Source organism: Myotis daubentonii, chromosome 9 (genome assembly GCF_963259705.1).
Source record: "Myotis daubentonii chromosome 9, mMyoDau2.1, whole genome shotgun sequence".
In the NCBI taxonomy this organism is placed as follows: Eukaryota; Metazoa; Chordata; class Mammalia; order Chiroptera; family Vespertilionidae; genus Myotis; species Myotis daubentonii.
Genome location: NC_081848.1, coordinates 16998036 through 17070124, shown reverse-complemented (window position 1 = coordinate 17070124; position 72089 = coordinate 16998036). Strand labels below are relative to the sequence as shown.

At 44.4% G+C, this 72089-nt stretch overlaps 1 protein-coding gene across 1 annotated transcript; it reads left to right on the top strand.

The window, feature by feature from the left end:
• Nucleotides 1–15405: 15405 nt before the first annotated feature.
• On the top strand, nucleotides 15406–39657 carry POU2AF1 (POU class 2 homeobox associating factor 1). The gene is made up of 5 exons (XM_059708026.1): nucleotides 15406–15588; nucleotides 34915–35045; nucleotides 35543–35585; nucleotides 35668–35933; nucleotides 38566–39657. The coding sequence occupies exons 1-5, from the start codon at nucleotides 15573–15575 to the stop codon at nucleotides 38878–38880; spliced, it is 771 nt and encodes a 256-aa protein (XP_059564009.1). The 5' UTR covers nucleotides 15406–15572; the 3' UTR covers nucleotides 38881–39657.
• The last annotated feature ends 32432 nt before the right edge of the window (nucleotides 39658–72089 follow it).

Below are 72089 nucleotides of genomic sequence, written 5' to 3'. Positions count from 1 at the left end.
CTGCCTCCTGACAGTGAAGGCTAGGTGTGGTAGGAGAACTGGAAAAGGCAGGGGTTCGCAAATGTGATCCGCAGACCAGCGGTATCTGCATCACCTCAGAATTTGTTAGACATGCAAAATCTCCAGTCCTATGCCTGATGTATCAAGTCAGAAACTCTGGTAGTCCTGATTCTGATGCATTGGAAAGCTTGCAGATCGCTGGAACAGGGAGTCAGGAAGCTAGGTTCTAGGCCCATCTCTGCTCTTGTCTAGCTAGATGACTATGCAGATAATTTCATCTCTCTGATCCTGGTTTCCTATCTCAAAAATGAAGGGCTCACTCCAGGTTCATTAAATTTCCTTAATCCAACAAGCATTTCTTGAGTGCCTATCATATGGCAGATTCTGAGAAGAAGAAGACACTCTACCTCCTGATTGGAACACAATGACAGCCAGGTGGCTTGGGAGCATCTATGGTCATCACTCGAAGTTCAACCCTAGTTAATTCTTGCTGGGGCAATTGTTAGAAAGACTCTCTCTCTCTCTACCTCCCATTTCTACTGTCTCCAATATAGCTCCACCCCATTGCCAAAGCCACATTTAAAGGGAGCATGATTCTGACCTTGTTACTCCTCAGTTAAAAACTTCCAATGACTCCTTACTCTCTATATTTTCCAAAGGAAGCACAATGAGGGCCCAGCCTGCCTCTGATCCTTGGAAATTGCAGAGGCCTCAGACACTACTCTGCGTACAGGCCTGTAGGATGTTTAGAAGGATGGACTCTGGGCCTGCAGAGGTCCTGGGTTCTACAGAACAAGTGGCTGAAAGATGAAAAGAGAGATTCTGGTGCAAAAGTTGGCAAGGCTCTGCTCTTCTTTGGGGCTCACGTGATATTTCCCTGGAAAAACCTGGTTAAATTTCCTGCCTGTATTTCAAAACCTACAAAAAGTTTGGACCAACAGAAAATGGACGTGTTAGTAACAGTATGAGGTTTTTTTTTTTTTTGTGTGTGTGTGTGTGTGTGTGTGTGTGTGTGTGTGTGTGTAGGTGTTTTAAGTATATTTTATTGATTTTCACAGAGAGGAAGGGAGAGGGATAGAAAGTTAGAAACATCAATGAAAGGGAAATATCAATCAGCTGCCTCCTGCACAACTCCCACTGGGGATCAAGCCCACAACCAAGGCACATGCCCTTGACCTCAGTCCGCAGGCCGACGCTCTATCCACTGAGCAAAACTGGCCAGGGCAATAAGAGTACGAGTTTGTCTATTGTGGTAACTGGAGCCATTATAGTCATCAATCAGCATCCTGACTAAAGTCTTGGGACTTAGTGCCTGCAGTTCACTGGGATCATCTGGGGAACTTGCACCTGACTTCAGGTGCAGTCACTGGTGTCTAACATGGTTGTCTCATTCTGAAATAAAAAGGGGCCAATGATTAATTGATCCATGAGACTTTATGGAACACATGCATTGCAATTGGCATTATATATAATTTTCTGGACATAAGAGAAACCCGAGGTGCTTCCCTAAGGAACTCATACTTCCTGCACCAGAATAGGCCATCTGCCAAGGTTTCTGCATTCCATGGCTTGGCATCATCTGTACATTGGACATTTCATACTCAAGCTGAGATGGGTCTGGGACTGCTTAGCCATTATCTGGCCCTTTGCTCTAGAGTCTGTGTATCTGACTGTGAAAGCCACCTCACTGGTGCAAAATAGTTTCCTCATTTCAGAAAGATAGGTGGTCTGAGTTGAATCCTAGGCTGTGTATATGGGACTGAAATCCCTTGGAAAAAAGAGGGAAGGTGAGGATGTTCAGGGTCCCATTCAGACTCTTAGCTTCTGGGCTCAGCATCCCCTGGTAAAAAATGTCTTAAGCATCTGTGGCAGAGCCATGGTCCCCATTTCCCACTATCTGAGTGAGCCTGGGCCTTCCTGTGCTCAGTTTTCACTTTGTCATTATGAGGACAGTGGCTGGTGCCCAGCTGATGTTTGTTGAATTTGCTAAATGTAGACTATCTAGCTGTAATGCCATTAATGATTTTTGTGTCCCTTAGCTGAGATTTTAGAGCTTTCTTTCTTTCTTTCTTTCTTTCTTTCTTTCTTTCTTTCTTTCTTTCTTTCTTTCTTTCTTTCTTTCTTCTCCTTCCTCTCTACCTCTCTTCCTTAGTATTTGAGGAATACTTTATTGAGATATAATGAACAGATAACATCATATAAGTCTAAGGTGTACAAAGTGTTGACTTGACATTTATATATTGCAAAATGATTACCATCATAGCCTTAGCTATTATCTCCATCACATCACATAATTCCCATTTCTTAATTGCTATTTCTTTTTGGTAGTGAAACGTTTAAGATCTACTCTCTTCACAACTTCCCAAGTATGTAATATAGTATTAATAACCATAATCACCATAGAAATGATTTTCTAAATGTGCTCTGTGGAAATATAAGGCTTGAGGACTCAAGAGGTTGATTTGGAGAGATATTTTTTGATCCACTGCTTTCCTTCTTCTGGTGGGATGGTATTTGTGATATCTCTCCTCCATTCCCCCTGACCCCACTCCAACCAAAATGTGAGCTCTTTGAAGTCAGGGACCTTACTTTCCTTTTTCACTGCTGTATCAGTGCCAGGTACAGATAGTAGAATAATAGTCAACAAATATTTGCTGAATGAGTGGATAGATGAATGAATTAATTAATGAGCAAATGGATGGATGGATGGATGGATGAATGGGTGGATGGATGGATGGATGGATGGTGGATGGATGGAGAGATTAATGCAGGGATGGATGGATGGATGATTGGTTGTGTGGATCTTAACTCTTTTGTGGGGGAGATAGTGTCATGTAGTGGTAAGAGCTGTTCTTATCACAAGAAAACATGTAACTATTTGTGATGATGGATGTTAACTATACTTATTGTAGTGATCATTTCAATATATATATGAAATCCTTGTGTTGCCCACATGGAAATAATGTCAATTATATCTCAATTAAAAGAAAAAAAAGAAAGAAAAGAGCTGTGCAATCAGATTGCCCAGGTTGGATCTCAGGCTCTTTGTATGGCCTGTGTGTTTGAGACAAGTTTCTTAACCTCATTCTGTCTGTTTCCTCATCTGTGAAATGAGACTACTACTTCAAAGCATTGTTATGAGGATACAATGAAATAATATGTACAAAGTATTTAGAAGAGTTCTTGGCATATAGTCATTGGCCAGAAATCTTGGCTATCACTGGCTTTTCAAACTGTACATGTGAAGCTCCTGAAGTTGTTTGATCTCCATTCCCCCACCCCACCCCCATTTTTTTTAAATAGTTTGACTGTGTCTATTTGTAGACTATGCTAACTAATGGAGATTTGTTTTGTTGTTTAGAAACAAGTACTCATGTCAATCAATTTATACTTATTGTATGCCTGTTATATCTCTGATCCTGTCTTTGGTTTGTATTTTTCTCCTGGAGAGAACAGTGGTGACACTGGGCCCAGGTCAAAAGCTTTCATATTCATTATTAATAACAGTGATGGTAACAGCAATAATGGCTGCCACTTTCAGAGTCTTTGCTATGTGCGGGGCATTGTATACTTTGGTGGCTAAGTCACTGCCTGGACCAGAAGATCATGGATACTCAGGTACTGATTGACTGTCAGTATCTGACTTTGTCCCTGGACTCCCTGAGGCCAGGCTTGGCTCACTGGTCTCTCTCTGTTGTTACCATGGTCACACATACCTCACGTAGAGTTACTGCTTGATTGAACTAACTGTTTTGTGGAGGCAGATCTTTGTTTTTCCTTTGAACCTTCAAAATGTCTAAAATTCTGAATTGCCTTCCTCCATTTCTTTCCCTTTTCTTCTTTTTCCACTTACATTTCTATCTCCTTTTCATCGTCCACCTCTCTTCACTCATTCATTCAAGTTGCTCCCCCTTCAAATTAGAGAAGTGGCAGTTCAAAAAAAGCAGCCCAGCTGCCCGCCCAACAGCTCCACCCGTGACTGAAAGTAGCCCAGGACCATGGCACGCATGCAAATAGACTTGTCTTGACATGCTGGAGCCTTCTCCTTTTTGCAGTACACTAATCTTTTGATTCACCAGGAAATGGACTTGGACTTTAATGAACTTCTTATTTCCATAGTGTTTGGAAAATTGTGACCTACACTGGTGAAAACCCTGTCACCAGAGGGCTAGGTGTTTCGGGAAGAGGAAAAGGAGGGGGTTCTTTGTTGCATTTTCAGGACAGATGATTGACATGCATCACCTCAATCACCAGACAAACTCCCTTCACTTTACTCCTTTGAGCCTGTAGCCCAAGTGGAATAGGGGCCAACTGCCTCCCTGATGTCTACTGTTTTGGTGTCTCTCATCACTTGGGGGTCTTTGAATGCTATACAGAGAAGCAGTGCAGCTCAGTGTTTTCAGTCATGGGCGTGCAGATTGGGTGCCAGGTCACAGAGTCACCTGATCACTAGTCCTTGGCTGGGTGCTTGGCTGGGGGGGTGGGGGGGGAGGGGAGACTATAGGGAAGGGATTGTATCTGGGTGTAGAGCATTCATGGTGCCAAGCTCCCTCCTGTGTGTGGGAAATAATGGTTATGTGCTTAGTTAGACAAAGGATCTACCATGCTACACTTAAACTGGAGATTATTTTACTTCTTAACCAGGGCTTTCTAGGGGCATTCCAATGAATAAGAGTTGAAAGAAGATAGATGGGAAAAGAGACATTGAGAAAAAAGGGATGACTAGTTCTTGATTGCCTAGGTTAGTGCTTCCTAAATCTCAAAGTTATGCCACCTGGATCTTTTTAAAAAAAATCCTCATCCAAGATCTTTATTGATTTTTAAAGAAAGGAATGGGGGGAGAGAGAGAGAGAGAGAGAGAGAGAGAGAGAGAGAGAGAGAAAGATATCAGTTGCCTTTCATACGTGCCACAACCAGAGATTAAATCCACAACCTAGGTATGTGCCCTGACTTGGGATCAAACCTGTAACTTTGGTGTACAGGTTCCAACCAACAGAACCACCCAGCCAAGCCTTTTATTTTTTTAAACATTTTTTACTATAATAACCGACCAAGTCATGGGTTACTCCAGATCTACTGAGTCAGTTTAAAAACAACAACAACAACAAAAAAAACCCACAGAAATTTATTTACACACTTTAAGAAAACTCAGAGCTGACTATAGCCTTGAGAAAATGCAGAATATACAAACGTTATCACTTAAATGAAATGTTAAATTGTGGTTACAACTATTCACATAACTGTTCCATGTAGGACCCAGTAGTCAACACTAAGTACAACTTTATTTTCATATGCACCTTTAAATCAGAGCATTCATGGCACATTGCCTCTTAATCCCTAAATATGCAGTTAAAGATGTTTTCAGAAATTATTACAAAACTGAGAAGAAAGCTAAAATAATTTCTGAAGGCAAATTAGCTATGAAACCTGGACAGAATTCTATAAAGAGACTCACAAATCATTTGGAAAATCAGCCTAGATGTAAACATAATAAAGCACACTTCCTGCCCATTCTTGAAGTTGATCGTTCTCCAGCACCTGTCTTTGAAGATGGCAGTAAGGCCTGACCCTCATACTCAAGCTCTGGTTCTGGGTCAGTTTCCTGGTTTGGATTGGTCAGGAGCCACTTCCTTCTGCATCTTCATCAGTGAACCCAAGTGAGTGCGCCTTAGTCGTATCTTCTCTTTCCGTTCTGCAACCTTTTCCGCAAGAGGCATGATGTGAATATCCATCTCAGATGCATTCACAGTGGATGTTGTTTTTAAGAGCCATCACACCGTTTTGTTGCTGGAAAGGCAGAAGTGACCTCTCCAGGCAGGCAGGGCAGCCTGGGTAGAATACAGATGGAAACCAATGGGAATCCCACAGGAACTACAGAATAAAAGGTCGTAAGTGCTGCCTTTGAGTAAACCTTCAGTGCCAACCAGGAAGGGAGCTTCCGAAACCACGTCATTTGTAACCTCCAGGAGATCACCAGGCGCCCTGAGTCAGGGAGCCAGGCATGGCACTGCGCGCGGTGGCACAAGGCGCACCTTGGGCGGCGAGGACCCCTTCACACTGCGTGCCCCACTCCGTGGAAGTTTTGAAAGAAGGTTCGTCAGTGCCATCACAGAAGTCACCCTCCCGCCACTTTGCATACCGAGCGATGGTGCCCCGGGCCCTAAAGTTGCGTGTTTTGAGGATAGGGCTCAGGAATATCCCTTTATAATCATTATCCTGTGTAATTTGGCTGGGAACTACTCTAGGAATTCTTGTGGGACTTTCCATTATCTTTTTAAAATTAGATTTTCCACACCAGTGATAATTCCTGGAGCACAGGGATTGTGGCTTCCTCACCTTGGTACCCTCAACATCTAAATTAATTCCCAGCACAGAGCAAAAGCATTTGTAGAAGCATCATGGAGTATTTCTCCCAAAGGTGGCCATCAACTGTGCAGGCTGCGGGGGAAGGTATTATTGGCAGCACGAAGGTGAAACTGTCAAGTTAAAACTATTATTCAGGGTGTGGTGTCAAATAATAGTAAAACAAAACAAACAAACAAATAAAAACATCTCCCTACCTCCTCCCCCCGCCCCCCCCCACACAAACACAAAAAATAACCCCCTTTGCCTTCGAAGGACCACAGGGTGGGTAAAATAGCCTAGAGATATTTTCTTTGGCAAAGGCTGTTTTCCAAAGCTCCAAAGCTCCAAGGGCATCAAAGTAGTAACCACTAAGTTATTTTCTAAAAACTATCTTCCAGGATTTTTATGGCTGTCTTAGGCTATCGATAATGATTAAAGACACCTGGCCCTTGGCTTTCTCGTTGGCACAATGGGGACATGGACACTTTCCAGCTGCCTGTGTTAAAGAGAGTTGTCAGTATGCCTAGACTTCACCTGTCTAGCATTAGCCGGCATTCAAAGACAGCCATGCAGAGAGCGGGCCCCCTCCCGCCTGCGCAGAGCTGTCACATACAATAAAGCTTCTGAGCACTGGCGCCCGTCCAGGCCACTCCGGCTTCGGCCTGTGCAATCTCTCTCTCATCAGAATAAATATGACTTCCTTTTTAATTGCTCCTAGTCATAACCTCTATTTGAGGCACAATAAAACTGGAAATCCCAACCATTATGTCTGCTCCTAAATTAGGACCAGCTGTCAGTCATGTTTGCAGATGGTGGGTGGGAGCTGGCATTGATGAGTTGTGCTCAGGATCCTACGATTTCTTTGACGGGGGCAGGGGCACCTGCTTTTCTTTTGGAAAAGTACAAATTGGCAAAACTTGAAGGGATAGGGACCTTTGTGCATGAATTTTGAGAACAAAAACAAGAAAGGGAATTGAGTTATGTAGTCTCTTGATTGGAACAAAACAATGAAAATTAGTGTGTGTCGAGGACTCTACACTAGGCTATTACACTGCAGCATTGCAACAATAACAACTATTATGATTGTTGTTATTACTATTATTTGGAAAAGAAGGAAACTAAAACTGGGAGAGTTTCAATAATTTGCCCAAGACCACAGTACTAGCAGTGCAGCCAGGTTCCAAACCAGGTTCCTGACTCTAAATTAAGTAACGTCATCACTATGTCCTGCTGCCTTGTCCGGAGGCAAATTCTGTGGAAGAATGAAGTGATAGTCATTGGCAGGAGAGGTGACAAATGGACTTACCCGACTTAGTAGTGACTATCATACTTAGTGTGTGAAGGAAACATGGGAGATTGCAGGCAGCCATGGAATTTGATAGTCTACCCACATCACTGGGGCCCATTGCTGTTCTAACTGTAAATTTTTACATCAATTTGATATCATAGTATTTCTCTAAAATAAACAGTGGTTCTTAACCTTGCAATTCTCATGAACTCTGTGGACTGTCTGCCAAGAAAAATGTATATGTGCACACAGGATCCATTTGCCTCCCCACCCCCACCCCTTTTAAAATTACCCAGGTTCTCCCCTCTCTCCTACCCCATCTCTATGATCAAGAAATCTTTCTCCAGATACTTGACTTTATAAATTGTTCTGAATTTCTGATCCAGAGACAATCTTTATAGTCTAGGAGTTGTTCAACCTGTAGGCCATCAATTTTTCTATGCTCTAGTCTGTCCATATCTGCATTTATGATAAATCATTTATGGAAAAGTCATATGGATTTTTTGTCTACCTAACACCAAATATTTGGCTATATGATGCTAACAACTTTCTGTTTAGTTTGTTGCTGTATCCCTAAAGCCTAGAATGGAACTTTGCACAATTACATGATATAATCTATATGCTTTATTTTTTTGTGTTTAATGCATGTTTCAGAAAATTGTTGTGTGAAAAATATTTAGAAATTAATCATTTAAATGTAAAAGATCAACTTGTTCTCAAAGGGATTTTATCTATAATTTCTTCATTATATGCATCACTATAGCTTGTTGGTATATAAACTTTACCAAGCTAAGAAGTTTCCTTCTAGTCCTAATTTTCTAAGAGGAATTTTTGTTTTTAATTACAAATAAATGTTTGGCTTTATCAAGCGTTTAGACATTGATTGAGGTAAATTCATAATTTTTATCCTACAGTTTAGTGTGGTGAATTGATAAAATTTCTAATAAATCATCCTTTTATTCTTAGGACAAATTCTACTTTATTTTAATGTATTATTATTATTATTTATTATTGTATCATCAGACATTATTTCTTAATATAACATTGAACTCAGCAAACTAATTCTTTTCTTTAGGATTTTTGATAAATTAAATTTTTCATAAATTAAATGGGCCTATAATTTTCTTCTCTTGTATTGACCTTATTTAGTTTTGAAATCAAGAAATAAATCAGCCTTTTATTTGAAAACTACCTGAGATTTGGTTTTTGTTTTAACTATAGCTAAGAGTCAACATATTGTTGGATCTTTTTAAAAATTTAAATTCAATCCAGGAATCTGTATGTTTTAATTGGTGAGCTTAATTTTTTTATATTCATTATAGTTGCTGTACTATGCAGACTTATCCTGTTATCTTATTTCTATTTTCCAATCACTATATAATTTTTAATACCCCTTTCCTGTTTTTATAGAAAGACCCAGTTTTTTTTTTTTCAGCTGGCTCAAAAAGTAAACATTCTATTTCTGTTCTGGTAGTAAGAACAAAAGTGGCAGTTGCCCTTTACCTCAAACTTACATTTATTTTTCCCTATTAATATCTTAAATTTATTAATAGCCATTTTCCCCTTTATAAAACAAAAATGTTGCTACATTTAAATTTCCCTTTGATCTCCTTTAGGCCCACACATTTCACTCCTGCACAAATAAAATAAAAAAATGGTGTTCCCTGAACTTGTGCAATCAATGTGGATATTTTCTATACATTTTGTTCTGGGTTCTTGTGGATGTATATTTTTCTTTTTTCAGCTTTAAGAGAATTCCTATAATAAACTTTATTCAGATATTTGCCCACCTTTTGCTCCCACGTTTTTTGTAACATTCTCCTGGATTGCCTTTTTTATTTCCCCTGAAAGCAATTGTAATGTGAGACCTTGTATGCTTGAGAATATTTTTGTTATGTTACAATATTTAAATCACAGTTTGTCTATATTAAATTTATAGGTTCAATATTCTTTTCAATACTTAAAAATATTTCTTAATTGTCAGTTTGCATTCTGGTTTTTTTTTCTGTTGAGAAGTATACCATCAATACAGTTCTTTTCCTCAGCTATTAATATACTTTTTGCCCCCAGTAAGCTTCTAGAATTTCCTCTTTGTATTAGTTGTTTTTGAATTGCATTATAACGTGTACAGGTGTTAGTTTTTCTTTATCTCTACAGTTTGACTGTTCATGAGCAGTTTTAATTTTACATATTTCATATTTTTTAAAAATGTTAGGTATTTATCTTCATTGTAACTTCAAGACAAGGATAAGACAAAAATCCCCACTATCACCATTTATCATAGGACTGGATAAAACTGTAAGGAAATGAAAGAATTAGAGATGTAGGATTGGAAGGGAAAAGATAAAACTGGCGTGGTTTTCAGAAGAGATGATCATCTACATAGAAAGATCATCATAACCAATGGACAAACTATTAAAACTAATAAGAGAGGTCAACAAATTTGCCAAAAATAAGATAAACTCACAAATATTAGAATTTCAGAATTTTTTTTACACCAACAATAACCAACTTGAAAATATAATAAAAAGTGAGGGACTATTCACAATGTCAAAAGTAAGTAATTAAGTAAGAAAGTAAGAATTAACTTACTAACACTACACTTCCATGGAGAAAATTTTAAAACTCTACTAGTAAAGAACATAGAATATGATCTCAGGAGATGGAGAGCTAGCCCATGCTTAGAGGGGCCAAATTACTCTTATAACGATACCAACCCTCCTAAAAGAAATCAGTAAATTAAATAAAAACCAATCAAAATTCCAGTTGGATTTTTTTAGGAACTTGATAAATTTATTCTAAAATTTTAAGATTCACTGTAATAAGTAATAATTAAACCTGTAAAGTATTGGTACAAGAACAGACAATGAAGTCAATGAAATGAAATATAATTCAAAGGCAGGCCCATATACATAATGTAAGTATATCTATTTTTAAAAAGGACACCATGAGTGAAGTTTACAGATTACAGATTAGGAAAAGAAATTTGCATTGATTAAAATTGATGATATCTAGAATTTCACTTGTAGAATATACAAAAAGCTGCTCATCAATAAGAAAAATACAGCAAACTCAGCAGAGAAATTGGCAAAGGAGTGAACAGAAATTTTAGAAAAGAGGAAATCCAGAAGGTTAGCAAACATATGAAGAAATGCTCAAATTTATTGCTGTTAGTAACGTAAAGTGAAACAACAGTGAACTATCACATGCCTATGAGGCTGGCAATAATTAGAAAGCTGCTGATGCCAAGTCTGGTGGTGACACGGGAAGCTCCATGAGCTGCTGCAGGGAGCCTGGAGAGCAATGTGGCTGCATTCAGTCAGCCCACATTTATGCATATTCTTTGACCTAGGAGATCTACCTCTGTGCATGTAACCCCAAGGAAGTTTTCACATGCCTCTGTACAAGGGTACATAGCAGCATGTTTATTGATGCTTTGCTTTGTGGAAGGAGAGTTGGAAGGAATCTGGTTATGTAAAAGGCAGTGCTTGCATTCCATGAAAAACTTTCAAGTGTTTAGAAATGACGGAAAGAATGCATAGCAATGTGGATGGATCTTACAACACAGTGATGGGATAAGAAGCAGTATGAGCTAACACTATAGCACCTACATCAATTAAAAATCCAGGAGTGCAAAACCATACAGATTTTACAAGAACAGGTTACGAATATATTTTATTTACAAATAAAAGATTTAACATCATCCAGATGAAAATCGTTGCTTTGATTGAAATGACAGGTGATTATTAGAGGTGAATGGAAACAGGAAAAAGAATATGCATGGCCGTAGCCGGTTTGGCTCAGTAGATAGAGCATTGGCCTGTGGACTGAAGGGTCCCAGGTTTGATTTCAGTCAAGGGCACATGCCCGGGTTGCAGGCTCAATCCCCAGTAGGGGGTGTGCAGGAAGCAGCCGATCAATGATTCTCTCTCATCATTGTTGTTTCTACCTCTCTCTCCCTCTCCCTTCCTCTCTGAAATCAATAAAAATGTAAATAAATAAAACAAACAACCCTCTTCTCCCATAAATTAGTGGGGGGGAAAAAGAATATGCATGGAAGGTACACAGAAAAGTGAATGAATGAATGAATGAATGAACGATGAATAAACAAAAGAATGAATGAATAAATAAGAGAGGGGCCTTTTATGGACCAATGGTGATAAAGTGCTATGGACAAAGAGGACAATAAAAATCCAAATGAAAAGAGAAAAATAAGGCCTGATATAGATGATAGCACATAATGAGCACTTAGTAAATATTTGTTGAATGAAGGAAGAAATGAAATCTGTGGTGAATCCTTTTTGCAAGGTAAGAGTTCTTTTTGCAATATGGATTAGTGCTCTTTACTGAATTATTTTAGGAGTTTTAATTTTGGTATATCAATTTTTTGAAAATGTGAGCACATCTGGATGGCATGATCAGATTTTCTTTTATTTCTCTGCTTCTTGAGATATTGCATAAACATGGACAGTTTGTCCTTTTTTTGAACTATGCCATGTAGTTTGACTTCTTTAAAAAATTATATGTTTATATTGATTTTAGAGCAGCTGTCACAACCCCTTTGGCAGTTGAACGACCCTTTCACAGGGGTCGCCTAAGACTGTCCTGCATATCAGATATTTACATTACGATTCATAACAGTAGCAACATTACGGTTAGGAAATAGCAATGAAAATAATTTTATGGTTGGGTCACAACATGAGGAACTGTATTTAAAGGGCCAGATGGTTGAGAACCACTGTTTTAGAGACAGAGAAAAGGAGGGGGAGGGAGAGAAACATCAATTGGTTGCCTCCAGCATGTATCCCTGCCCAACCTGAGCTTGTGCCCTGACCGGGAATTGAACTGGCGACCTTTTGGTGCATGGGACCATGCTCCACTAACTGAGCCACACCGGCCAGGGCTGTAGTTTGACCTTTGATCTGAGTCACAGGAAATGTCTTTTCAGCAAATATTTGCCATTTTGATCAAGTCTTGGTTCCCAAGTATCTGCCCATGTGTGGTCATTGATGTCTACGGTCTTTGTTGGGAGCATTGAGCTGGAATGTGCTTCCTGAGCTCCGTGGTTGTCTCAGTGGCAGGGTTTCTTGCTGGCCATGATGGTGGACTTGCCAATTGAGATTTTTTTCCCTGACACTGTACAAGATTTGACTTGTCAGAGCACTTCTGGGTTTGTCTTCTTCCTCCCCTCTTTCCAGAGGACAACGATTTATCCCAGGGGATATAAACATCTGTTGATCTGCTCCAGGCTTTAAGAGCAGTGATCCTATGTTACTACTAATAAACATGGCTGACATTTGGCTTTCACTGATCTCAATTTAATGAATATCTATTAGTATTTAAAGCTCTGTCTCTAGTTATATGAGCTGGGTTCTGACACCCAGCCTGCACCTAACAGCCCTGCTGCACTGAATAAATCAAATTTCCTAAAACTTTGCTTGTTTCTCTGAATAATATGGATAGAAGTTTCCTCAGAGCTGTGGTGACTAGATAATGCAGTTAAGGCTTAACATGGAGTTTGGGGCATAATAAATAGTTATTATTATGACTTCATGGAAATCATTATGCTAGCTAGGCTTGTGAAGAGAAGCAAAGATGAATTTTGAAAAGTTCTTAATGTTGTGAATTTGGAGAGAATAAGACAAATGCCCAAAATACAGATCAATGTGAGGGAACCCGTGAGGTCACATTCCCCCTAAGAACCGAATGAAACATCCTGAGAGCAGCTTCTTCAGTTCATAAGCAAGGAGACTGAAGCTTGGAAGAGTTACCTGACATGGTCAAGGGGGCACAGCCAGTGAGTGGCAGAGCCTCGATGGGAACCAGCATCTCCTATGACTGAGCCAGGCCTGACGGATGTGTGTTTCCAGTGGACACTTCTCAGTGTGGCTCATGGCCTTGTGACACTGCTCCCTGCCAGGCCACTGACCGCATGGGGCCGTCCTTGTCCTGAAGTCCAGAGGCTTTGGGGTGAGGGCTCAAAACCCAGCCAAGAGGTAGACTTCTCAGTTTTCAGTGAGTCCTTCATGTGGACAACATTTCTCAAGACCTGGCCTCAAACCAACCCATTAGCAGACAGTAATTTATTAAATCTGTTACTTCCTCAACTGAGCTTTTATTGAGGGACAGGTATGCTCCAGGTCGAATGTGAGGTACCAGGAGACAGGGAACCCTCCTTGAGGAACCTACAGTCATGTAACAATTTGCTGTCATACAATGAACAAAGTACTCCAAGAGCTGAGAAAAGGGAGCCTGCTATTTTCTCGGCTAGGAGGTTTGGTGGGTCAGAACATTTTTCATCAAAAAAGGTACTACTTGAGCTACATATTGAAAAAGAAGGAACTGGGGAAGAGGAACCGGGCCAGAGAGGATTGCAAGATCGAACGCAGGAAATTGCATGAATGTGCAGAGTGGAGCTTAGAAGTCACTGGGGACCAGTGGAGGGGGTGGTGGTGGGAGGGGTGGTGGTGAGTGATGGGGCTGGAAAGACAGAAAGGGCTAGATTGTGAAAGGCCTTCTGTGCCTCCAGCTCTGGACTGGAGAGAGTAGGGGAAAGCTTTTTTTTAATATATATATTTCTTTATTGATTTCAGAGAGGAAGGGAGGTGAGAGAGATAGAAACATCAATGATGAGAGAGAATCATTGATCAGCTGCCTCCTGCACGCCCCCCACTGGGGATCGAGCCCGAAACCCAGGCATGTGCCTTTGGCCAGAATCGAACCTGGGACCCTTCAGACTGCAGGCTGACGCTCTATCCACTGAGCCAAGCTGGCTAGGGCTAGGGGAAAGCTTTTAAAATTGGGGAATGGCACGATCCAATCTAGGTTGTGTAAGATGGCGCTGAGGCAGCCGTGGGACACAGCAGCAAGGTCTGCCCTAGGTGGTCTTGATCCCAAGCTGTGGGTCACTGGGGCCCAAGCATGTGGACTTCACATACACATGGCTGAAGGCTTCCAAACTGGGAAGGAGCCCATAGCCTAACACCCTAAACACTCCCTGATGATGGATCCCATTGCCTTCCTCCGAGGGCTTCATGCTGACAGATGGGTGGGCCCTGGGAGAGAGGCCTGTTCACACTGCACCTGCAGATTCCCTCTGTGGAGCCAGCCCAGCTGGAGGCAGAGCGTCCTCTCCTCTCTCCCCTGAGTGAGGTGCCTCCTCCGTGGGCCTGTGGACCATTAGAACAGTATCCTCCCACTTAACCATGAGTAAAACTTGCCATTTGGTGGTGGCTGGGGGGCAAGGAGAGGGGCTGCTGTGTTTCAAAATGGAATCAACAGAAAAGCAATATTAAAAGAATGAGGAGGTTGTTTAGTGAGGCTTGAAGAGGCTACAGGTGTTTCCTCCAGCAAGTGAGAATCAGTGACCCCGTGGGGATAGCATTTCCCGTGAGCAGGGCCCATGGCAGACTGAGTCCCGCTCACATTCTGGTGGTATAGAAGCCTGGAAGGGGGACCACAGCAAACCCAGAGTTTTCCATGGGGACCTTTGGGGCTCCTCGTTTGTGTGGGGACATAGAGGACTGGACACACATCGCACACAGGTCGCCCTCATTCACCCTTTCCCACTCACCACACGTCACAGCACACTCTGGCCACGTCGCAAGGGCCATGGCCTAGTGCGCCCGCGGGTTGTTCAGGTCCAGCTGGCGGGCTCCGGCCAGCGGTCTGCAGCTGGCGGGCTCCGAGGGTGCGGGTGGGTGACAGGTGGGTGACAGGCAGCCTCCTGAGGACGTGGCGGGGCCTGGGGGGGGGGGGGGTGGAGGATGTGATGACGCTGTGCCTGTGCCTCTGCGCAGCGGGAACCCGGCCTTTAAAAAGCTGAGGAAGCGGCCCTGAGCAGGCAGTGGCTACACTGGAGGAAAGCACACCCAGGTCTCACATTAAAGAAGCCAAACTGTCTGCTTCAAAGAAAAAAGGCAACATCCTGTCACAGGCCATGCTCTGGCAAAAATGTAAGTGCTTTGCCTGTGGCTGTCAGAGCCCCATCAGCGTGGGTAGGGGCGGGGGGCTCACCAGTTAGCCTGAAACTGGGAGGTGGTGGTAGTGGAATGGGGGGGAGGGGAGCAGGGTCTGGGGTCCCAGCCAGGAGCGCAGGGAGGAAGGTGGGTGAGACAGAGCCCATGGAGAAAGCACCCTGTCAGGGTGATCAGGGTGATGCTGATTTTCCAGGTTGGAGGGGAACGAACTACTGTTCCCAGGTGGGAAGGCTGTGGTCCCTCGGCTGCTGGGCATGAATCACTGCGGGGAAGAAAGGGCGGTTTATGATTCACAAAACAAAAGTCAAATGTGCTATTGGTTTGGGGCAGGGAGGGGAAAGCCAGGGAGGTCTTTACGTGACTTTATTTTACAAACAGCGGCTCTGCAGCCCACGGTTCAGTTCCGTGGGCCCGCTGCTCTCCGAGTCGCTTAGCCTCTGCCAGGCAGGTGTGTTTGTGTCTGTGGACACCGGGGGAGGGGGGTGGGGGGTGGGGGAGGACAGGGGAGGTGGGCTTTGTCACGCGTGGCTTCATCACTGCACTGTCCTGCCTCTTGTCATTCTTCCCATTCTCTGGCAAGGCGGGTGCAAAAGGACAGCAGGTTTATCTGTTACTTTATGTTTATCCCTGGAGTCGGATGGAACAATTGTGAACTTTATTTTCCATTATGTGGGACTGAACGGAGACTCGTGTTATTAATAATTGAAATCATACAGAGATTATCTACAACATTTCTTTCTTGAAATAACAAAGTCAACTCAGTGGCCACATGCGAGTTGAACCTTATTGGGGCTCGGATCTGGACTTCCTCAAGAAAGAAGTATTACTAAAAAATGGCTCTATCGATCATTTTAAAATGCCTTTTCATGAATTCAGGTATGCCCTACCTCAAGCAAACTTAATATAAGAAAATCTAGATTTACAGAAAAAGATAAATTAGGGAGTGTGTTTATTTTACAAAAGATATTCTATTGGAGCCCTTAAAGGTCTGAAAATATACCTTCATTGATTAAAACATAAGTTACAATCCCTTTATCACCAATTCATTGTTCCTGTATTTCTTGTGTAAACTCCCTGGAATTGAGCTGGTTAATGCGTAATATGGAGGAGTGACTTCATGATCTGAGAGATTTTGTTTGATATTGTTTGATATTGGAAAAATGCAATTTTTTAAAATAAAAAGAAATGAATTCTAATTTGGGTTTGAGAGTCATGGAATCCTTCCAAGAGAGTTGGGGATATTCTAGTATGGGTGGTGTGTAACTGCTACTAGAGGAGGATACAGCAAGACCCTGGCCTTCAGGGACAATGGGAGCCAGCCCCCTGGGCATGCCTATGGCCAAGGGTGGGTGGGCATCACTGCCTCTACTGGGAGCTGCTGTGGGTCCCTACACCCTGACACTCAGAGCTGAGTCAGTGGGTTCTATGTGAGGCCCCTGGAGGGACTTCTGCTTTGACTCCTATCTACTCAGAGCAAGGCACTCTCCTTTTATTTGTAATTGTTAGGGTTACCCATGTAAAATGGGGTACAGGTAATAGCCATTCTGCAGAGTCCCCCTGAGTAAGCTGAGATGCTGTGGAAATGATGTTGATTGCCCTGGTTTTGCTTCAGTGTCTGAGACAGGGGCTGCTTCTTGCATTCATATTCTCCCCTCTTGGTTACACACTACATTTCTTCTTCTTTAAGTCCTCCTAAGAGGCTAGAAGTTTTATAAAATGGGACGCTAGAGGCATGTTATCTGCTCATACCCTGGAGGTCAAATCAGGGGCCGCAAAACCCCATCCTTAGGGAGACCGCACTGTAAGCTCATCAGTGGAATAACTGGGCAAACTTCCTCCATGACAGAGGCACATAGTGAAGATTCTCTCTCATTGTCCTTTGGCACCTTAAAGGGACTTAGGGAAGGCCCCAGGCACCAGAGCCATGATCTTACCCTGGATCCAAGTAAGGCCCTTGTCTAGGGCACTGAGGGCACCTAGGTGACTAAGCCCTGTGGGAAAACCAGTAAAAATAGGGCAGCATGTGTCAGCCCACTTCGAATCACCTGGTGGAAGGGCAGGGTTTGAAATCAGACACCAAGAGTGCTGAAAAGGCACTTTCTTTTTTCAGAAAACATCCTGGAGGCATGAGCTGAAATGACTGTGCTGTGAGGTTCTGGAAAGGGTTAAGAAAACATTCACTTTGTGATTGCTGCCTCCTCCCTACCTGGCCCATGACCCCCGTTTGTGGACTAAATGTGAACATGGGCTTTAGTTCAGATCAGCTCAGAGCTGCTGGCACATAGACATGGAAATCTTCAAGCCCCATTCATGGACTTGAGCTTTGCTTGATTGATCAATTGGATAAAGTAGTCACTCAACCTGCAAATCCTCCCCCTGGCTTCCGCACTTGGTCCTGCAGGTTCCCTGAGGAGGTGAAGCACTAACATCCACCCCAACAAGAAGCCCTGTTCAGGCCATTTACTAACAGTCAGTGAGCGGAAACGGCAGGAGCGATGGATGAGATGAGTCTGGGGTTGAAAATTGGCTCTTCAGCCAAATTATCTCACCTTATATTCTTAACAACCTAGAAAATGGGGGCGCTAATCACCACCTTACAAGGTTTCTGTCAGAGCTAAATGAATGTCAAGTCTCCTGATAAGTAATGATAGTGATGAGCGAGCCCTTCCCTCCTGCGACACCTCCGTGGGCCCATCTCCAGTGAGCAGGTTGCTGCAGATTCCTTCATGTCTGTCCTTTCCCACAGTTTGATTAGAATGGTTTAAAAGGCACAAAATATTCTTGAGTGATAGGATCTTACAATTAGTTTTCCCAGGCTCTGTCGAACTCAGGGGTCTGCACCCAATGGCCGGTGTGCCAAATCTGTCCCAACACACCTGTTTTTGTAAACACAATTTTACCGGAGCACATCCGTGTCTATTTGTTTACATGTTGTATGGGCTGCTTTTGCTATAACAGGAGAGTTGAGTAGTTGCCACAAGGATTATATGGCCTGCAAAGCCTAAACTATTTACTACCTGGTCCTCTACAGATAAAGTATGCTGACCTCAGGTCTCAACTAATTTGGGTAGTTCTTTTGGTATTCACTTCCTTAGGTCACTCAATATCCTGGGCTTGCACAAAGCCAACACCAATGGAGACAAAGCTTGCAGTCAATCGATAAAATGATTTGCGCAATGCCTGAATTAGATCTGGATGACTTCCTCTTTAAAAGCAATGAGATTGTGTATAATGAACTCAATACCACCTATAGAAAATGAACGAATTGAACAACTTTTTTGTTTGTTTTTTTACTCTTGTTACTTGTGTAGGGTAAGACCCATGTGATGATGATAGGCAGGCCTGAGTGATTGTCTTTGAATTGGCTGGTTGTCTTGATGTCCCATAAACTGAGCTTTGACATTTCTTTGCTGTGGTGTTCAAGGAGGCACCTTAGGAATGGGGAGTAGTTATCTCAGATTTTATGGTATGGATGTGCCTTTGCTTTTAGACAACTTGAATGGGGGCAGAGGTTCAGCGGACAGATAAATTAAGGCCTCAAAATTCTCATTAACATAGACCTCCGGATTTACTCCAGGTTTCCTCTAATGGCCAACTCTTCTGAGGCAGTTAAAAATGCAGTTATGCCCTGGCCGGTTTGGCTAGTGGATAGAGCATCGGCCTGCGGACTGAAGGGTCCCAGGTTCGATTCCGGTCAAGGGCTTGTATCTTGGTTGCAGGCACATCCCCCGTGGGGGGTGTGCAGGAGGCAGCTGATCAATGTTTCACTCTCATTGATGTTTCTAATTCTCTATCCCTCTCCCTTCCTCTCTGTAAAAAATCAATAAAATATATTTTTAAAAATATATAAACATGTAGTCAAAGATAAGAAAAATCTATAACATACATACACTTTTTGGAACTCTTTCTCTTGTGTAAGTTCAAGCAAACTTACAACAAGAAGTAATTTAGGTGTGTGGAGTGCCTCTTAATATTTCTATTCTGTTATCACCTTTGCTTACTTAATAAGCCTAATAAGCACCTTTATTTCTTATCAAGTTTATTGATTGATTCAGTGGTTTTCTTGATAAGGGCAAGTAGGGTCTAAAAGGCACACAGGGATTCAATAAATGACACACATGTACTCAGCACATAGATTAATTGGTAAAAGAGCAGATGATTTTCAAGGTGGGAACTTTACTTTCTTTTCTCTATATTTACAAAAAAAAAAAAAAAATGCCAACTTTGTCTCCCTCTATAGCCAGAAAGTCCCTGAGTCAGAGATTTTGAAAGCTTTCTTCCAGTTCAAAGCTGCAAATCTGTTCTGTTGTGAGGATCAAAAAAGAACCAAGGTCATCTACAATTATTAGCTAAATATCTGGATATTTAAGTCAATTCATTAGAAGTCCTGTACATTTTTGCTTTTAAGCTTTTCAAAGTAAAGGTTTAGGTTTTATTTTTTTTCCCTCTGACTTATTTCTAAAGTTTATTTTCCCACGCAATAAAGATATCCATCAATTTCTCATTTTGAGCCAACCAAACCAAAGTTGGCCAATTGATTCTGATCATTAACATAATTTTCGCCTTTCTGATATATTTAGCAACATTCCAGTTTTTGCATTTTTATAGAACAACTGCTTGATCAGAGTGGGCCTGCCTGGGATGGAGAGGCCTTCTCTGAACCCTGTGGTCCTGGTTGTACGAAGCTGTGGATGAAGCTTCAGGCAGAACACGTGATCCTACTTTTGAGTCCATGGGTAGTAAGTGTGGGGCTTAGGCAAGCCACCTCGTTGCTCTGGGTCTCCCGTGTTCCTGCTGTAAAATGGCCTCGCATTTCCCTGCTCAGGGCAAAGAAGTTGACCTTGACTGAACTCCTTTTCCAGCTCTAATTGCTGAGCTTTCATGGGTGCTTATAAGAATTCAATATATGCTTTCAAACACAAGTCCCTAGTTTAACAAAAGAGTTCTTGCATCTGCTTGGAGCAGTGCTTTTCAACCTTGGCTACACATCGGAATGCTCTGGGAGATTTAAGAAATACTGATGCCTGGGTCCCAGTCAGAGGTTCTCTTTAAATTGCCCCAGGCATTCGATTTTCAGATGCCTCCCCTGTGATTCTAACGGGTGGTCAATGTGAAAACGACTGACCTGGAGGTTGAAATTGATGGCTTCCAATACACTTTTGCACAGTGCACTGCTGCGAGCAGAAAATGTTCAACCCTTTTCATCAGGGCAAATATCAGCTATGGGGCACTGAGTACTTGTTTGATGCTGTGCAGGGTACCAGATGTTCTGTTGGATCGCTCTGGATTAGATTTAGTTGCTAGTAAAGGGACTTGAAGCAATATGGATTTAAATAAGACAGTGGTGTACGTTCTTTCACATGAAAGAAGTTGCAGTGGGCTGGGCAGGACTGTATGGAGTCTCTACAGTGCCCACAGGGTCCCCGCTACTTCTGTCATCCTGGCCTGCTTGCCTTCACTTAGGGCTTTTGTCCTCAAGATTGCTTCAGAGTTGCCACTGTAGCTCTAGCCATCATATCTGTGTTTTGGAGAAGTAAGAAGAAAAGGGAAAGGCAAAAAAAAAAGCATACCTCTCTATCATTGCCCCTCCCCCAACACGCAAAACATATGAATCACACCCCAAATATTGTCTTGCTAAGCTGTCCCATCTCCTTGTTCTGCTTCTTGTCTCACACACAGGGCTTAGGTAAAAGCACAGGCCTTCCATGATAGACAAAGAAGCAATGGCAAACAAAAATAAAAAATTGCAGTACCTGGCAGATGTCTGTTCATGTCTTAAAAATCTAATTTTGGGGGGGAGGAGGGAAGATGTTTTCATTAAACATAAACAAAGAAGGATTCCTATCAAGATATATAAAGAACACTTTCAAATCAATGAAAAATTTAAGTTACAGTCAATTACAAATTAGTAAGATGATCTAATAAAAATTGCAAGAAATTTGAAAAGGTACTTCGTAAAATGGACAATAATTATATAAAACTATATTAATTCCAGTAAAATAATAAATGAGATTTCTCTTCACATTCACCAATATGCTTAAAAATAAAAATTTTTATCATTTAAGTTTAGTAGGAATGTGGATCAAACATTCCTCCAAACATTTTAGAAAACATATTGGCATTATTAACTAAACTTGAACATAACATATAATCTGGCAATATCTACCAGAAATTCATTAGTGTGTATAGAAGAATACACATATACAATACTATTTATAGCATCACTAATCACAATAGCTAAAAACCAATAACCACACAAATAGCCATCCAGTCTAAATAATAAGTCAATGAAACACTAACAATAATAAAAATGTTAACTGTAACTACATGTAAAAAAATAAGTGAATCCAACAGTTTTAGCCAAATAATGCAAAAACAAGCAATAATTTACTGGGTTATTCTCTTTATGTAACATTAAAAATAAAAAACACACACGAATGTACAATGTCAGAAACCATGCTTCTTATAAGCTTTGGAGAGGCGAGAGAAGAATGTTTGGGAGGGAATATGAAGGAAACGTCTGGGATCCTCAATATTCTGTTTCTTGAACTATTTATCTAGTTAATAATAATTTATTGCATTCCATATACATTTTAATGTAGTTTTCTGTGTATATGGTAAAAAATTGAAAAGGATTTTGATGCACTTTAGGATAAAGAAAAATGGAAATAGATGTAAATGCTCTTCAATATATTGAAAACTTATTTTTGATGCCTGTGTTTCAGCTCACCTTTTGAAGGAAATAAGGTCCGTGCCCTGCTGCTATACCTCCTCTGTGGGGCTCTTTGCAGATATTTTAGCTGCAGGGCAGGGCAGAAAAAGGAGAGAAGACCGAGAATCTCCCCAGAATAACCCAGCCCGCCTGTTTTTTCGGACAGCACTAATGGGGAGTCCTGTGTGGCAGCCTGTGCTGGGGGCCAAGGCTTCCTTCTCCTTGGCACGTCTCCTTCTTTCTGAACTGATCAGACTTCAGAAGAGTCAGGATATCCCTTCGTGTGTGTGTGTGTGTGTGTGTGTGTGTGTGTGTGTGTGTGTGTGTAGGTGTGGGTGTGGAAAACAAGGCGTAGGGCGTAGGGTTTAATTTTGAATTACAGAGTGACATCTTTGTTCATTCTTTGCCTTCAGTGGTTTACAGTTAGCCTCTGGGGCAGGCAGACCTGAGTTTGAACCCTAGATTTATGCCTCACTGATGTATGATACTGGCAAGTCCATTCGCCTGCTCTGTGGCCATTTCCTTACATATATGGTGGGAATTCAGTTCTTCACAGGGTGTGATAGGTGCTCACTGCAGTGGCTGGCATTAAGCCAATACTCAATAAATATTAGTTACTATTGTTATTTTCCCATTCCTTCTCACTTTTACCTCTGAGGACAAAGGTGATGCAACTAATTCTAGGTTATAGTTGTGTGTCCTCTTGAGTTCTGCACTTCTTGTGAAATAGCAGGACACGCCTTTCCATGTAATTCATGGGGAGGTTAGTGAACAGGGCTAATGGTTAAGTGGGCCATTCTGTGACCAGACTTGGAACTTGAGCCACAATTTCCTAGCAACCCTGTACGGTGTGGTGGTGAAGGCTGGTACTGACTGGCAAGCTTGTATTTGTTTTTATTTTAGGAGATTGAACTGAGGTGTTTATAATCTAGCTGCAAGGAGGATGACACTGGGGTATGCAAAAAATAGCACAAATGATACTGAAAAATGAAACAGCAATGTGCTGCCTCTTTTCTTAGTAATGGTTTCATTAGTATCACTTTCTGGGAAGAGCACATAGCCAAAGCATTATGAGCCAGAATCATTCTCAGACCAGGTGTTGGGACCAAAAAGGATCTGACCACATGTAGATGAAGCTGAATTACTTTTCAGTCCTCTGGAAAGAATCATAGATTTAATTGGAAGAGAGAACAAGTCCAAAGATTGTCATAACTCTACAGAACTGAAAAATGCTGGGGAGATGGAAACGAAAGGAAAAAAGGGAGGCAAGGGGATAAAAAATAGGAGCAAGTTTTAGTGCAGAATGAAAGCAAGATCAATTCAGGAAAGAAAGGTGTACAAGGAAAATCAGCCCTCTCTTTATCATCCCATGCATGCATGCATGCATCTATCCAATCATATAATTATTTCTAAATAGAGAATTCAACTAATAAAATAAATTACCTTCAGCAGGAGGGAAGCGAAGATGGAATTAAGGAAGGTACCACGGAGCATATAGCATTGGATATGAAGCCCCAGGAATAAATGATAATCAGCCTGGCCGCCGGTTGAGCATCAACATATGAACCAGGTGGTCGAGGTTCAGTTCCCGGTTAGGTCCCTAGTGGTGGGGTGTGCGGGAAGCAACTGGTCAATGATTCTCTCTCATCATTGATGTTTTTGTCTCTCTTTCCTCTCCTTTTCTCGCTCTGAGATCAATAAAAATATGTTGAAAGAAAAAGAAAGAATAAATGATAATTAGACTATTTGCATAGATGCTGGGGTAAGGAGGCATCTTAGGACATAAAGTATGGGAAGAAAATCAGAGAATATCTAGGTTAGTATCTACAACATTTTTGCCATAAATTGCTTTATTTAAATGAAACCTACTGCAGAGCTCCAATACAAAAATAAAAATGGAGAAGCTTTGTGGGGACATCAGAGCTCAGATTGCTCATTCATACCTCTGCTCCCTTCTCTTTATTGGCAGCTACAGGCACCTTTGCTATATTCAGGGTTCTTTAAGCTACACACATTGACAGCTCTGACCTCAACCAATCTTCCACTCCTTCAGCAAGATCCCTAACAGCGTGTCACAGGTCCTTGGTTACTTCCAGGGTAAGGACCTCATTCCTAGAGAAAAGTGAGTCACTGTGAAACGTGTCAAATTGATCTCCATGAAGTGTTGAAGCTGCAAAGATCATGTTTTCAGTCTATGTGCGTATCTTGTGAATTAGGAGGGGATACATCCCTCAAAGGCTGACCTGGTGGCTTCTTTCCCAGGCTTCATATTCTTTTTTTATTATTTTTTAAAAATATATTTTCATTGATTTTCAGAGAGGAAGGGAGAGGGAGAGAGAGAAAGAAACATCAATGATGACAGAGAATCATTGATTGGCTACCTCCTGTATACCCCCTACTGGGGCATGTGCCCTCGATCAGAATAGATCCCAGGACCCTTCAGTTCACAGGCTGATGATCTATCCACTGAGCTAAACCGGCGAGGGCCCAGGCTTCATATTCTAACAACTTCTCCAGTGTCCTTCACAAGGGAGTCCCCCCAAATCATGGGGACATTAGTTAGTAAACCAGAGACCTAGCAAAAAAGCTCATCTTGACTGGCAATTATATCTCACATCAGGAATCAATGATCAGAGCTGCTTTCATTTACATAGGCTGTACCCCAAGCTACCACGAGCTGGGGTTGGACCCAAAATGTACAGCTGATGTCGAGTTTGAAGAGTCCTTCCTCTAAGGAAATGGTTCGTATCTGACAGTCTCAGGAAAAGTTTATTTCTTTTGTAAGAATCCCTTTGGTCTTGCCCTGGTAGGGTGGCTCAGTTGGTTGAATCATTGTCTCATGTACCAAACATATTTTGGTTTTAATTCCAGGTCAGGGCACATACCTAGGTTATAGGTGTGATCTCTGGTTGGGATGCATATGGGAGGCAGCTCTCTCTCTCTCTCTCTCTCTCTCTCTCTCTCTCTCTCTCTTTCTCCCTTCCCCTCTCTCTAAAATTCATTTTTTTTTAATCACACCCTCAGGTGAGGATTAAAAAAGGAATATTTTTAGTCCTAAAAATTCCAAACTAGTTGTTGTTTAAAATCAAGGGACAAGCAGTTTAATTTCTTCTCCTCTAGCTGCCTAACCATCAGTTTTTCTTGTTCTATATCAGACTGGCAATGCTAGATTCATGGTACAGGTCTTGATCTAACAAGGAAAGAAGTATCAGTCCCCTCTGTTCCACCTCCTCACTCAGGTGCTGCCTTGCTATAAAATTCGGGTGGGCACCTTAGGTTGGTTCACCCACTAATATGGTCTTATGCTCTCAGTATGAGTCCTTTCTTCCCTTTGTTTGATCCCTGCTGCTGTTGATAAAGCTGATATGTCAGCCAGAAGTATGCCTTGCCCTAACAGATGACAAAAGTCCCCTCTCTGACCACTGAAGAGCCCTTTGAAGAAGAGTCCATGACTATGGCCTTAACCATGGCTATGTCCCTATCCTTTTGTAGAGACATACAGGTTCCTTGAGGGGCCACGCCTGATGTCAGGACAAGGACATGCCACATTACTTTGCTACTTAAAAACCTCTAATATGCTTCATCTTGGGGTCATCCTTTATTTTATTTTTTTAAAATATATTTTATTGATTTTTTTACAGAGAGGAAGGGAGAGGGATAGAGAGTTAGAAATATCAATGAGAGAGAAACATCGATCAGCTGCCTCCTGCACACTCCCTACTGGGGATGTGCCCGCAACCAAGGTACATGCCCTTGACCAGAATAGAACCTGGGACCCTTGAGTCTGCAGGCTGATGCTCTATCCACTGAACCAAACTGGTTAGGGCTTGGGGTCATTCTTTAAAAGCTCAAATCTTTCACAAATTTAATCCTCTGGTGGCTTCTGAAGAAAGGAGTCCTTCTGCTTAGCTTATGGTAACTATATAAGAGGCCAATGTCAGGATTTTGATGTCTCCTGTCCAGGCTTTTTTGTATTGGAAAGTGAGGTATTTGACCAGTTTCTCTGTAGCATCATTGGCCACCCCCTGCATCCTAAACAGGGCTATCCTGCTACTTGGGGACATCAGGCCCAGGTATCTGAGGGATGACTTCTAGGAGAACAATGAAGGCAGGTTGCAGCAGGCTTTGCTGGGAGCAGAAGGCCCTGAGTGTATTGAGGATAGAGACATTCAGTATCAGGAAATAGCAGGAGAGGGGCAAGTTAGAGCCACTCTACCAGGCGTGCTTCTTTGGTGAGTGATGGACCATGGAGATCAAAGGAGAATCAGCCACTTGTTGAGCACCTATTATGTACTGGGTCTTTAATTGTGCTATTTGTATATATTCTTCATGATAATCCCATGAGGTGGATATTACCTCATTTTGAAAATGGGGAAACTGAGGCACGTGCCGGTTAAGTGATTTGCCAAGAGTTGCACAGTGATAAGCTATGTAGTAGCCATTCCAAACTATGTCGGCTTCAGTCCCAAACTATATTTTACCACTTCTCAATGTCAAGGATTATAGGGTTGCATTAGATGCCTTTTCCCTCCCAACTGAAATACATACACCCTTAGATGGAGGTGGGCTCTGATTCATTGATGGTAGTGCTAGTGTGAATCAGAAGCCCCTGAAAATTTGAATTTCAGGATATCTTAGACTCAGTATAGAACCTCTGAAGCCAGCTGATTTCCATCTTCAAATCTGAGTTCCTAGAACTAGCCTTCCCCAGTGGGCTAATTAGGAGAGGATAGGGGCGGCTGGTGGAAACATCTTTGGGTTCATCTAGGATCCCTAGGCTGGGGAAGGACCCTGAACATTTGGGGCTACTTTCTATATCTTGATGTGGCTGAGCCTGGTGCCAGAACAATCATGCTTCTTCCTCTTTGTGCAGCCGGAACACTTCAACTCTGAAGCAGGCGCATCTGTGTCATAGTTCATAACTCTAGGTTTGCAATTATTTGACTAAGTCCATATACCCCACTAGACTAGACAGTCAGCTCCATGATAGCAAGGACATAGTTTACTCTGCTTAGCAAGTACTTGTCCAGTGAATGCTCTGCCAGGGGTCTCCTGGACTTGCCCCACCCTGGGATGCGATGCATCTCAGATGGGAACCCTTTCTGCTCTGGTGACGCCAGTTTCTGTAAAAGGCGACAGATGCAGCTGGGTTCTCAGGTGGACCTATCCACTGTCATTTCAGTCGAAAATACCAAAAATAAAACTTTGCGGGGAATTGTTTGGGTCTCTCAGTTCTCGTCACTGCTCATGTGAGCAGACTGCCGGTAAACTTCTCATGGACTAGTCTCTTCTCTTTAGCCTGGGAACCACCATTTCTTGGCCATCAAGGAAGACTGAATCTGGGTGGTCCAAGCCCACACTCCAACTGGAGGGAGGAGGGTTAGAATTGGACAGGGGACCATTTGAGGACTGACCTCCAGTATTACCCAAAGAAATCAACATGACTTGCCTTGGTAAGGAGGAAGCAGGCAGTGAAGCAAAAATGGACAGTGTTTGGAATCACAGGTCCTGGGTTTAGTTGATGACACTGTTATTTATTTAAATCCTTGGGGAAGTCACGCAACATCTCTGAGCATCACTTTCCTCACCGGTAAAACAGAAGTTAATAGGGACACCTCCCCGGCCTGTTTCAGAAGCTATGGTGAGGCCTCACATGAAATCATTTGTGTCAAAGGCTTTTGGGGCACATAACATCACAAAGGTGAGTGTGGTTATTTCTGAGTTCCTGGGAATTAAGGTCATGACCTGGAAACACATAGCTCTTTGGCATGCATTCACTCAACATACAAGAGCCTCCACAGAGAAGAGACATTACACTGACACTGTCTCTGGGAAGAGAGGGCAGAGGGCAGTAGCCTTCCCTGTCTTCTGGGTCTGCAGGAGCTCTGGAAGGAGGATGGGTGCATGGTATGAAAGGCGCCGAGAGCTCCTGGAGCAAGGGCGCCTCAGTAGCGGTGCATGTGAGGAAAGAGCCTGAAGACTCGCACTACAGGCCTTTTGGCTGACCCTGTCCAAGGTCATGCATGCGGTGGCACATTCAGAACATTTGGGACAATCCTTGTAATCCCGAGGCTGCAGAGTGGGGACACCTCAGGCAGGAGCTTGGTGGATGAGAGGGAGCTGTGGGTAAACGGGCTCTCTCTGCAAGCCTAACAATTTGAGAGGAGTGCAATCCTGGGTGAACAGTTCCGGCTGGCTCTGGCTTCCTTCCTATAGGGATCACTGGACTCAGAGATCCTTTTCATCTGGGGCTCTGTGGTTCTGAGACTGAACAATCCTCTGCAGTCACCGCAAACGTACTTGAGGAGCCTCCTCTGGCTCCTCTTATCTGCGTGTTCCCTGTAGGTCCTTTTGGCCTGCTTAAAGCTCTGGGGAAATTCTAGGTGTCTGTGGCCCTCCTTAGTCCTTCCCAGTGACCCAACTATGTTGTTGAGTGAGCTCTGTGGGGGTAGATGGGAATATGCCTCTTACAATGGAGATACAGGAAGAGCAAGCGCCCTCCCTTTGTCCAATCAGAACCAAGAAACATGAAGACATCATGACTTACCCCTCTTTGGTCGTGCCAGTAGTCTTACCAGCAACATTAAACTTCAGTTGCAGTTCACTTTCTCATGTGTTTGGAGCACCTTCCTTAAAACCACCTTTCCGCCCTCTGCCTGGGTGTTATCCAGATTGCTAGAATATAGAGTGTTGATATTTCCTGGCTGCAGGAGCCTCTCAGTTCAAATATAGTGAATAGAAAGCTCACATTGACATGCATATGAGATGTCTTTGTTGGCCTACATTAAAAAAAAAAAAAAGGTAACTACAATCTAGTGTAAATTGGGTGGGAAAACCTTTTTTGTAGCGTGTCAAGTCTAATTCTGGCCAAAGCCCAAGTTCTTTCTTCCTGTTTGGAAAAAAATCCGCCATTGTCCATGAATGGAAAGAACAAATTTGAAAACTTTGACACTCAGACCTTCACTATAAGAAGAACACTCCCATTAGTGTTTCAATCAAGGATCTGAATAATCCTTTAGCCAACCTGAGCTACGCTTTCCCAGGAGTCCTCAGCTTGTCTTGGGCCAAGAACACAAACAAGCTTCTTTACATTAAGGCGAAAAGTGTCGGCAACAGTTTCTGCCTTTGCTTTCAGGTAGAAGCCAGGGCAAGTTCGTTGGCCCTAGGCTTGGATTCCTATTGTTCAATTATTTGAGTTTGGTTTGCTGCAAGTAAAGGGGAAATTATTTGTATTTCTTCTTAATGGGTCTTTTTATAAAAACAATACTGAAGATTCAGCAGCAAAAGAGAAAAATATTTACTGTGGTTGCTTGGAGTGATTAATAGTGCATCACGTGTCTTTCAGAAGGAGGGTTTTGTCTTTCAAAATGCCCTTGTGTTCAAATGCTGCTGCCTTGAGGTTCAACCAGTCCGTTGGGAATGGAAGGTGGTTTCAGAGAGTGAGAGTGTCAAGATGGGTGGGATAGGCTACTCCTCCTGGCCCCCTGGTGAGGAACACGTGGGCTTATTCTGAATCCCACGCAGCCCTTAGAGCAGCAGTCCCAACTGGTGCCAGCTCCGATGGCTTTTGGGAAATCCGTAACAGCACCGTGGCTGGGAGGGAGGAGAGACTTCTTTCAAGAGCATCTTGAAGGCTGTTCTAGGCAACACCTGTCTCAAGAGGGCTCTTTGAAAGCCTCCCAGAGGAGAAGTTACAGGGACCAGTTACAGGGTATGGGCTCTGCTCAGAGCCATTAGGAGGGACCTATTTCCTTAGCCCAGTAGTTTCCTCGCTTTGGCATAGATGCAGTTTGCATGGGGTCACTAAATAAACAAGTGCTGACAATTTTGCATATTTCCTCAGTGGTATTTATTATGCCTTCATCCAGGCACTGGAGGGTCCTGTTTATTTAAATCAGGAGAATCCACATGTCCCCTACGCCTGGTGCAGAGCAAGCACAGTGCCTACATGCAGCCAGAGCGCGGTCTGAGAAGACCCGTCGGCTTGAAGTTGTCATGGTCCCTGCTCCCCAGCGGAACAGCAGCTGCACGACTCTTATTTTTGTGGTGTGGGGCCTGTCCGGGTGTGTGGCAGGGGGAACTGAAATGTCTCTGTTGACTTTTTATACCTTCAGATTTTTTTCTCATTGCTCTTTTTGGAAAAGGGAAGCCCTTATTGGGGCGAATTCATAGGTTTTTCTGTAAATGAGATTTGTGTGTGTGTGTTTTTACCCCCACACTCCAGTGGTGGAAAGGCAGAATGGCTGAAGTTCTCCTGAAAAAGGAGATTCCCAAAGAGGCCAAGAGGCTTGTGTTTAGGTGCAAAGATCTTCCCCGGTGATGGATCGGTGGATGCCCGCGGGAGACCTGAGGGCCTTCAGAGCACAGGACACGTGGTGAGAAAGCTTCAGGCTTTGAGGGTGTATGACCTGGAGCTGCAGTTTGATCAGGGGAAATTTAAATTTCTGGTCAACTCTACTTTGGGAAATTGGATTTTCATCTTCTGTGTAACTCATTTCAATCTCCTGTTTAATTTTCTTTGGCTCTTCTTTTATTTATTACTATTATTTTAAGAAATTATTTTTAAGAATCTTACATTTTTCTTTTAAATATTCTGGTTTGGTTTTGTTAAAGCTAGTTCAATGCAAAGATCCAGAAGCTCCAAGGCAAGGCAATCATGATTTCAGACAAACTGTTTCTCCTCTTTCAAACTTGTATTCGTGGGCTCATATCTTATGCTGGTGGCAGTAGGGATTACAGTGTTTATGGTGGCATTAGAAATGTTTATTGTTACAAAGGTCAGTGTGAAATGCACCAACTGCAAGTTTTCACCTTGCAAATACACTTGGCTGTTGGGATCCTGTGGGAATTGTCTTGAGGCTTCAGATTCTATATTTCCCGGTCACTTTGTGAAGATACTCTCAGAAGCACCCTCGCGTGGCTTCCTGCCTGCAGTCAGTTACAGGAATCTTTGGCAGCTGCTGGTGGTGGGCTCATGGGTGGGCAGTCAGGCGCTCCCTGGGAGCCGTGGGAGTTCTGTGACTGCAATAGTTACTGCTCTCCATATGGTGGTTGTGCCAGGGCACACCTGTTGACACTGTGGGTTCCAGGAACTCCAGGCATCAGAGGGTGATGCCCTCTGCTCATAGCACCTCCCCCAAGTCCTCTTTGTTCATTGATTCAAAAACAACAGGAGGCAGGAAGCCTTTGCTTGACAAGGTCCTCGAAATGCCCAGCTGGTCACTTTTAGGCCAAGGGTTAGAGGGCCATTCCTGGGAGACAGTGGGATCCGGCGTGTTCTCAGGGTCTCGGTTCTTCCTCAGAAATGTACATGCAAATCAGGCGGGGTGGAGGGTTAGCTATAGACCTTTTTTGATCTGGTCTGAGAAGTGTGCCTGTGGTTCAAGTCTTTCTTGTCCCCCAACTAGAATGTGACCGCAGTGCTCAGACCCCCAAACAACCCTGTGCCCCGAGTTTCTCTGAAGGCAGAATGCCTGAGGCTGCACTTTGCGCTTAAGAATAGCTGGAAACCCAGTGAGAGACACGTTTAGGCTGAGTGATGAACAAAGCTGATGTGGCGAGGGTGGCCGTGAGAATGAGTAAGCAGAGTGTGGGAGGACAGGTGTCCTCTTCTCTGAGCTGTCAGGCCACACCTGGGTCTGTGGTCAGCACTGGGCATCGCCCGTCATAAGGGGAAGTGAAAGTGGAACTTGTGCAGGAGTAATGCGAGTAGAAAGAAGGTTTGGAGGGATTCAAAACACGTCTTTAAGAAATAGCTGAAGACACTGTACAGGGGACCTGGTATCTGTCTACAGATGCTGGGAAGGGCTGCTACTATTACTGCTACTCATGAATATACAGGGTGGGGCAAAAGTAGGCTTACAGTTGTTCATATGGAAAACAATGTAATGATTAATAAATAATAATACAGGAACAAGCTCTGTGTTTTGCACACTCACAACTGTAAGCCTACTTTTGTGCCACCCTGTATGAGCTCACATTGATTTGGTGCTTAATCAGTGCAAGCTCTATTCTAAGTATTTACATGTAAATTCTCAAATTACCCTAAAAAGTACATACTGTCATCATTGTCTTCTTTTTACAGATAAGGACACTATTAATGGATTATAAATTGTGAGTTTCATTGGAAGGCAATGCAAGGAAAAGTGGTGTTTTGTTACCATATATTTTTTTTAATATACTTTTATTAATTTCAGAGAGGAAGGGAGAGAGAAAGAGAGATAGAAATATCAACGATGAAAGAAACTCATTGATTGGTTACACCCTGCATGCCCTCCACTGGGGAACGAGGCTAGGCATGTGCCCTGAACCAGTGATCTCTTGTTTCCTAAGTCGATGCTTCACAGCTGAGCCACACCAGCCAGGCGAAAATAGCATGTTTTTAACATTTACTATATGCTGGATATGGTTTGGGGAGTTTCCCATGTATTATTTTAGTTAAATCTTCACAACTATTGTGTGAAACAGGAGTTATAATCTCTACTTCACAGATGAGAAAATTGAGGCCCAGGGAGGTTAAATAAATCATCTGAATACAGGCATTTTTGGTTCACAGGCCCATTTTCACTGCTACTTAGAACAAAGGTGATGGCACACAGGTGGTCCTGGGGCACAGGTAACAGGCGGGCTCCCTCTGCTAATGCTCTCCTGTTTCAGGCTGAATTCACAGTTGTGAATGTTTCATTCATGCTCGTCTCTCCCACTGGACTGTGAGATGCTTGTGAGCAGTGGCCACACCTGTCTTCTTCCATGCTGCATTCCTAGTGCCTAGGGACATCTGGAAGAATGAATGAATACCAGTAGAGAGCCCTTGTTATGACAGCGCAAATTAAAAAGAGGGTAACTCATGTCCTATCAGGATGTTGGAGGAAGTTTCTTGTATTACATCAGGAATGAATTATTAGTGGTTCTCACCTCGGCACAGTTTCCGAATCACCTGAGGGAGTTTTATAAGTCCTAGGAATCCTAGGCCAACATTAAATCCCCAACATTAAATGTCCAGGTGCAGGGCATGGGGACCTGTTCTTTGTTTTGTGACTTGGCCAGGTCCAAAAGCCCCCACAAATGCATCTGAGTTTGGGGTTCTCTGACTCCACATCATGTGTTCCTGGGGCTCTGAGACACCCCTTCCCACCACTTCCTCTTGCCTTCTCCACCTGCTGAGCCCCGAGGCCAGGCCATGTGTGTGCCTGGAGCACAGATGGAGGTCTGGTGCTGAGTCGGGCATGGGAGCTTATCAGCTGGGTATTTACCGAGCAAAGTTCAATCCGGGCAGTGCTGTGGATCCGGATTTAACAGATACCCAGGCTTCCGGGCTTTTGATTCAGAGCCCAGTCCCTGTGGCCCTTATCGGTGGATGATAATGAGTTCTAAGTGCCAGTGCTGCAGGTCACCCTGGGCTGTGGACTGTCGGGGCAAGCTGATGGCTGCTGCGGACTTGCTCAGCCAGGACAGAAAGAGCCCTGTTGAGCTCCACGCTTTAGTTTCCTGGCTTTGGTGACAAAAGGCAGAGGGGACCTTCTCTCCGCAGCAAGCCTAGAGACCCAGGCACATGGGTCACCATTGGGTATTTGTCATGTATCCCGGGAGCCATGGGGAAAGTGGGAACCGTTTGCTCCAGCCCATTCTAAAGGCCCAGGAAAGGGAAGGGAAGATGATTGACAGACAGCACATTTTAAATTATCACCCAATCAATGACTCAGCATAGCTTATTATGAATATGCCACTTGGGAAGGTTTAGAGAAATAAGGTACAATATCTGACCTTGAGAAGTTTAGAATCTAGTTAGGGGCATTAGAAATTTACACCGAAAAAGATAACTAATTATTACATAGCAGACTAAAAATGTATTGAATGCTTACCCTGTATCTGATTTTACACTAAGCATATTCTATGCTTCCCATTTACTATGTCAGTGATTCCTTATAACATTCCTTTAATAGGAAATTGTAGGGTCAGAAGCACAGAGAGGTATAGTAACTTGCCCAGGATCACACAGCTCTCGAATGTCACAGAGGAAGGTTAAGAGGCCTGTGCCATCTGACTCGGAGTCCCTGCTCTAACTGTCGTCCTCTGCTGCCCCCTGTGATGAATACTAACCAGGTCTGGACGGGCTTGAGAGACAGTAGGATGAAACAAGTCCTGTGGGCTGCAGGGGTTGGCCAGGAACGGTGCACCAATCTTGGTTAGGAAGAACCAAGGGGCTGAGAAAAGGGAGAGTGAATCCCAACCATGTGACATCTCAAGCGAAGATGAAGCGATGAGACAGGCAAAGAACATGTAGAGAAGTCTAGATAGACCTGGCTGGAGTCAGGGCTTATGTCACAGGCAGCGTGCATCACCCATTGGCATCACCCTCTGGGGCACTTTCAGTCTAGAGGGGCTCGGTGTTAATCGTCTGGGTGGAGGGGAGCCACAGAGAGCTGGGGCAGGAGGAGTGACAATACGGCAGAAATATGCTAGGAAGTCTCATGTGGCCCTCTGCGCTCAGATGCCGCTTAGGTGAGCAGGCAGAGCCTTGAGGGGAGAGGTACTTTGAGGTGGGACTTGACCGAGAAGGGAGATGAGCCCCAGGGACACTGTTTCCACAGCCACAGCGCCAGATCAAGCCCCGGCCCCGGCCCGGCCGTACCAGGGCGTCCGCGTGAAGGAGCCAGTGAAGGAACTGCTGAGGCGGAAGCGTGGCCATGCCAGCAGCGGGGCGGCAGTGACACCGACCGCGGTGAGGGGGCCGCGGTGGCCCGTGTGCATGGGGGTGGGATGGGAGAGGTGGGGCACGAGTGTGCTTCCTTGCCCCATGGGATGCTCGTGGGGCACGAAGGCAACCCTAGCCATAGTTATGGCTGCCAGAGAATGGACTTAGGGGAGAACAGGTTGGTGGGTTCATGAAATGGGATGAGGGATGCGGGCTGGCTGGCCGGCCCACTGAACGAAGCTAACGCCTGAGTGAGTGAATGGCTCCCACATCCTGGTGCGAGTTGATCCCTCACCCCCAGGAAGAGGGCAATACCAGTTCCCCAAGGGCACAGCCTTCTTGCTAAATGGAAACAGGAACCCCTCAAAAGTGTCGCTGGTGGTGGTTGGGATGGGGGCACGTGCTTTGTTCTAACAAGGCTGATTCTCCCCTGTACGCTCCTGCCCTGGGGCCCTTGGGACAAATTTCCTTCAGGGGCGAGTTGGAGATGACTGAACACTGACCCTGATCTTCTTCCCCCGCAGGTGGTGCTGCCCCATCAGCCCCTGGCCACGTACACCACAGTGGGTAAGCGCTCCCCACAGCCCTGGCCTGCTCCAGGCCCCTCATCTGGCGGCCCTGCAGCTCTGTAATTTCCTTCTTCCCGCAGGTCCTTCCTGCCTTGACATGGAGGTCGCTGCCTCTACCGTGACGGAGGAGGGGGCCCTGTGTGCCGGCTGGCTCTCTCAGCCTGCCCCTGCCACCCTCCAGCCCCTGGCCCCGTGGACACCCTACACTGAGTATGTGTCCCACGAAGCTGTCAGCTGCCCTTACTCAGCTGACATGTATGTGCAGCCGGTGTGCCCCAGCTACACTGTTGTGGGGCCCTCCTCTGTGCTGACCTACGCCTCCCAGCCACTCATCACTAATGTCACGGTATGTCACTCAAAGGTGGGGCTGAACCCACCCATGTCTTGGGCACTCTTTTAGAACATGGCTGGCTTCTTGATTCTTGATCGTTCTTGTTACTGATTCCCAGGATAATTAGGTCACCTAAACTCACCCCGTCCTCCTGGGAGGCCTGCTCGCATTCCCATTGACCTAAAATATCCTCGACAAAGAAGGCTATGGCCTCCCTTGCCATGGCCAGTGCTCCTCGGGGTTGGGATGTCTGCTTCTCTGTCCTGAAGCATCCCTGCTGCCCTGTAAGCAGAGAATAGGTTACCACTTGAGATCTTGATGGAGTCTCCTGCCACAGCCAGACTTTTCTTTCTATTCAGATAAGTGAATGGGTGATCATTCCCTTAACAGTGGGATTTACCAGAGATTTCTAGGCGGAGCAATAGGCGATACACGTTTTCAGAAAAGTGTACTTTTGATGGAACCTGACCCACCTGTAGGTCAGATTTTTTGAATTAGGCCTCTAGTGTCAGATGGCTTGGGTTCAAATCCCTGGCCCTGGGCTAAGTGACTTACTTTCTCTGAGCCTTGGTGTCCTCATCTGTAAAATGGGAATAACAAGAGAGTTGGTGTCAGGATCAATGGGATGATACCTGTAGAGGTCTCAGCATAGTTCCTGGGCTCAGCATAGTTCCTGGGCTCAGCATAGTTCCTGGGCTCAGCATAGTGCCTGGGCTCAGCATAGTGCCTGGGCTCAGCATAGTTCCTGGGCTCAGCATAGTTCCTGGCATACAGAAAGCACTTGATTAATGCCAGTTTTCATAATTGTCTCAAAGTCGACCAACTACTTTAACCAAGGGCTGCCGTCAAGTGCCCAATAGGAAAGGAATGGCCTGTTCCCAAGAATGAAGGAAGGAATAGAAATAGTTTTATGTGAATGGTACCCATTTGATCAAAGACCTGGGAATCCCCCAAATGTTCAAGAGGAGAAAAGTCCTGTGGTTACAACTGTGTCCAGCTTTAGTCCCAAGAAAACGGGAGGTAAACTTGGGGCCTCATGAGTAGTTGTAGAGCCCACCTTGATGACAAAGCTTGCTTTGGTTCTCTAAGACCCCTGCATTTCCCTCAAGGGTAAAGTGTTATCCTGATGCCCCTGCCCTTCAAGTCTCATCCAGGCATGGCCTGCAGGAGCCCTCCTACCCCATGCTCATATGATTACCCAGCAAACAGGTTCTGGGGCCTGGATGGTGGTGGATAGAAAGGAGTTAATTCAACACCTTTCCCAGGCAACTAACTCATTTGCATATCAGAGGGCTTGGGGTGGGAGTGGGGGTGGCAGATTTAATGGTTCCCAACCATTTCATGACCAAGGATTCTTTTCATTATTTATCCTTTCATCATTCCCACCTCCTGCTTTGAAAGTTTCTGTGTATCAAACAAGGTATATTTATTAAGAAATAATTTATTTGTTTTGCCACTTTGTAAATTGACTCATCAAAGCTGGTTAGAGCTACCCAGTGGGCACTCCTGATCAGCAGGAGATAAGATCTGTTATGGTACTGGGTTGGTGTAATTCTATCCCTGAGCAAAAAAACCCTGCAGTTTTATTAGACCCGCATAGGTTTATAACTCAAAAGTGAAGGGTTTCCTTTGGATTTTTGGAATACTGAAAATGATAAGCCCTTGCTGGGAAGCCAGAAGGCCTCTGAGACCCTTTCCAGCTCCATCATTCCGTAGGAAAAAGCCTTTAAGCTTTACTACTTAATCTGTGGTCCCTGGACTAACCACATAGGCATCAGCTGGGATCTGATTAGACCTGCAGAATCCAGGCTCCACCCCTGACCTCCTGTACTGGAATCTCTGTTATAACAAGGTCTCTAGGTCATTGAAATAAGCTCTTCCTAAATAATTATAGTAATTTAGTCTCAAAAACATGGTGGCAACCGGAGAGAAATATGACAGGGAAGGCAGGAGTGGTAGAGGGAGACTTTGGCCTGTCACACATCATTCCATGCAGAGATATTCCCCTTCCATCTGCTTCCTCAGCGATGGGAGATAGTATGTCTCTCTAGGAGGCTTGACCTGGGTTTGTAGGGTGGTCCTGTGCAGGTGAGAGGCATTGTTTGCAGAGTCCCTGGGACCGTGGCCTTGGTGTTTAGAGGTCTCTGCAATGGCCATAGGGGCCCAGCTGACACATAGAGGACGATGAGGTCATGAGAGGTGAGTGAGCTGTGTTCTGTTAGCCCAAGGCGACCTCAGAGTGCTGCTGCTGCTGCGTGGAGCCAGGACTGTCTTCTTATGTAGGTAGCACTGTGCCACCTTTGTGATACCGCTACTATGCTATGCGGCAGGCTTATTGCTTAGCATACAGTATTTTCATCGATTTTAGCATTTCTGAAGTTGGGTTGCATTTTATATTCAATGAAATAGGCTTCTAATGGGATAGTAGCATGAACAAGGACTTGGAGCTAGTGAGTCACAGAGTAAGGGATACAGCGTGTGTGAGCCTCTCCTGTCAGGGAGGCTTTGAGTGGGTGCAGGTGAAGCCCACTGGAGTGAGACAGCAGGAAAGAGCCTAGTTGAAGGGAAACAGACCCCCTAGAGGACAAGGGTGTCAGTGAATCCTCCAGAGCTGCTAACCCTCGGTCCTGTGTCTCCCCCATCGCAGACGAGAAGTGCCACCACACCCACAGTGGGCCCCCAGCTGGAGGGCCCAGAGCACCAGGCACCGCTCACCTACTTCCCGTGGCCTCAGCCCCTGTCCACGCTGCCCACCTCCACCCTGCAGTACCAGCCTCCGGCCCCAGCTCTGCCCGGGCCCCAGTTTGTCCAGCTCCCCATCTCCATCCCTGAGCCAGTCCTTCAGGACATGGAAGACCCCAGGAGAGCCATCAGTTCCCTGACCATCGACAAGCTGCTGTTGGAGGAGGAGGATAGCGATGCCTATGGGCTCAACCACACGCTCTCCGTGGAAGGCTTTTAGGGATGGCTCCCACCTGAGAATCCTGCTCCCTGAACCTGGGATTGAACCTCAGATTTCTATCTGTATGGAGTAGCCATTTTGTAACTACACTTTTTACCCCAGAGTAGAATTGCAAATTGACATCCTTCCTCTCTCCCTCCTTCTCTCCTTCTTTGTTTCCTTCCCTTCTTTCATTCCTCTCTTCCTCTCCCTTTATCACCCCCTTCCCCCATTTCTGTTCCTTTTGGGGAAGGAATGCTAAGGATTTTAGAGGGAATATTTGATGGCATGTGCTGTAGATCTGTGGTCTGGGTCTTTTCATTTCTGCCATGTTTCTTTCCTGGAGACCACCCTTCTTGGGGTGCTCACTCCTTCTAGAGCTGCCCTCTGTCATTTTGAAATGTATGGGGTGCCCTGTGGAAAATGGCCCTGCCAGCACCTTCGAGGCCAGACCCAGTGCCACAGTTCTTGAGCCCTCAGTTCCCACAGTTGCTCCTCTGTATTGCCATTCTCAGCATTGGCCAGATTTGCAGTCTACACAGCAAGGTCTCAAGGCCTAGGGCCCAGGGGGTGGGGGAGACAAAGCAACATCAGCCCTGGTCGGTGTGGCCCTGTTGTTTGAACATTGTCCTGTGCACCAAGGGGTTCCCAGTTTGATGACTGGTCAGGGCACATGCCCCGGTTTCAAGTTCAGTCTCAGTCAGCGTAGATACTGGAGGTAGCTGATGGATGTTGTCTTTTTCTCTCTCTCTACCTTTCTCTCTCTCTCTCTCTCTCTCTTTCTTTCTCTCGCTCTCTCTCTCTCTCTCTCTCTCTCAAATCAATAAAAACATCTTTTTTTTTTTTAAAGGGATGCCAGAGTGGGTTGGGGCATGGTCAGAGGACAGAGGAGGGATGGGTACATGGTGTGTGTATATGGGATGTGTGTATGTGGGGTGGGAGGGGGATGTGAGGGGAGGGGAAGGTTGGGTTTTACGGGATAGTAGGAGAGTTGAGGAATGGTTTCACTCCAGATTAGTTGGTTATTAAGAATAAACTTAAGAAAACTTGTCTTACGTGGTTTTGCTACTCTCTTTGAGGAAACTTGCAAGGAAAGCTGAGCTCTTATAAACAGGAAGAGGGGTGTGTCTGGCTGCTTCTTCCATCAGACCCTCTGTGGTGCTGTGTGGAGGCCCAGACCCACTGAAGTGGTGACTGCGTCCTGGTTTAGTGCTGTCACATGTGCTTCTGTAGTGTCCTAAAAGCTTCCAGAAGCCACCAACCTGTGGGGCCATGTCCTCTTCCCGGAGCACCATGCTTCCTGGGAGCCTCTGGAGCCTTGGCCAGAGGATGGTTAGATTTCATTTTCTTTTTTTGTTGTTGTTTTTTATTTGTTTTTTTAGCTGGAGAAACATCAGATTCGCTGGGGCCTTGAAACAGTTGTCACTCGGAGTGCTCAGCTCCTGACAGTGGCTGTGCTTGGGGACCTGGCACATCTGTCTGCTCATGACATCATTGTCACTGGTAGGCAGACACATCAGTTGGTGGAATCCATGTAGAAATAATGGACTTTTCTGGGAAATGACAGTTTCTTTGACACCCCCATTTAAAATGAAAACTGGAGAAAGTTGCCTTTAAAAAAATTTTTTTTTTCTGCTTTGGGTTTACTATGACCCACATTTTTCAGTATCTGACTAAAATCCTAATACAAATATCTTGAGTTATTTTTATTCAGACCTAATTTTTAGATGTAGAAGCTTAGGTAGCATTTTAGATGATGAAATTCCACCTTTGTTGCTAGTGATGTAGGGCCTGGTGATCATTAAGTACCTTGGTTTCTTATAGAAAACACTATGCAAGATTTTTCAGCTCACTGTTTGAGACTTTGAGGGGGTGCGGAAGCAATCTCCATAAGGGAGTATAAATTGGCAAAAACTGGCAAAGAAATAAAGTATTTCATGTATTTAAATGGTGTCCTTTTTATTGTTGAGTTAAAAGGTTTTGATTGCAGTAGCCCATCCAGGTTTCTTCCTGGTTGTTTTCTGCTAAAATGGAAACATTTGCAATAAAGACTTGCTCAGACTTTTCTGTGCTGACGTGTTTTATTTCTTATCAAATCAATCCCCCTTTAGGTGCAGGCCCATGTCTGCTGGTGTCATTATAGGAAGGAGCACCACAGAGGGCCTGATGGAAGAAGCAGCCAGACACACTCCTCTTCCTGTTTATAAGAACTCAGCTTTCCTTGCACGTATCCTCACCGGTCTTGTTGATTTTGCAACTTGATCTGTTGCAAAGTTCTCCCAAGCAGAATATTTGAGGCTGGTAGGTGGGTCTCCAGGAAAGCAAGGATCTGAGGAGGGGAAGGAAATCTTTTAACCCTATTGCTCTTCCTGTGGGTCACATTCCATGAGTAACTTCTCATGACCCTGGGTGTCCAGGGGTACATGCAGCCAGTGGCATTTCCACAGCAGGCTCTTAAAGTCCATCAGTCAGAACCCTAAGGCAGCTGATATGATGCAGAATGCTATGCCTGCAGGGAGCCAGCTCATAGAGCCATCACAATGGAATGGAAATTTAAACCAGTTGGTCCCCTCTAACACCAATCCTTTTCCTGGTGATTTTCTGAGTTCACTAAGAGCTTCTTAGCTCACTGCCTTCATTGTTAATCTTTACTGAGTAATAATAATTATTTTTAATAATCCACCTAATTCTTCCATAGCTCTTGTTTTCAGATTTTATTGTTGTTTTTTTTGTTATTCTCCATATTGTTCATGATCCAGAAAAAAAATACATGGAAGAAAAGGGATTTGAGATATTTTTTCCCCTTAGTTATTTTTTAAAAAGTCCTCATTGAGAATATATTTATTGATATGAGAGAGAAAGAGAAAAAGAAAGCGAGAGAGAAACATCAATCAGTTGCCTCTCATATGTGCCCTGACCTAGATATGTGCCCTACCCAGGACTTGAACCCGCAAACTTTTGGTGTATGGGATGATGCTCCAACCAACTGAGCCACCTGGCTGGGGCCTCCCTACCTTTATTGGGGAAGACCTTTTAAAAATGTGAAAGAAATGTGAACCACTTGATCAGTAAGGTGAGGAGAGTGTAGATTGGTGCTTTACCAGTGCTGATCCCTGAGTCTGTGCAGCTCAAGCACGGCCTAGCGGAGCAGGGAGGAGATGAGCCTGTGGTGTGATGAAGAAGCTGGATTCCTACTAAAGAATGAAATCACATCAAGTGGCTCAGATTCTCTGAACATTAGTCTGCACCCGCCTCGATGTGGAAGTTTGAAGACGTGCACTAAAGCTAAACACAAATTTTTAGAAATCATAAACCATAGATAACTTATTTCATATTAACGTACTTCATTTGTGAGTCAAATATGAGGCACTCAATAATTCCTCATTGAGCCCTAACCAGTTTGGCTCAGTGGACAGAGCGTCAATCTGTGGACTGAAGGGCCCCAGGTTCGATTCCGGTCAAGGGCATGTACCTTGGTTGCAGGCACATACCCAGTGGGGGATGTGCAGGAGGCAGCTGATCGATGTTTCTCTCTCATTGATGTTTCTAACACTCTATCCCTCTCCCTTCTTCTCTGTAAAAAATCAATAAAATATATTTTTTAAAAATTCCTCATTGAATTGAATTAATTTGGGAGGTTCTCTATTACATTCCTTTTAGGAAATACTCATGTGGATGACTGCAATTGATTACAGTGATGTCTCCTTCGCTAGACTTATAGCTACATGATGCTTCTCAGATGTTTTTTTTCTGAGTTTTTGCTTGGGTAGAAATCTTTCATAACTGATGCTCTTAATCTACTCATCAGTTCTTCCATTTATAGCTGTGGTTTCTGTAGAAGGGATTTCAATTTTTTTAATGTTGGTAAGAACACTTAAGAGATTTATTTTAGTAATACATTTTAAGTGTACAATATAGTATTGTTATATATAGGCACAATGCTATCCATCAGATCACAAGAACTTACTCAACTTGCATAACTGAAATTTTATGCCTGTTGCCTGTCACCCCTTAATTTCAGCACCTAAAAATGACAATTCTATTCTTTGCTTCTCTGAGTTTGACTACTTTAGATGCATCACATAATTAGAATCATGTACTTTTTGTCCTTCTGTGAATAGCTTATTTCACAGAATAATGTCCTCAATGCATAAAGAAAAATGTGATATATATATATATTTCAACCTTAATAAAGGAAATTCTGCAATATGTGACAACATCTATGAACCTTGAGAAGAGGTTCATTCATTCATTGAACACATATTATTGAGCACCAACTCTGGGGCTAGGTAGGCATCATGAATTATTACAGATTGCTACTTTGAAATAATTTTCTCTCAGTGACCTTATTTTTGATATGTGCCCATTCTTATAGTATATGTATATTAATTTACTTATAAATTATATCTCTGAACTATTCTATTAATATAATATCCATTATAAAACGTCATAATAATATAAATTTTAAAATATAAATATAAAATAGATAATATTTTAACTATTTCATTTATTAATGGTAGAAAAATCCTTTGCCTTATTAACTATAAATAATATTTTGAAAGAAGCAATATATATAATTGCTTTAAAAAAATCTTTGTGACATTCCAATTTGAAGATCTGGCTCTAAGTTCAATTGATATTAGTACTTTGAATGGTTGTCATAACTGAAAAAGATGTAACACAAAGCCATTCAGATCCAAATAAAAATAGTGTATCATTGGTTGTACTAAATACTATAAAAATCATTTTAAAATTCCATCCGATTATTCAAAGGTTGTATTTTAAAATTTGGCTAGTACATTTCCATCTTAGCTGATGTCAACTATTCTTGCAACTGACTGAATGTGTTGCCTTTTTATATTTTTTACACATTGAGTTAAAGCCACTTAAGTTCTTTATTTAGAAAATCTTTAAACAAGCTGAAAAAGTCCTCTACCACTTTTTAAAAACACAGTGTGCAGATTTGAGAGTTTTTATAGATGACATGCACCTATGCTGTTTTCAGCAAAAATAATGATGGAAATGTGCCCAAACATTCACTAAATTTCCACTTTCTAAATGTTTCTTCCATGGGTTTCTCAAAGCATCATTAAAATGTATCATTACCTTGATGAACCAGATTAAATGCAAATTATGTTTATTATTTTAAAAATATCTGGAGGTTACGTATTTTGGATAATCAACCTATCAACCAAAAGAGATCAGCAAATATAGTATGATTATATTTGCATTTTAAATAAATATATAATTCATATTTAAGTTTGAATTGGTCATCCGTTCAACCAATCAAAGCATAATATGCTAATGACATGCTAAGGCTGCTTAACCGCTTGCTATGACATTCACTGACCACCAGGGGGGCAGACACTTCAGCTGGTAGGTTAGCTTGCTGCTGGGGTCCAGCCAATCGAGCCTGAGTGAGAGGGGCTGGACACCTGCAGCCCTCCTGCAGTCCCTCCCCAGTTGGCCAACCTCCTGCATCCTTCCCCAGCCCCGATAGTGCACCAGTGGGGTCCCTCAGCCTGGCCTGCACCATCTTGCAATCCGGGACCCCTTGGGGGATGTCGGAGCATTCGTTTCAGCCCAACTACCAGTCCTATGACACACACCAACCACCAGGAACAGACACTCAATGCAGGAGCTGCCCCCTGGTGGTCAGTGCACTCCCACAGGTGGAGCATTGCTCAGCCAGAAGCTGGGCTCACAACTGGCAAGCTCAGTGGCAGTGGTGGGAGGGAGCTTCTCCTGCCTCTGTGCACCACTAAGGATGTCCGACTGAGGACTACTGGACTGTGAGAGGGCGCAGGCCAGGCTGAGAGACCCCCTCCCACCCCGAATGCACGGATTTTTAAATATTTATCTGGCAGCATGAGACTTTTAATGTGTGTGTACTCACAAGCAAATGCAAGAATAAAACATAAAGGAAATAGCAGGATGTTGGAGTCCCTCCCCCTTGTCTCACCTAAGTACTTCTAAACTTTAGTAATGAATTGATATATTCAAATATGGAGCAGGTTGGGCCAGCTGAAAAGATAATGGACAGAAGCTATGGTAGAATCCTCTGTTTAAGTCTTTGCTGTGGTCAACTCAGGGCCCTCGCTGGGCCAAAGGCTCTGTGACATTCAAGCCAACTCAAACAGTAAAGAATGAAGAATGTAGCTCTCAGAAATCTGCTTATTCCAATAATCAGGATTAACTAAGTTATGACTGATGTCCTTTCTTTGCTGTTTTAGATCCTGTATATTTCAGTGGAGAAATATATATAGAATGCTGGAGGACTTGGCTCCCAAGAGCCTAAGGAAGGTTGTACCAACTTCTGGTAAATAAGACTGGAGACCCTTGTTTCATTTACCAAGTGCAATAGCATTTATGTGCTGGATACTATCAGTCAAAGGGAGTACTACTGGCCCATTTCTTAGGGTGAAGCATTTTGAAGATTAGTAGACTGTGGCTGCAAAGCATTCAGTGCAAGCTTTTCATAATCCAGGACATGGTGATGATAGCTTTATTTCTATTATGCTTCTTTTTTTTTTTTTTTGCATTCCTTTGATATTTTATTCAGCCATTTGACAAACGCTTTAGTGAGTTAAATTCTGCAACTTTATCCTGACCTTGTCTTGCTGGAGATAGCATCTGGTCCCATAGATTAAGGGCTCATTTCCAGGAGACAACCCCTCTTCAGATACCAGCTGCAAGTTCAGGTTGTCACCTGTGCTTCTGACTGACTAGCTGTAGATTGGAGGCTCCAACAACCTCCTGCTTGGGTTTGATTCGTTTGCTAGCACAGCTCACAGAACTCAGTGAAACATTTTCCTTAATAGCCAGAGAAACAAGAGAAACACAGGACAAGGTACGGGGAAAGCCCGGGCGCTTCCATGCTTTCTCCTAGCAAGCCCACCACTCTCCCCACATCTCCATGTCTTCACCAACCAGGAAGCTCTTTGAACCCTCCTTTCACCCCATTCTTTTTGGGTTTTTATGAAGGCTCCATTACCTCTGCGTTATTAATTAAATCATTTCCGTTGGTGATAGATTCAACCTCCAGCCCCTCTCCCCTTTCCACAGCTGCCCCCCACCCCCAAGGTTGAGGGTGGGATGAAAATTGGGACTGAAAGTTCTAATCCTATAATCACTTGGCTGATTCCCCTGGCAACTGGCAACCAGCCCCAGTCACCTGGTTACCGGGGCTTTCCAAAGTCGCCTCATTAGCATAACAAAAGATATCTTTCCACTCTCACCTACCTTTACTTGGGAAATTCCAAGGGTTCTAGGAGCTCCTTGCCAGTAATGGGAGGATGACCAAATATATATTTTTCCTATTAGTAATCAAAGTATCAGAGTGAGCAGCTCTTATGCCAGCCCTGGTGCTGGGACTCTTTCCAAATGAAGAATTTGTTGCCTTGCTTCTTTGTCCCCTAAAATATTTAACACTAACCAGAATATTTAAGGGGTTAAAATAAAATGCATTAAACATTTTGGTCAATTTCAACACAAGATTTCGTTCTGGTAAATTATTCATTAGGGTCTCCAAATCTGTATTTTTGTTTCAAAATTCCTTTTAAAGGAAGGAAAAATGTAATCAATATGAAGTTTTTATAGAGATAATTCGAAATAGGTATTTTTCTCTATTCTGAAAGGGATTGTCTTTTGTTTTTCAAATGACTTAGACTCACATGGCCATGTCCCTCTCCCTACCCCACTCCCCAAACAGAAATCTCTAAGCCATTTTACAAAAAGGAAATAGGATAATCCCTCTGCATAGCCCATAGAGTCCAAGGGGGAAAGATGCACAATAAAGTGCCTAAATGCCATGGCCAACCTGGAATTCTAGCGGCATGCCTTCTTTCTGCCTAGGGAAGTAAGTCAGGATAAAGATTGTTCAGAGTTGCAGCATTTGGCCCTGTTCACCTCCGGGGAATAGTGATTCTGCTCTATGTTCTTTAAAACATTTTTTTTTTGGGTTAAATATATTTTTATTGATTTCAGAGAGGAAGAGAGAGAGAGAAACATCAACGATGAAAATCATTGATCTGCTGCCTTCTGCATACCCTCTACTGGGGATTGAGCGTGCAACCCGGGCATGTGCCCTGACCAGAAATCCAACCATGACCTCCTGGTTCATAGGTCAATGCTCAGCTACTGAGCATGCTTGCTGTGCTGACGGCGCAGAACGACTGGGGCCGACGCCAGCAGCGGGTGTGAGCTGCAGCTGTGGGCCCCGATCGCTCCTCAAGGAGCAGGGGGAGGTGGAGAAGCTGGTGCCATCAGCAGGTGCGAGTGGGGCCAGTGTCGGCAGTGGGTGCAAGTGGTGGCTCTGGTATTGACAACGGTTGCCAGTGGGGCCGTCGCCAGCAGGTGCAAGAGGTGGCTGCCAGCCCCAATCAGCCCTCAGGAGCAGGGGGAGGTGGAGAAGCACTGAGAGGTGATTGGGGCCGGAAGCCACTGCTCATACCCGCTGATGGCGCTGAGCAATCGTGGCTGGCACCAGGTGCCAGCAGTGGGTGCAAGCAGGACCTGCGCCGGCAGCAGGAGTGAGTGCTGGGTGGGACCGCAGCTCATGGGAGCAAAGATTTCTCAGTAACCACTAGAGGCTTGCTCTGATGATAGTGACCAGTGGTCTGGTGCCCCTGCTCACCTGCTCCACCATCCCACCATGGCTGACGCCGGCCATGTTCTGCACGCACCCCCTGCTGGTCAGCATACGTCATAGTGACCAGTTCTTTGATTGTTCAGTTGTTCTGCTGTTGGTCTATTTGCATATTAGGGTTTTTTATATATAGAGACTAGAGGCCCGGTGCACAAAAATTTGTGCACTCGGGGGGGATGGGGGGTGCCTCAGCCCGGCCTGTGCCCTCTCGCAGTCTGGGACTCCTCGGGAGATAATGACCTGCTGGCTTAGGCCTGCTCCCGGGTGGCAGAGGGCAGGCCCAATTCCTAGGTGCAGCCCCTGGTCGGGCTCAGAGCAGGGCCGATTGGGGAGTTGGGGCGCCTTTCCCTGTCATGCACAGAGCAGGGCGGATCGTGGGGTTGCGATGCCACCCTCAGTCACTCTCAGGGCAGGGCCAATTGGGGGGTTGGGGCACCTCCCCCTGTCACACTCAAGGCAGGGTTGATGGGGAGGTTGTGGTGCCACCCCCTGTCATGCACAGAGCAGGGCCAATCAGGGGGTTGGGGCACTGCCCCCTGTCACTCACAGAGCAGGGCCGATCAGGGGGGTTGGGGCTCCGTACCCTGTCACACACAGAGCAGGGCCCATCAGGGGGTTGGGGAGCTCCCCCCTGTCACGCACAGAGCAGGGCCCAATAGGGAAGTTGGGGCACCACCCCCTGTCACACACAGAGCAGGGCCGATGGGGAGGTTATGGCTCTACCCCATCACACACAGAGCAGGGCCCGTGTGTGTGTGTGGGGGGGCGCTGCACCCTGTCACACATGCAGAGCAGGGCCGATCAGGGGGTTGGGGCGCCTTCCCCTGTCACGAACAGAGCAGGGCAGATAGGGAGGTTGTGGCCCTGCCCTCTGTCATACACAGAGCCCCAGGGCAATCAGGGGGTTTGGCCGCTGCCCCCTGTCACACTGATCCCAGTGCCGGGAGGCATATTACCCTTTTACTATATAGGATAGAGACCTGGTGCATGGGTGGGGGCTGAGGGCTGTTTTCAGGCTGGTGGGTGACTGAAGCTCCCAACTGCTCCTTTTTTTCTTTTTTCTTTTTTAATTCTGGGCCAGCTTTAGCTCTGGCTCCAGCTCTGAGGCCTCTGCTGCTGAAAGCAGGTATCTAGTTTGTTTGGGTTCTATAATCGAAACACTGTATCAACTCCAGCTCTGAGATCCCAGCTGGCTGAAATCAGGTTTCTGGGGTTTTGTTTAGCTTCTATATTTGTAACAATGTTTCAAACTGCAAGCTCAGAGGCCGGCAAGGCAGGTGGGGAATGTTGGTTTCCTCCGTCACTGAAGTAAGCAAGCCTCATGTTAGCTTCAAGCTGCCTGGCTGCCGGCTGCCATCTTGGCTGGCAGTTAATTTGCATATTGCCCTGATTAGCCAATGGGAAGGGTAGCGGATGTATGGCTAATACCATGTTTCTCTTTTATTAGATATAATTATTACTTCAGTCGTGGCTGGCAGTGACTCTATATTGGATTGTTAAAGATGTCCAAAAATTGCTCTGCTCTTGCTCTATACATTAAGTAACAGGTTCTTTCATGTGTCAAAATCCTTGGTACCTCACCCAAGGCAGTGTAGCATAGTGGAAAGAAGAGCAGTTTGGTGCAGACAAAACTAGGTTTGAATGGAGAAAATATATGTGATAATATAATGAAAGTGCCCACTGTGATGTCTAACATATCGTGTCTTCCATAAATGTTAGTTCCTCTTAAGTAGATAGTTAGAAGGTCTTCTTGTGTCTTAAGTTTTTAAAATTTAAAAACAGCTCACAGATATGCTAAAAATATTTTATAAACAGAATTTACACACAGGTTAGTTTTCTTATAGCTGATATTGAAATAGAATCTCCTGGCTGGAAAATAATTTATCTTCCTGTTTACAGCAACCATTTTTCACCAGTTCTAGGTCTGAAATAAGAGTAACTTTTATGTACTGAAATAATGTAGTTGTCATAAACTTTATCATACCAGTAACCACAGTTATTAAACTTAGAATGTACACTCAGACTTACTGAAAATGCTATATATTTTTCTGCTGGGAAAATTCAGTGCAATGACGTATGTCTATCAAAAGCCTGTCCTATGATACCTGTGCAATGCTGTGGGGAGAGGTGAGGCCCATCTACCAGCGACTCAATTCCTCAGGGTGATACTGTGAGGTTACCAGGGAGAGTCTTGGTATTTCACACCAGTAATAATTTTTTTCTACCCATTTTTTTATTATGAAAAATTTCAAACATGGACAAAAATTTAAGGATTGTACAGGGAACACTCATATACTCACCAAGATTCTCTAATAAACATTTATCTGTTTTTATAAAAAATCTGTCTAATTTATCCATCTATCCTCTATTTCTTCGTTAATCTCTCTTATATGTAGATGTATTTCAGAGTTGCAGACATCAGCACACTTACTCCTAAATACTTTAGGATGTATATATTAAACTGATATTAGATTCGGGTTCTTGTTTTTGTTGTGAGGACTAATTTGCATATCGTGAAACATATAAATTCAATGAATCCATCTGTGTAACTTAAATTTCTATCAAAATACAAAACATTACCATCAACCCCCAAATTTCCTCACGCTCCTTAGCAGTCAATCTCTACCTCCACGTCTTTAGAGGCAACCACTAATTTTTCTTTTTGACATAGTGTTACCTATTGTAGAGTTAACATGAGTGGAATCATACAGCCTGCACTCTCTTGTGTAGCTCTTATGTCATAATGTTTTGTATTTATCCATGTTGTTGCACATATAAGTAGTTTGTTCTTTTTTATTGCTGAGTAGTGTTTATTGCATAAATATACCACAATTTGTTTATCCATTTTCTTTCTTATTGATTGACACTGGCTATTTCCAGTTTTTGGCTATTATAAATACTGTTGCTAAGAACATTCTTATATAAATTGGTTTACTTTATATATGTGTATGTGTGTATACATGTGTTTTTATTTCTTTTGAGTAAATATATAATATTGAAATTACTGGATCACACAGTAGGTGCATGTTTAGTTTCATGAGAAAACTGCCAGAACTTTTTCCAAAGTGGTTGTGCCATTTTACACTCCTATAAATAACATATGACAGTTCCTATTAGTCTACATCCTTGCCAACATTTGGTTTATCTCAATTTGGTTTGAATTTGCATTTCTTGGATGACTAATGATATTGGGCATTAAGATAACCATGCAGCTTTTCCCTTCATTCTGTCAATATGGTGAATTATTGGCAGGTTTTATTTGAAAGTTAAATTTCCCTTGTATTCCTAGAATAAATCTCACTTAGATACAATGTAATTCCTTTGGGTAATTTTTTGTCTATATTCATGGGGGCTGTTGTTCTGTAATTTTCTTTTCATGTAATGTCTTTATTAGGTTTTGTTATCAGGTTATGCTAGCCTCACAAAAATGATCTGGGAAGTGTTTTTTCTCCATTTTCTCTAACAGTTGGTATAAGATGGTGTTAATTTTTTTCCCCCTGAAATGTTTGATTTAATTTACTGGTGAAATTATCCGGGCCTGTGGGAATGTTTATGACATATTTAATTAGGGTTCTGAACCTTCACTATTGACATTTCTGACTGGATGATTCCTTGTTGTGGGTGGCTGTCCTATGCACTGTAGAGAATGTTTAGGACCAAGCTTGGCCTCTACCCACCAGATGCTAGTTGCTCTCCCTCAACCAGCCGTGACATTAAAAATGCTTCTGAGCATTGTCAACTGTCCCCTGAAGAGCAAAAATCACACCTGGTTGAGAATTATATTTGATCTATATTTTAAAAATCTATCCTAAGATCATTGATTTTTCTTTAATACCTTTTCTACCATATATATCTATATCAATATATTTAATTTAATTTTGAGAGAAAATACTCTACAAGATGGCAGTCTTTTTAAATGTGTTAAGACTTGCTTTATGAGCCAACATTTGATTTTTCTTGGTGAACATAATATGATCTTCTAAAAAAAGCAAATTCTTTACTTGTTAGATGAGGAACTCTACAAATGTTAATTCACTTAGAAAGGTTGATAGTGTGGTTTAGGTCTTCTATGTATTTACTAATTGTTTTTTGCCTATTGGTACTATTAAGTACCAATAAAGAGTGTTAAAATCTCTAATTATGATTGTGAGTTTATTCCTTCATTTAATTCTGTTGAATTCCCGTTCATTATTATGACTACTACAATATGTCTTTTTTTAAAAAAAATCTTTATTGTTGAGTGTATTACAGATGTCCCCTCCTTTTCCCCCCATTCTCCCTCTCCACTGCTCCCCTTCCTCCTCACTCCACTCCAAGACTCTTTTGACACAAGTATGTTGAATCTCTGTTATTAGGTAAATACACATTTATAGTTGTTATGCCTTCTTTTTATCAATAGATCCTTTTATCATTATGCAATGAACCTCTTTATCTCTAGTCATAGTGTTTGTTTTGAAGTCTAGTTTATTTGATGTTAATGTAGCCACTTTCGCCTCATTATGCTTCCTGTTTGCTCAATGTATTGATGTTCCTTTGTAAGTAGAAATAATACCTAAATATTTTATATTTATAGTGCATAACTTATGAAGAGATTTCGCTTCTATGCTCTCCTTTGATCTTCACAGCAATCTTACAGAAAAATGATGCTGGTATCTCCATTTTACAGAGATAAAACCTGAATCCACAGGAATTAAATGACTTTTCCAAGAACAAAGTAGTTAGTGAGTTCCAGAGCCTGGTTTCTGTCTTACTTCAATGCCTGGCTTTCGGCTATTATGATATGCTTTCTTCACAGATTAAGTGGAAGGAGAATTTGAGAAATCCTGATTGACATGTTAAATGATAAGTGAGGGCAAACGTAGGAAGTGTATATGGAGAAAGTGGTTGAATTTCTATCATCTAAAGACATGAATGCTCACAGTACTACTCCAGGGCTCAAGGTTGACTTTAAATAAAAAGCTTTTCATTATATAGGTGGTGAGACATTCACCAGAGAGTGAATGAAACCATCAAGAGCTCTGAATATCAAAGGAGGGGCTGGTATGTGAACATCAGTGACAACACACATTTGATGAGCATCAGCCAGCCATTTATCTTCATTAGGTTGCATGTAGTACAGTTTGGCCTAGAGGTAGTGGGAATGATAAGATGATATCTGGTTGGCTGCCTGCCCTGAGATTCCATGACTCCATCTTACAGAAACCACAAGAGAAGCTGATGTCTCAAGCTGCTACTTACCTGGAGAAAATGACCTTTGCTTCTCACCCAGTAGCCTAAGCTCCAGGTGGCAAAGCTGTTGGTCCTCCTGTGGCATGGCTGCTCCAGCTGGGCCCAGGAGCTCAGCTATGCAAATATCAATTGCAAGTTTGTATTTGTGCAGACCTCACCTTCTGGTTTTAAGCCTCCAATGCCCATCAGAAAGGAATCTGTCTAGGGAACTGTTTTCTTCTTCATTGTTCAAGTGGTGAATATTACAACTTGTGGACATAAACTTATGATTTTATTAAATAGTCTTAGTTTTGTTACAGTGATTGTTCAAAAAAAAAAAATTTAGCCTTTATTTGCTGCCTAGTCCACTTCATTTCAACCACTTGCTGTTCTTCAGGTAAGCTGTGGATCTCACCTTTCTGCCTTTGAGTCCTTGACCTGCCCTTCCTTCCTTGTTCAATGCCCAATTCAAATACCGCTTTCTCTGAGACACCCACAATCTGGTCAGTCAGAGTAAATGAGTCTGAGCTCCCAAGGCCCATGGAAGGAATCCTCTCACCTCCAGTGAGCCTCAAGGATCCCCCAAAAGGAATGTACTCCCCTTCCAGAGGATGGATAGACAGGCCTTGGGCTTCAAACCCAATGTAAGGACAAACGCACTGATGAGTCCCAAGCCGCCTTACCCCTCTGTTCATCAGGTTGTCATGTCCTGGAAACCCTTCTTCTTCTTCTTCTTCTTCTTCTTCTTCTTCTTCTTCTTCTTCTTCTTCTTCTTCTTCTTCTTCTTCTTCTTCTTCTTCCTCCTCCTCCTCCTCTTCCTCCTCCTCCTCCTCCTCCTCCTCCTCCCCCTTCTCCTTCTTCTCAGAGGAAGGGAGATAGAAATATCAATGTCAAGAATCACTGATTGGCTGCCTCCTGCACGCCCCCTACTGGGGGAGATCAAGTCTGCAACCCAGGCATGTGCCCTTGGCTGGAAATTAACCTGGGACCCTTTAGTTGGCAGGCCGATCCTCTATCCACTGAGCCAAACCGGCTAGGGCCTGGAAACCTCTTTGCATTGGTTAGCAATGTCTGATTTTGCTCTATAGCTGGGTGGAAAGGGTTAAGCAGTTAGACAACCCCCTGAGCTTGGTAATTTCTGGAGAATACTGGCATGAGTGATTTGCATAATGCACACTTAGTTCCTGAAGGATGCAGTGACCTGCAACCCCTATATCCACGAACTCCAGCTGTAATACCTCTTAGGCTTATGAGCTTATTGGCCTATTCCTGGGAGCCCTCGCAGAAGGTCAGCCTTCCCCTCTCTGATCCCAAGAACAACAAAAGTACAGACAGAACTTCTTATGTCCGGGGTTAGAAGTACTAGAGGTGACCATTACCACCTCTGACCACAGGGTGTTAGGAGGAAGGTCAGGAGTTTGAGAGGCACTAGCCCCACTCCTCTCCTTCATTTGTAGGCGTCATCATGGCCACACAGATGTTTAAGGTCATCTTCTCCTGTGGTTCCACAGGCTTATTATTATTATTGTTTTGTTAATCCTCATCTGAGGATATTTTTCCCATTGCTTTTTCAGAGAGAATACTAGGAAGGGAAAGAAGGGAGACACATTTTCTGGTTGCCCCCAGCCTGCGCCCCAAAGGGGGCAGAGAATGAACTGGAGACCGAGGTTTGTGCCCTTGACAGGGAATTGAACACATGACACTTTGGTGCACAGGCCAATGCTCTAACTACTGAACAACACCAGCCAGGGCTAGGCTTTTTATTCTTTAATAAACACTCATATGGTGCTTTTTATGTGCTAGGCACTGCTCTAAGTACTTCACAGTATTAACTTAATTCACCTTACAGTAACCTCAGGAGTCTGACTCAGTCAGTGATTCTGAGAGCATGACCTATGGGTCAGACAGATCTCGTTTCAAATTCTGATTCTATCACTCAGGAGCCAAGTGACTATGGGCAACTGGCTTGGTGCCCCTCTGCTCTAGTTTGCTCTGGTTTCTCCATCTGTAAAATAGGCCTTCAAAGGATTGCCATGAAGATTAGATGAGATAATGTATGTAAAGCACTTAGCCTGAGGCCTGGCATCTTGAATGATTGTGGCTGGGATGACAAAGAGAAAGAAGCTTGTTTTCTTAGAGACTCCTCTCTGAAGCCTGTGCCAAAATATTCTCCCCAGAACAGAAGACCATCTGCATGTTCTGCAGACACGTGGCTCCTCTCACTGAACTCTGGAACTCCACCAGGGGTCCACCAGAATCCCACCTGCATGGGAATCCCCATCTCCTTAGATAATTTGCTGACTGTTAAGGAGTAAAAGGGAACAAGGGATGATGACACTGGATCAGAGATCCTACCAGAAAAGTCTAGGACACTGTGCAAACAGAAAACCCAGTCATGTGCAGTTGTCTTCTGATCAGACTCCTCTTCCACGAGGGGGGTAGGGAGGAGAGGAGGCGAGGGAGGCAGAAACCTCTAGCTCCCACCTGCAGAGCAGGCCTCTCTCACCCTGTCCTCGAGGAGAAGACCCTCATGGCCTCTGTCCACAAGGAGACCTACGATGGGGATCAACCTCCTCATCTCCAGGGAGAGAATTGCATCCTAATCCCGCCCCTTTTAGCAGAAGGTAAGGGCTAGGACAGGGGTCTTGAGCAGGGACCTGGGCTGCTCCCAGTGAAGACACAGCAAGAGGCCGGGGTCCTGGATGGCAGAGACAGTCTGGAGGCCCAGCGTGATGCTAATCGGGCAAGTCGAGACTGAGGATAACCTCCTTTCCTTCAAAACTTCACTTCAGGCTGGTCCTTTCCTTGAGGCCTGGCACTCCTAGACGTAGGCCAGCAAGCCCCATTGACCCCGGGGTTGGAAGGACCTGGATTTGGTGAGCAGCCTCCGGTATTGGGAGCAGTTCCCAGCCCTTCACTCCTTCCTAGTCCCCACTCCCCTGCATCTGCAATGTAGAAAGATAATGAGTGATTTATTAGTCCAACAGGTGTTATTCCTGCTCTTTGCCCCCCAAGCCCAGGTGGCTGATGGAGAATCTCATTTTAGGGGCAGAATTCGGAAAACGTATTATGTACTTTAGAGCAGTTTCTTTGCAGTGATGGCTCGTGAGGGAACTCTGAGGTGTGTGGTGAGGGAGGGACATTCTGCCCAGCGCAGCTCCCCAGGGAAGGGGTTTCTGAGGAATCAAGATAAGGCAGGTAGAGCTCCTGTCAATATTTAATCAGGAGACGCGGGATCTGCCTGTGTAAAGGCAACACTCAGGGCTCTGTTTGCAGACTCTGGCTCAGCACCAAGGAAAGTATTCATCCCTCCCAGGTTTTAAGGGCATGATTACAGAGTTCTTTTCCTGAAAGTTAGGAATTCAGGTGAATGCTCCATGCTATAGCGCCCCTGAGACCCCCACAGGCCCAAGAGCCAAGCTGGGGGTCTGTGTCTGGGCTGGGCTGGGAGGATCAGCGCCTGGATCCAGCTCTTCTCCCTGTGGAAAGGGCCCTCTTATAGCCCCTGAGGTAGAAGGGAGCGGGTGAATCTGCTCTGCTCACTTCCTCCGATCGGCCAGCAGGGAGCAGGGGCAAACCAGGGATGGCCTTATGGGAAGGATGTTCTCTTTAGGTTCTCATATTTGCTTCTTTCTATTTCCAAATGGCTCTTTCCAGGGGTTTGGTTTCTCTGGGGTGCACTCCTGCCCTCAGAGCTGAGGGTTCTGCCATGTTGGGGGTAGGACGTTAGAGACACTGAGGCTGAGTCCTGGGTCCAGGTCCTACTTCTCAGAGCTCAGCAGACAGGTGCTATCATCCTTTTTCTCTTGCCAGCTTTCCTCTTGGATATCACTTGCCCTTTCATTTCTTTTCCTACAGTGTGTGCGTGTGTGTGTGTGTGTGTGTGTGTGTGTGTGTGTGTGTGTGTGTGCAGGGGTGGCAGGGCACAAGCCCTCGGTTTTTTCCTGATAGAAAGCCTGGAGCTGTGATGGATAATTAGGATCCCCACAAGATCTCTGCCAGCTCCGGGCATACATCACAGTTCCTCAGAGGTTTTTAGGAGCAATAAAAGTTGCCAACAATTATGAATCACTATTTATGCTGTAGGCACAGGGTTAAGAGGTTTATTCATTACTTAATGCCATCACCCACTGAACTTTCTGAGCTGAGTGTTTTTATCAAGTTCATTTTCTAGGTGGGGCTAAAGAGACACCGAGAAGTTAAGTAACTTATTTGAGGTTACATTGCTACACAGCTATTGATTGGTCAAGCCAGGATGAAAGTCAAGTTTTGAGCCCACACTACACCCTTCACTACCACAGCTACCATTTCTCTAATGTAAACAATTAGAACAACTTTATTGTAAATTTATAATTGGACAAGCAACACATGAGTGCATGACTCTTTGAAAAAACTTAAATCTGCTCAGATGCAGCTTGAATTCCCTCTGATGGGCATCCCTATTCCTGGTCGCTCTTCCCCACTCAATGGGTAATTATTCTGAGTTCCGCTAATATAATTTTAGATGTTTTCCTATATCGTCACATACACCTACATACATGCACGGGAAACACCAGCACCACGTGATCCATTAGTACATGAGCCAGCTGTCCGCGTCCTTCCGCAGCTGCTTTCTTCCCTTCACAGTGTGCCTCCGCCCCTTCCAGGTGAGCAGAGCGATTCACCCGCTCCCTTCGACCGCTGCCTAGAATTTCGTAGTATGGGTGGGTACACACTGTAGTTTTCTTTCCTCTATTTCTCTCATTCTCTCAAGTTGGTGAACGTTGGAGTTGTTATCACATTTTCATTATCGTGATGTTTCAACCAAGATCCTTGGACGTAGCTCCCGTGCACCTTGGAGACTGTTTTCCTAGGGCAGAGGAAGTGGAATTGCCATGTGAAAGAGCATGCACATCGTCAATTTTAATAGATACTGACAAATGATCCTCCAAGCAGCTGCACCAATAAACACCTTTTGAACAATTGTTACGCTTGTTGCGGAAAAGCACCATTTCTCCAGGGATGATAGCACAAGAGAAAAGGGCTCCAGTGGCAGTAGGCCACACACACTCAGGCAGCAGGCAGTGAGAGGTGTGAGCTGTGACTTCACAGCCTTCTAGGCAGTGAGTGGGGCAGGGGACAACCTCTCTGAGCCTCAGTGTTCACATCTGCAAAATGGAGACCAAAATCTCACTCCCTAGGAGGGTGGTTGTGAGGATTATTGAAGATGATATGTGAGAAGCTCATAGCATATGGCCATGCGCGTACAAAGCACTGATGGCAGTTCTCATTACCTGCAGCTACAGGGAGGGCCATGAGGACAGGGGAGGTTCTGGGATGTGCTTTTTAGAAAATGTTTAGTACAGCCCACCTCTGGACCGGACCCAGGTGCCATGTCCTGGAGGTAGAAGACTAGATGATACTGCTATCCAACCCATTTAAAGGCAGAGCTGTAAGCCAGAAAAGCCACGATCTTGAGCTTAGTAGGCCAGCCTAGGAGAGAAAGAAAGCTATACAACATGGACATTCATTACCTTTTTATGAAAATTACAAATTCACAAGAAATCCTCTGGATGTCTTCGCCTTTGACATGGCCTAACTTTTAAACCCTAACTTCTTTAATATTCTGTGTGGAAATGTGCCGGAGTCGCAGTCATCAAGGCAATGCCAGGAGAGTAGCAAAGCCTGCATTTTGTGGGCTTTATTTTCCTATCAGCACTGCACAGTGATCTTGGCTCTGACCTTCACTTGGTATGAGTAACCTTGAGAAAACTATGGAACCGCTTTAAATCCCCATCCTTTGTAAAGATTAGGTAATAGTAGCTGGAAGAAAAGCTAATGCTTATAGGACACAAAATGTAGCAGGCATTGCGTTAGTTTATAACTTTATGTGCGTTATTGGGATATTGTCTAATTTAATGCTCACAGTAAGTAGAAGTGGGTGGTGGTCCTAAGGGGCAAAGGTGGGTTCAAATCCACTAGCAGCGTGATCTTGGGCAGGTGACCTCATGTCTCTGTGGCTCAGGAAGTCTTGTTGGGAAGGGGAATGGGCTGATCTACAGGATCCAGAAATACCCACAGGCCTTCAGTGGGAGACGCCTTCCTGACCATGATGGGGGAAGCAGGGGAACACGGACAGGACTCACCTGTGTAGGATGCTGCACTGGACACTAGGGACTGAGGTGGGCCTGGAAGCCAGGGGGGCAAAGGCCCTGTGACAACCTAGGTCAGTATAACCATGAGAGTGGCAACTGACCCCAAGTGCTAGGCTGGGCCCAGCTCTCCTGAGAAGTGGCCTTCTCGTGGGCCTGGTAGGTAAGAACAGTGCTAGCAATCTTTGGCTCCAGAGAAACAGAGGGGTCACACATTGCAGACCTGCTCCTTAGAAGCCTTCACAGTATTCTGGTACTTGCATGGCCGGTTGGGACTGAAACCAGAACTTTTGAATCCTTACTAGCTTCTTAAAACGATCATCACCCCCTTCCATCCTTCCCTATGCCCGACCCCATTGAGCTAAAGGATTGCTCAAAGCTCAGTCCGTGTTTCTCTGCCTTCTAAACTGCTGAAACCCAAGGTGGAAAGTCCACAGGGGGAGCAGCACTTTAGCATCTTGGCACCTTGGAGCTCATTGGAGCTGGCTTTCTGTCATCTGGGAGTGTGAGGACAGGGCAAAGAGAGGACAGGACACCACAGAGGTCAGCTGTGATGGTAGAGCAGTTCGGACATGTGCCTTGGGAGGGCAGGCCTAAGCAAGGTACAAAAGGGAGAAAGAGGGGACAAAGAAGGAGCTCTAAAAGATCATCTTTATGCTTCTTGTCTTGGTGACTCAGTTGTCTCTCTTTGAACCCCCAGGACTATGAAGTCAGTCTCTCTTCTCCAGAAGTGACACTGCTCACTGGGCAGCATGGGAAGCCAGGTGGGTACCTCCCATGCAAGTACAAGATCACCATGAAGGCTTCCAAGAGGCAGGTCTGCAATGTGTGACCCCTTTGTTTCTCTTGAGCTAGAGATTGCGAACACTTGAAAGCGCCTGTGTCCTGAGAGGGCAGGACCTGGGGTAGCGGGACACAGGAAGGAAGGTCTTCCTGGGCATCAGGGGCTTTTTATCTGTAGGAACCTGCACAACCAGGACCCTTGACAGCCATGCTCAGAAGCACCTGACCCATCACCATCTTTAATTAATCAATTCATTGATTGAGAGAGAGAAAAACATTGATTGTTTATTCCTCTTATTTATGCATTCATTGGTTGATTCTTGTGTGTGCCCTGACCAGGAATCTAACCCACAACCTCCGTGTGTCAGGACAACACTCAAACCAATTGAGCTACCCGGCCAGGGCCCCATCACCATCTTTAAAGGAAAATCATTTCTCGTGGGGTTTGCCTGTGCCTGAGCTGCCGTCTCCAAACCAACAGAAATGGTGTTCTCACCCAGGGAGTGGCTGATGGAGCACAAGATGGGAGCCCCAAGGCCAGGACTAAGTAGGCGGGTAACCGCGGGCAAGTCGGCTGCGCTGAGCTTCTTTTTTTTCCTCCGCCGAGTGAGAGGCTTGGGAGACTGTCAGCTCACAGCGCTGAGGTTGAACAGAGCCTGGCCATCCTGGCAGAGCAGCCTCTCTCTTTCTCAGAGAACTTAACAAATACTCTGCGTATATGGCGCTGAGTTCCTAAGCCGTCATAAAGCAAAGCTGCTGAGTCCGAGCTAGTGAAGAGCTTCCGAGTCTCCAGATCTATGTTTTCCAGGAGCACTGTTCCTAGGTGACCGGGGTTCCAGAGTGCCCAGGACTAAAGGAGGCTCCGGGATGCAGGAATTTGAGTGCTAACATTGGGAGTGTCTTCAGCAAACCAGGAAAATTGGTTTGTACCCCAAATTCTCTTCCCCAAGGCCTAGGACAAGGCCTAGGGCAATCAGCAGTTTCATTCCTCCTCCCTCACACCGCCCCCCCCCCCCACCCCAACCCCACACTCTGAGAGTCAGGCAGTCCTGGATTTCAACCCTGGGTATGCTACGTCACCAGTTCCCACCCGCTAAGCGTAAAATGACAGATATTACCGTTTTATCAGGTGCCAGGCGATGTGCTAAGAACTGTACATATCTTTATTTTATTTTTATTTTTTTGATGATCTCAGAGAGAGGGAAAGAGAGATCATCAATGATGAGAGAGAATCATTGATTAGCTGCCTCCTGCATGCCCAACACTGGGGATTGAGCCTGAAACCCGGGCATGTGCCCTGACTGGGAATTGAACCATGACCGCCTGGCTCATGGGTTGATGCACAACCACTGAGATACACTGGCCAGGCAAAACTGTACATATTTTAGTTCATTATTTCTCACAGAACCCCATGAGGTATCATTATTATCTGTATTAGTCAGAGTTCTTTAGAGAAACAAAAAACCAATAGGGTATTTTTTGTCTATCTATCTATCTATCTATCTATCTATCTATCTATCATCATCTGATGAGACTGTTCAAAGAGGAGACACTCATACTTGTTAATTCCCTTTTCCATTCTCTTTCTGTTGTAAAAAAAATGAGACACATGACCACACATGACCTATTACTATGAGGCTCAGATCCCTCAGCACCCTGAGAAATGGACCTTAAGCAGGGGAGCCCGGGCAGTATGTGTGTCTGGGACGTTGGATGGCTGGCGGCAGTGGGGAAGCAGGTCTGGCCTCCTGCATTCTTCTGTGTGTTTCTAAGCCAGATTGGGGCCAAGCCCTCAACCAGCCTGGAGCCTGGGGAGAGATAACAGGCCCTAGCCCAGGGCTGACCTAGGAGTGTGGGGCCCTGCAGCCACTAAGGAGATAGGAGCCTGGTGGCTTCAGGGGTCTTTTCAAGCTGCCCCAGGACTATGGCCTTGGCATGCACCCAAGCCCTGTCTCTGCTGCCAGGCGCCAAGCAGTGTTGCAAGGACACAGAACCAGTTAGATGGTGATCCCGAGGCCACCTTACCTGAACTTCTGCCCTAGTTATCGGTCCATCTGACCTGAGACTAGAATTAAGCAAATGAGCTGCCTGGCTGTGGTATGTGCAGGCAATACTATGGCTCATGCCTGCAGGCTCCTTGTACTGGCCCCCGTAGGCTTTCGGGAGAAATTGACCAAGTGCTAAGAGGTGAGCTCTGCGGCCAGCAGGCCTGGGCTCAAACCCATCTACTAACTTAGCTCTCTGCGCCTTAGTTTCTTCATCTATAAAATGGGAGTAATTTTACTGATCTCTGAGCTGCGGTTGGTTCAGTTAAAGGTGCTCACATCTGTTAAAGGGATGGGCCTAGAACAGGAGGTTCTTTCTTCTTGTCTGTCCCTGGAGTCACTCCTCATCTGATTAAGACGTTGGTCCTGAGGCCACCTTCTCTGACGATCTGCTCTGTCTTCCGTGAGTCCAGAAGCATCAACTAGGGCCCAGAGCAACTTGGGGTGGGCCCCGTGCTTGCAGCCAGGGCTTAGATTAACTGACAAAGCCAGGCCAGCTCCCGGTACAGCCTGGAGAGGGGAGGCCAGACTCGGCTGAGACCCAGACGGCGGTGACAGTGTCCCTGCAGGGAGAGGCCTCAAACCGCTGGGGTGGATTCTTGTCTGTTTCAGTTATATCTTCTGGGAACGAGTCCTGGCTGGCTCCGATTGATTTCTTTGGCTTTCAAGTTATAGCACATGAATTTCTAAATTTCAAAGCCCTGTAGCGAACATGCAAATGGTTCTAATTTGAGGTATAACGGACAGGTGGAATTTACACTCGAAAGCTGGCACTTTCTTGGTGGATCCTGCCTTAACTAATCACTAACACTTAACTAATCACTAACAAGCAAGATTTTTTTTTTTTCTGTAGGAATTGTTTAGGTCTCTTCTACCTCGGGGTGCTTGTAGGCTGTGGTGTTGAAGAGGAAAACATTTAAGGAGAAACTTCTAAGAAGCAGAACATTTTCCTGTGCCTTTGGATATGATGAATTGTTTTCTGTGTGTGGTTTAGCAGGAGTGGGTTGGAGGCTATTGTTTGGATGAAGATAGTCGGGTCAATCTTGGGTCAGAGAAGACACTAGCCAATTCTGGCCGCCCCTCCCCCAGGCCTTGTTTTGGTCCTTCTTTATCTACTTTTGCTTTAAGTCTTGGAGGGCTTTTCTTCACAGTGGGACACTGTGGTCCAGAAGAAAATAGCCCCTCAGTAACTGGGATTAAGATAATGGTTACATGCATGAGAGTTAGACAGATGTGGATATAAATTCTGACTTTTCCCACTTTTTGTCCCTGTGTCTATGGGCTTCATCTAACCACCTTAAGACTTGGTTACCTGTAAAATGGAAATGAAAAAAGCACCTGCTTCATGTTGCTAGGATGAAATACATAATTATGTAACTCACACAGTACAGCACATAGCACTTAACAACTTTCACAGAGTGTTTTATTCTCTGTTTAATGTATTATCAACAAATTTGGGCCACTCCAACCCATCAGCAGCTAATGAGCCATACTGTGGCCTCAAACTGTGCCCATGCTCCATCGGGGGACAAGAGAAAGATGGGCCTTATTTCTTGGTTATAAGGAGCTCTGGGAGAGACAAGACTTACACATGACTAGATAACGATGAGCTAAACAGATCTAAGCCAGTATTTAAGGAAATGATAAGTTGAATGAGACAAGTGATAAGAAGAATTGAAATGCGAGGATAAACAGGCCACTAGGAGTTGGTGCCTGAGCACTTACTGTGTGCCAGGTTTCCCCAGGACTAGACCCCTTAATCCTTACCAGAGCTCTGCGAGGTGGAAGTTTTTACCCCAGTTTTATTTACAAAATGGCATTGAGGCTCAGATCTAACCTGTGCAAGGTCATACAGCTAGAGTTAGTATTGGAGTCTGCATGATGGAGATGGCTTGAGCTGACCTTGAAAGAGGGGTAGGGCTGGGAAGGGGAGAGGTCAAAGGAGAGTTCTGTTTCTCGGCTTCTTGTGTCATGGGCTGTGGGAGTGCTTCGGGGGTGGGGTGAGAGGAGGCCCCCTTGGGGCACACCGCTGGGTTCGTCATGCCTGGCAGGCTTCAGGCATCAGTGCCAGCCAGTCCTGGCAGGTGGAGACCACATACAGCTTCTGCTGGCCACAGCCCAGGAGTGAAACCCGACACAGGCCCTGGCCGCACAAGGTGGTAGGCATTTGCCTTCTTATCAGCCGAGCACATTCCATGGCCAAGTGACCACCTGGGTTGCTTCTGTCAGGGTAGATCCACTTCAGGCTGTGTGTGCATTTGCATTGCTGCCTGTCTTGTGCATTTTGCATTTTTGAGAGTCTGGCCTGGCTGAAGGGGATGGGCGTGCTGGGTGTGCTCCCCTCGCAGCCACTGGATCTTTAGTGAGAACACGTCCGTCCACATCCTGGGACAAGCACGTGCTGGTGTCAGAGGCCCTGGGTCAAATCCTGCCTGCCTTTCTGGGTTGTGTGACCTAGGGCAGGTCACCTCAGCCCTCTACACCTCCGCTTCCTGCACCATAAAATGGGAATGGTAAAAAAATGCTCAGGTTCAGTTTCATTGTGAATATCAACTATTACCGAGAGCTGGACTGAATTTTTGGGTGCTCCCTAAAATTAATAATTGTTATTTTAGTGGCATTAGCTGCTTCTCCAATATTGAGAGCTCTGAGTTCTGGCATGGTGTTCAGAGGGGAGGGGCAGGGGTGGTCAGAGTGTGCTGTGAGGCGCCAGGACCTCTTGCTTATTCAGACTTGGAGGAGCCCCAGATCCTCCGCTGCTAGAGGGAACTGGTGCTGAGCCTGAATGGGTAGCAATATGCTGTTTCACCAGTTCACTCAGGAATGGCTGTGTGATGGTGATAAGACGTTGCCCCTAAAATGTCTCTGCTGGGCTGAAACTGGACGGCTTAGCTCAACTCTGGCCCCCAGTCGGGAACAATAGCATCACAAGATGAGGTGCATTGAGATGTTTCTCACCCTTTGTGTCCAGGGCTTCGTGGATAGAACACAGCATGAGTCAGACACACCTGCGTTTAAAGCACAGCTTGCCACCGTGTGAACTTGGGCAAGTTCCCTCCCTTCTCTCTCCCCTTTCTCGTGTCAGGAGAGCCACGTTCTGTTCCTCCCTTCTGCCCCTTGGCATTTATAAGGGCCCTGAGAGGTAGGCATTATTGTGATTATGATTACAGTGAGCAAACCAGCTCTGATCACTTAACTGACTTGCCCAAGATCACTTGTCTGAGAAACCAGAGTGAGACCAACGTGTCACGCCAGGTTGCAGCGTCCTGTGTTGAAGGCCCCAGCCAGGTCACCCTGAGACCCTCTTGAAGATGTTCTGGGCCAGGGGTCCAGTTTGACACCCCAGTCTGGCTTTCCAGTCACTGTGCTTTTCCAAGCTGAGTTCCTGTTCCCTGGTGATACCAACTGGATATTTGCATAGCGTATCTCCGGGAACAATCTCAGGGCGAAACTCCTGCTTTATAAGAAATAGGCTCATTTTATGAGGCCCCATTGGTTTGCTGCCATGGAGCGATAGGGCACACTGACCGTTTCAGGGGCTTGTAAAAATTCTCTGCACAGCTTTTGCCAAAAGAAAGCTCTAAAATGAAAGCCAGGTATTTCTATAGAGACATTTTCTTGGGAGGGTGGGTCTGGCTTTATGGAGAATCATAAAAGAATCATCTAGATTGGCCTGGGGTTTTGATTTGGAACAATGTTGCCTGAAATCAACTTTATTCTCCAACACCTGGTGGACCAGCCTACAACTCTGGAGTCCCAAACAGGTGAACAAATGCAGAGGTGGGTGAGAGGGTGGAGGGCAGTTCGGGGTCACTCAGGGTTTTCTGAGTTTCAGAAAAGTGGAGTGACCCCTTAGAGGTGGCAGATCTGTGCATCAAACAAGAAGATTTTATTTTTTCCTTCGGCAAATGAAGGAAAATTCCCAGTGGTTGGAGGAGAAGCTGTGGTCTTTGTGGGTCCACCTTTAACACTGGTTTCTTCACTTGGCCTTACACTGGGTAGCAGAGGTAGCTGACTGTTGTGAGGTGTGGGGAGGAAGAGGAGATGAACAATGAACCACTAGGCCAGGAGGAGCAGGTTTCTGCAAATTGTAGTGGGGGTGAATCTGAGACCTCCACTTCCTCTTGGCTCATCTCGCACCCCACATGGAGTCAGGTTCAGTCCCCACTCCCCTTCGGGAGATGAGGTTGGAGAAAGAGAACAGGTAATGGTTGCATGAGTCAGACCTACAGCTGGGGACACAGAGGTTTGGCTCAAAGCTTTGGTGACATCTGACTGGGGCTTGGGAGCTGGCTGATGTCTAAGTTTCAGCCCCCGACCCTCTCAGGGGGTGCCAGTCCCCAAGTTTCAAAGGCTACGAGTGAAAAGAAAGGAGAGAGAGTGCTGCTTCCCAAAGTCTACTTTGAGGAAAAGGTAGCCCAGTTCTGCTCTTCCCAGTATGATAAGCTGTCAAAACCCATCTGTGTTCCCTGACTGTGTATCCCTCTTTCCTGGCTCAGGAGTTGTTTCCTTTTCCTGGAAGAGTCAGGAAGCATCCCATAGGGAATATTCTAACATCTGCACCTTCTCTTGCTTTTTGGTCAGCATTTGTGACATAGTCTTGGAAAATTATCCTGACTTTTTTCCTCTTTCTTTCTTTCTTTCTTTCTTTCTTTCTTTCTTTCTTTCTTTCTTTCTTTCTTTCTTTCTTTCTTTCTTCCTCCTCTTCTCCTTGTTTTTGTTTTTAATCCTTACCCAAGGATGTGTTCTCATTGATTTTTGAGAGAGAGAGAGAGAGAGAGAAAGGTGAGAAACAGTGAATAGTTGCCTTCTGTATGTGCCTCAACCAGGGATTGAACCTGAAACTTTTGGTGTAGGGGAGCTGGCTGATGACATCAGCCAGCTTCCAAGCCCCTACACTGTAGGGGATTAAGCTCCAACCACTGAGCAACCTGCCAGAGCTGCTCCTTGGTTTTATTCTTCCTCTTTCCTCTGTTTCTCCAAAATTGAAAAAATATACATTGATTTTGATCCCTCCCCTTGACAATCTTGCCCCCTTAACAGAGCTGTGGGCTCCCCGAGGCCAGGGGCTGTGTCCTGAACTTGGGAGCCAGATGGCATATGCAGGGACTAGGAATGTGTGTCAGCGAGGCCTCAGTGGGGCCGTGTCCTTCGTGACCTGTGACTCTGCCACAGAGGCCAGGGCGCTGCCCTTCCTCCCCACACCCTCCTGGGCCGCTTTCTTTGGCTGTGGCTCTGGCTGCTCCTCGGGCAGCTTTGGTAGGGATGGTGGCTTGTCTCCCCCTGGGTGGCTTGGCCTGTCCTCAGTCCGTGTCATCTCCTCAGCTGCTCGTTCCCACGCACAGACACGCTCTCAGTGGAAGAAGAGGTCCTGGCCACCAACTAGCCAAGTCCAGCGCCCCCCCTCCCCCCACCCTTTCCCTGCATTTCTTTGTTCCTCTGCTGGCAACAAGAATTCTCATTGGCTGGCAAAACTAGAAAATATCGGAGCCTTACGTGTCTGACTCAGCCGGCTGAAAAAAACAACACAAAATTAAAATGGATTTGCTGAGCTCTACTCATAGGACATCATTGCAGATGAACTTACATCATATCCAGACTTTAAGGGGGAAATCTTGACTTTCTGTTACCAAGGATTGTGACCACAATGCCGAGATGCATGGGGGTAGGGCGGGGGGATGCCAAGAAGTCTCCATGGGAAGGTTTAGTTGACACCTTCAGGTTAATTAGCTAATGTCCATGGTGCCCTGGCTATGGGCCAGGCACAGGTTAGTTGCTTCGTGAACATTCTCGAATCCTCAAACAATCATCGGAAGCAAACAGGTGTTATTCTTTATGTGCATTTTACACAGGAGAAAACTGAGGCGTAGGAAAGGTTAAGCGGTTTAGCCAAGCTAACATGCCTAGGAATTCAAACCTGGGTCACCTCTGATTGGTGCTCATGTTCTTAGCCCCGCCTATAGAGTACCACCCCCAACAGGAGAAGCGGGGTGTCATCCTTTAGAAAGCTTTCAGGAACCAGGCGCTGAAGTGAGGCAGTCCAACCTAGAATGACCTCTCAGGTTAATAAGCCATCCCACGCGGAATTTGGTTTTTGCCTTTGCTTGAAATGCCTGGGTCCATGAGACAGGCCCAATAAAAGTGTACTATTGACTTCTGGACACCGTTACTAAAAGTTGCGTAGTTGCCATGGTGCACAGCCTTCTTAGCTCCTTGCTACACAGAGTGGTCAGAGTCCACTGTGAGCCTGTTGGAAACACAGGCTCTCAGGACCCATCCAGACCTGCCCCATTGGAGTCTCACTCTCACAGGGCCCTGGGGACAGTGGCTGAGTGAGATGTGCTCCTCGTCTTGGCCTGCAGCTGTGTGGCTGGGGCTGATGGCTTTTCCCAAGAGTAGACAGCAGAGATAACTGCTCATAATTCAGCCCACCCTTTTCTCTATAGGAGCATAACTTTTATATTTAAAAAAATGTTTAACCACTCATGATATAACTAATAACAATGATTAGGTCATAAGAACTAATTATTTAAAAACACTTCTGCTGCCGTGGCTGGTTTGGCTCAGTGGACAGAACGTTGGCCTGCAGACTGAGGAGTCCCAGGTTCAATTCTGGTCAAGGGCGCATGCCCGGGGTTGCAGGCTCGATCCCCAGTAGGGAGCAAGCATGAGGCAGCTGATCAATGATTCTCTCATTATTGATGTTTCTATCTCTCCCTCTCCCTTCCTCTCTGAAATCAATAAAAATACATAAAAAAACAAATAAAATAAAAAACAAAACAAAACACTTCTGCTGAACAGTGAAGTTTACCTGAAACCGAATACTTGGTCACGCTTCAAGTGCCTCATCCACTGAACATTCCCTGATTTCTGAGCCACTTCACAGGAGGAGGTCCCTGCGAGTAGCTCCACAAAAGCATTTTGCCACCTGTGCACGCTCATTAGAGAGAAGAACAAAGCCAGCACCCCTTAGGAAGTACAACTCCTTAGGGTCAAGAGCATTTTACTGATATTCCTATTATTTTTTGTTTGGTCCTTAAATTTTTGCATCTCTTTTGCTTTTTTTTTGTACAGAAGAGAATTTCACATAAGGTTGTGAGAATTTGTCAACAGGGACTGTGTCTTAATCACTTTTCTACCTGCAGAGTGCCCGGTGCGTTATTTTATAGTATATAAGAGCTGCACAATAATTTCTTTTGAATGTGGAACAGCCTAGTAACTCCAAGCTCTTCTCAAGAATATTTCTTAAAGGAGCCTTTTGGGTTTTCTTTACAACATTTAAAATAATAGTTCTATGGCATCATTTTAGACAGCTCTCTTGGAGCAGTTTCCTCGTAGAGGCCATGACAATATCTGGTCCAAGTCTCCTGGGTCCCTTTCTGTTCTGTACTGTTTCACTATGTAGCTTTCCAATTCAGCACTTTGATGTCAGAGTCAGCGATGCTCTCTTTCTGCTGTGGGCAGCCCTGAGCACAGATGAAGACGGAGGCAGCAGTGTGAGCTACCCATCTCAGGGGACTTCTGTTTTAGAAGCATCTGGACCCTTTCCTAGGGGAAGAAGGACATGTCTTGTGAGATTAGGCCAGTGGTCAGCAAACCGCGGCTCGTGAGCCACACTCCTTGGCCCCTTGAGTGTGGCTCTTCCACAAAATACCATGTGCGGCCGCGCGTGTACAGTGTGATTGAAACTTCGTGGCCCATGAGCAGAAGTCGGTTTTCGGCCTGGGCGAGTCTATTTTGAAGAAGTGGCGTTAGAAGAAGTGGGGTTGTTGGTTGGTCGGGCGACGGGAGATGCGGTGCAGGCCGGGGATTCATGCAGGAGTTGAGTGAGCCAGTCAGTCAGCAGTCTCATTGTGCAGTGGTTAGTGCTAGTCGCGTCTGCAAAATGCGCGCGGGTGACAAAAGTACCTACTCGAAGCATAAAGTTACCTGTATTTTTCCAACCAGCTGCAAATCCTACAGGTATTTTTGTCATCAATTTAAGAATTGTAATTATTTTGTGTTGGTGGCTTTATTATTATAAAATGAAACATTTTTTTAGGTGCCCTGTTTGACGTCGCTACAAAAAAGAAGCAAAGAAAAACAGAAGACGAAAACCGTGAATTTAAAGTTGAATGGACAGAGACTTTCACGTTTATTCAAAACTTAAATGGCCTTCCGACCTGTCTTATTTGTCAGGAAAAATTGGCGCATAGCAAGAAATCAAATTTGGAGAGACACTTTCCAACTAAACACGTGTCATTTAGTACTAAATATCCTGTCGGTGATGCAAGGAAGAAAGCAGTTGAGGAACTTCAGAAGAGTCAAGAAAAATCAAGTTCTGTATTTAATTACTGGATGCAATCTTCCAACAATGTTAATATTGCAAGTTTTGTAGTTAGTCAAGAGATTGCTAAGAGAGGAAAACCCTATACAGATGGCGATAACATAAAAAGTTGTTTTATAAATGCATCCAAAGAGCTATTTCGGGATTTTAAGAACAAAGCAGATATTCTAAAAAAAATTAAAGAGTTACCATTGTCTACTAAAACAGTGAAAGATAGAACAGTCAAAATGTCTGCGAATAAGCCCTAACCAGTTTGGCTCACGGATAGAGTGTCGGCCTGCAGACTCAAAATGCCTTCGAATATAACCAACCAGCAAGTCGAAGATCTTATATTGGTTTCAGCTTATCAATAGCAGTTGACGAGTCTTGTGACATAAATGATACAGCACAAGTTTCACTTTCTGTACGATTTATTTCACCTACAGGTCCTAAAGAAGAACTTTTAGGATTATTGCCACTCAAAGGTCAAACACTTGGAGAGGATATAGCAAATGCTGTAATTAAGGGCATTGAAAAGCATCATATTCCACTCGATAAAATTGTCTCAATTTCAACAGACGGGTCGAAAACTATGACCAGTGTAAGAAACGGGTTTGTTGCTATTTTGAAAGAAAAATTAATCACGCGATACTTACTTACCATTGCATCATTCATCAAGAAGCGCTTTGTGCGCAGACATTTCCAGAAGAAATTTGCAAAGTTATGGAATTGGTGATTAAGTTTATCAACTCCATTATAGCTAAAGCTCTTAATCATCGCCAATTTAAAGAATTTTTAGCTGAAATGGAGAGTACGCAGATCTTCTGCTGCATAACAAGGTACGTTGGTTATCAAGAGGAAATGTTTTGAAACGTTTCACTTCCTTATTAACAGAAATTAAAGCATTTCTCCTTGAGAAGGGTGTTCACTATCCAGAACTAACGAACGATCAGTGGATCCAAAAATTTTATTTCATGGTAGACGTTACGTCTCATCTAAACTACAGGGGGAAGGAAACACAGTTTTTTCGATGTTAGAAGAAGTTATTTCATTCGAAAACAAATTATCTCTTTTTGCTCAAGATTTTGAAAGAGAAACTTTGATTCACTTTCCAAGCCTGTTGAAACATCGCCAAGAAAATAATTCTGATATTGACATTTGCTATTTCAAAACAACACTTTTAAATATGAGGGAAGCTTTTCTCAACAGGTTCCAGGAATTCAGAAACAGCAAAGCGATGTTAGCCTTTGTTAAAAAACCTCTCAATGCTACTGTAACAGAATTAAATTTTTCCCTTTTATATTGACATTGGCAATTTTGAAATGCAATTGCTGGATTTAAAAAACAAAGAACTGTGGAGCTCGAAATTTGAATGTCTTTGTGCTGATATAGAAATATTGGAGAAAAACAAATGTGAACTTAGTTCACAGCACAAGTGGTCTGCTTTGGAAGACCTGGAGAAGGAAGGTATGTTGATTTTTAACACCTGGAATAGTATTCCTGACTCATATAATCAACTGAAAAAACTAGCGTTTGCTGTTCTTTCCTTATTCGGGTCTACATATGTATGCGAACAATCATTTTCAAGCATGAACCTTATCAAGAGTAAATTGAGAAGTCGTCTTATTGATAAGAACCTGGAATCGTGCCTAAAATTAAAAACAACAACATACAAACCTGACTTACCCAAACTTTCCAAGGAGATGCAAGGCCATTGTTCACATTAGTGTTTGTCAGTCATTGTCATTATTTAATTTTATGGATATTGTAAGGTAAATTGTAAGCAATTTAATTTTATCAATAAGTAATATTGTTATTAAGTATGATATCAAGTTTTATTCAACGTACCTATAGTTTAACTAAGACTTAAAACTGTAAGTAAAGTTTATTAAGTTAATTTTAGGGAACCTTGTGGCGTGAAAGAAGATGGAGTGTAGAGGGTTGAGAAAGGTATGTTGAGATGGTTTGGACATATAGAGAGGATGAACAAAAGGAGATAGACGAAACAAGTATACAAGACGAGTGTGGATGGGAGAGTTGGAAGGGGTTGACTTCAGCGATCAGATTGAGGACATTTTTAGCAAAGGCCAGTTTAGGAATACCCTACTTAA

Excerpts from the sequence above, each read along its gene's own strand:
- POU2AF1 (XM_059708026.1), top strand. Across the intron at positions 35,046-35,542 it reads CGGCAGTGACACCGACCGCG|GTGGTGCTGCCCCATCAGCC; the intron begins GTGAGGGGGCCG and ends CTTCCCCCGCAG. Across the intron at positions 35,934-38,565 it reads CACTCATCACTAATGTCACG|ACGAGAAGTGCCACCACACC; the intron begins GTATGTCACTCA and ends CCCCCATCGCAG.